Genomic DNA, 72,089 nt, shown 5'->3' on the forward strand with positions numbered 1-72,089 from the left:
AATTAACAGAGACCCTTCTATAACAACTCCACAAGGCTTCCACAAAACGTCAGGCAACCCATTTAATATATAATGATTTGAGTCCAGCCGTTAGGACTGAAATTAGTTACCTGAGTCACCTCCTTCCAGAAAGCGTGTTTACAACCCGAGAGGGTGCCGTTAACGACAATGCAGTACCTACTTACCCAGCACTATGGATCATCTTGAAGGATTAGAAGCAGCAGCACTTAGTTCCTGGGATACTTACCAGATCACAAGACAAAGCATCTCTCTAAGCACCGCCGGTTTAAGAGGTGGCGTAATACTGTCAAAACCAAGCAGTGAATAAATCAACTATTTTTATGCAATTATTTCAAGCAGATTCTCCTCCTCAGGACTTCAGGGAAACAGGAAGAAAATAGTGGCCGCTGGCAGTTGTTAGATCTGGTGTCTTTTGGCTTTGTGTGCTCACCATTAGCATGATGTATTTTACAAGTACCTTGACATTTTTTAACTTTTTTTAAAAGCTTTGAAACTAAATATTTCAATTACAATGATTTCTAAAGTGAAAGAATTGAATGCTTGATTAAAATAAAAATCTATCCTGAATTTTTTTAAAATCCCGTTTAGCAAAATGAATGCAAAACTAGATTATTTTATGCATCTGCTGACAAACGCTCAAAACCAAAGTCACAGTAGGTTTGTTAGACCAGAACATGTCTAATGACTGAAATTGCATGGGAGCAAAATACAGCTGCAGCAGAGCTCCAGAGCTTTCAAGTTTTAGATTATGGTGAGCTGATACAACCAAGATAATTAAGAAAACATACTAATAAATCGCCTGCATACTGATTTATGCAGTTCAAATTCCCCGTCCTCTCCCAGAGCTGTGCCTTTCCACAACAGGTTACAGAGAAGATGGGCTTTTCTCATGCAGATGCTCAATCCTGTTGAGGATAAGCAGGAATGCCTTCGATCAAGGCTCCAAACAAGAGGTGATGAAGGTGATGACCTGCTAGCGGAGGTGAAGCCACTCCTTTAGCAACAGCTTTCCATTCCAAAATAAAAGGGATGAGCTGAACTTCACACGCTGAACATCCCATGTCCCGTTTCCACACCAGCTCCACAGAATATCCATGGCCTAAATGGGACTCCTGCTTCTACAAGCTGTCCACGTTCACAGGAACAGGATTTGGACCCCTGTTCAACATTCAGCAATCGCCTCACAAGAATCATACTGGTCACCACAAAGAAAACCCCAAAAGCCCTGAAACAAATTTGCTATAGCTATGGGTTCTAGTGGAAGACCAGAAACAATCGGTCTATGAAAGCAAAAAAGGCTGTATTTTCCAAATGTTTCCTACTACATACAAGAACAAATGCAGGATGTGATGTTTGCTTAGTTTTATTAATTTATTTTTGCAGGAATCTGCACCTCGGAGTATGCACTTTCTGGAGGTACCATGCATGCATAGCCTCAGAATGCTTTTATACAATTTCATCTCTTAGTAATAAGTTCATTCACAGCATACACAAATCTAGAATGTAGACACCATATATACAGGATTAAACAAGATCGTGTCTTCTTTTTTTTTTTAATGAAAAAATTTAACAGGGTTTCACACAGCAGGAAATATGGATTAGATACACTGGTGCCACCATAAATAAATAAGTTTCAAGAACACAGTTTTTTTAAAATCGGTTCCAAAGGTACTGAAAATCCAGGGTTATAATATTGCATTAACTCCATTGATTTCCGCTTATTCAAAACCAAGAAAAATATTCGCATTGATATTTATGGACATAAACAGCAATGAAAGCCCCAAACTGAAGAAATCTGGTGAAATTCAGTCATGGCTAGCTTCATATAATATTGACGTTTTGAAACGAAACAAATGCAGCAGCACATAGAGACAGTACTGACTATGAGATGTGATATCTGTGCACGTCTTCTTTCTTTACGGGATTTAAGAGTCACTGTACTACAGAGCACGTAAATTCTGTGGGACCAAACAAGCTGATGAATTGTTTATGTCCAACTGTCCACTTCTCCTCAGAATAGTCATATTCACATTCTAGGGTATACCACTGAATTTTAAAACAAAAACTATCACCCTGATGACAAGCTTGGTTTTTTTTAACGTATTTAATATTCTCACATTCTTTTTTAAAACATTCTTTATTGGGTTTATTTTGTTTTGTCCCCATTTCAACTCAAGTATTTTTATTTCAGCTTCAAGGGGGTTTACAATCAATATTAAATGTAAAAGTGTTTAGAAATTGAAATGAGAGATGTATAACTGGGACAGATAAAGTAACTGAAAGAAAAGTTTTTTTTTTAAAAAATGTGATTTAGTAGTATATCATAATCAGAAAGTACTGAGACCAGCTCTTTTAAGAATTATTACACCTTTTCACCACACCTCCCATTTTTCAAGGGAAACACACACATACCACAGACACACAGATACACAATTCAATCTGATCTAAGACTACGTTTTACAAAGTACTTCCTTTTGCTTGACTTCCCACCCCTTTCCTCTTCACCCAAACAAGACTAATAATTACATGAAATTAAAAGTAGATCCAAAGTTCAGCATTTCTTTTGGTTTACCATGTTCTGAATCATTTTCCACAAGCCCCACTCTAAATAAACTACAGTAGTATTCTATAATTAAAGGGAATTCATCTTAATAGCACAGTAAATATAAAATAAGCCTTATAAAATTTCAATGAACAGTGAAGTCATTTTGAATATCTGAACGTCCAAGTCAGTTACAAACTCTACCACCCTAGTAGCATGGTTGAGGGAAAGCTCAGTCATTAAGGAAAAAAAAGAAAACACAAGTAGTGCATTAACTCAACACAATGGCATTAGCATCCCACCATTCACACACACACACGTTTTATACAATACAGTGCATTTTGTATGCCAGCTGACATTAGGGTTTTATGTGCATTCAATAAATATTACATAAACCAATCTTTTTGGCATAATCTACGATTCAGTTGGGGGGTGAACGGCATCACCTGCTTTCAGAAGGAAAACGGATCTTCCAATATTCAAAATACAATTTACATTCTAACAAACTAAAAATATTCAAGCACCATTTAAAGTCTTTACTATAAATGTTTGAGGGCATTTACAAGTAAAAGAATACAAGAGAAGGGGTTTTTTGTACAATCAACGAACGAGAGTAATTGAAAAACTGGAGTAAAATTATTGGTACGAAGGAATTAATTTGCAATTTAATGGCACTCAGTCTTCCAAAAAGGATCTTGTAGTCATGACAGCCTTCCTTCTCTTCCTCTGGTAAAGCTATGACTAAGATTAGCAAGTCTCCACTTATGGTTATTACAGTTTAGGGAATTATTGGACTGCACGCATTTTCCTCCCCCCCCTTCAAAAGTAGCATCTATTCTGCGTGAAAATGGCACAACTGTATTGATGCATGACACACCTACTCTCATTTGCTGACTGTCATTTCAGTTGCTATCATTTTGTAATTCCAGCAAAAACAAATCCTTCTAGAACTTCAACAGAAGTACAAATGAACAGAAATTTGAAATAATACAAAGGCAAAGGCATCATGATAGAAAAGTCATGAAGTTACTGGTATTGTTTTGAGTAATTCATTATACAGCTGATAACAGCAATGGTACTGCTTATCCTAGGTATAATGCTTCTGCTCATCTGTTTTCTAGTTGTCTCAGTTTTGTCAGACTGTCCACTTACATGAACAACATTAATATTTGCCTTCTAACTTCATCTGACTAATTTTTTTACCCCTTTCCACGTGTGATGAGCTCCCCACATAGTGGAGGCAAGGAGGGCTATCTCTGATGCCTTTGACTTTGTTTTGCTCATCAGTGGTGCACACTGATTGCTGGAGATCTCTTAGCTTATTTAAAATTATGCTGAAGATTTAATTAGTGCAAGAACATATTGAAAAATGCCAGATAAAATTTGGTTCCTCATCTAAGATCACAGTTTGGTTTTTTACTGTTATCTTTACAAAACTGCAGGGAGAGAAGACAGCAGATTGCGCAATGCAGTCAAGATGAGTTTTCTTCCACCCACCCCTTATAAACGTTGCTTGATTTTAAATAAGGATTCAGACACATGATTGTTCTACCACAGCTTAACGTGTTATCACACATCAAGTGAGTTGTGGTAATTGACCATATGGATGTGGCTGCCAGGAGCTTAGAACAATATAAAATGAAGTAGTTTAGATCTCTTCTGGTAAGGTTTAGCTAGCACATTTTGCCTCACAGTTGCAAAGTCAATTACCGTAACTCAGCTGACGTGCTTGGTTGCGTCTCTGAATCTTGACAAAGTTATAACGTAAAAACTCAAATGCACTGTACCAGCTTCTGACCAGTACACAAGAACACCCTACTCAGTTGCACAGTTGTGTAACATAATCATTCAGCTGCCCAAACCCAAATTTGATTTCACAAGTATTGAGTGCTTTATTACAGCAACCTGAAGCATTCAAACAAATGGAACATCACCTTTATAATACAGAATATCATATGCCTAAAAGTACCAGTATGATTTTCAGTTGCAAGTCTTGTGTTCTTCAACCTACAGCAAATATTTCCTGACCAAAATAAAAAGAATACAGTGTATAGTTTTTCAGGATCTGGCATCTGCGGTTTTATACAGGCTGGTTTATTAACAGTGTGCAAATAAACCTTTACTGAAGAGCTAATTGATTAATTATTTTTCAGCTAACTTTGAACTGGGGCACAAAGTACCTTCTGTGCTGTAAACATCATGAATTCTTCACAAATTGGAAGCTGAAAAGGCCTAAGGAACTGGGTACAAACTCTTCTCATACGGAACCATGGCTGAGCTCAAGCCTTCCAAACAGAATTTGGAGTAGTCTGTGTTTGGCATATGTCACTGTCCTGCTGCAGAGCACAGGCTTAGAAGATCGTTGTATATAAAAGCATACTTTTAGCTTTGAAACACGACGGCCTAATGAAAGCATGCAGCAGTATTTTCATCCATAATACGGTAGAATTCATTCTTAGTTTATTACCAGTGTTGACACAGCCAGGTGAGCACTGTACAAGCAAAAAGGATTGTAAAAAACTACCTCTGATTAAACTCTCTGTAACACTCATACAGTATCTCATTTAGTCACCTTAGGTTACTATTTCAAACAGCAAGTTTTGTGGACATAAGTTACCCTGAAAAAAAGCAGCAATTACAAATACCCTTCTCCTTGTTTTTTTATACGTTGCAAATTTTATCCTTGCATTTACCTGTCTTCTTTTTCAGTAGCTTACAATCTAGAAGCACAGGGAGCCTTTGTTTTCCAGCTAGCTGCGGCCAGGTTAAGTCAGCTCTGGCTCTTCAGTTTTTCTGGTTAAGTGTAACATTTCACACCATTACTAAGAGTCCTATAATTTTTAAAAAAAAAAAAAAACAAAAAAAAAACCAACAACAGTTTGTGGTTTGTTTTTTTTCAGAGCCACTAAGCAGTAACTATAACCACAGGACTAAACACCAGTAGTTATTTGCTTTCCTGTATACATTCTTCCCAAAATTAATCCTTTTACATTTTCAGGTTTCATTTTCTGCTTTGCTCACAGCAATGGGATAAGAAAGAACTTCACCCTTTATTTATTTTCAGTGTAGCACAAGCAGAAACATCTTAACACTTTACTCCCACCCCTTGCAATATGAAGACTGTTGACTGGCAAAGGCCGGGCAGATGGACTGAAAGGTTCCCCATGTTTCCTTCTCCTACAGCTGACGGCTTGAGAGCCTGTTTTCAACCCAATGCAGCCCCTTCCTGATTTTCAGGTTTATCGTGGCATTTCACACTGCTCACAGCGATTCAGTGCTGGGTGATTTAGAAAGGTGCAGCTATCACAATTCCATGGAGCCCCTTCAAAGTCTTCATCTCTTGGCTGAGTCCGTGGAGTCTGTTTGGAGCTGTTTTGATGCTCTAAAAAAAGCCAAAGGAAAACATTTTTTCTTATTTCAGAAGAGAAGGATGATAGGCAAGATCATACTACTGGTTTGTCACCTCATTAGACATTCTATCTTCAAATGAACATGTAAACCTTTCCACTTAGGTAACATTAAGGGTCTTTTGCTAAAGCACTTCTAATACAGTTTGTGAAATGTGAATACTTAAAAGTATTTCACTTCTGTAAAGAGTCACTTAACCATAGTACCTTAAAAACAAAAAGTGCAGTCACTGCTTTAAGTCACTAATACTGCTATAGGTTTAATAGCTGAAAACGTACTAGAAGTTTGTTACTGGCACCGCAACACCATCCTGCTAAGGAATGACTTCATAGATTTGCGTACAGTACACTATTACCAAATTCTAAATTCCAATAACCCTACTTTACCTGAAGTGAAAGACTACTTCTAACTTCGTTCATTCAAACAGTCTGACAGATGATATATTTTCTGCATCTTTTTCTAGCATTTATCCAGGCTGACGAAAATACAATATAAAAATAAAATGGTAGGCCTGTTTCAAAACAAGATGATTGTTTTTCTTCCTCATGGCTTTGCAGCAGGGATGTGTGTATGTGAAGCAGCACCTAAGTATGTTTTCATTCATAAAATGAGTATGTATGCAAATCATACGTTAGGTACTAACCCACACAGAGACTCGGTTTTCCGATGCCTCCTACCACCACTTCAAGACCACGGGTTATATAATATACTAGAAATGACAATACTCCTAGGATGCGGAAACAACATTTTACAAAATGTTAATATTCAAAACAACATTAGCACACATACCTAGAAGGTAAGGTTAAGATACCCATCTGCTAAACGAACATCTGTAGAAAAGCTTAATTGTAAGAGAATTTACGTTGTAAAAAAGGACTGCAATTTATAATTCAAAGCGCACACATTGCTGTCATCTGTTAAGAAATCTAGCAGATGTCTGATGACAAAGTTAGTGCAAATAGTACTTAGGTTTGTCTTCAGAGACATACTTCAAGAAAATAAAAATAACCTCCTTGCTTAGATGTAAACCCTCTTCAGTCCAGAAGTTGTGTAGTCACATTAACAGTGCTTGGCCTCAACAAATTCCTCCTAAGCAAAAATAAGTAGTGTGGGCAGTAGACTGCATTCATGTTGACTAGCCAGATGGCAGTACAGCCCAGACCCTTATCTGCCCATATCTGTCTGTCTGCCCACGCCTTCCAACAGCTGAATATTAAGGAAATGGAATTTAAGAAAAAAAAAAAATAATATTTTGATGATTCTGTGTTAAATGCCAAGGTCAGATTACAGTACACCAGCCCTAAAACTGATCTCTAATAAGTTGACAGACAAAACTAGGAAGCTAGTTATAAAAGCTGTACAAATCCTTACCAGACACTATCTTTCCAACTGCCAAGTAAAATCACTTCTCTCATGCAAGTTTTGCATGTTATTTTGCTTTGCAATAATAAATCAAATCAGCTAGTGTCATTAAGAGAATCTATTTGAGCATCACAAAATAGTAGTGCCTGAAATCAACCATATGACCACTGTAATTTAACATGAATCCAGGCAGCTGCCTTCATGCCATCGCTCACTCGCTGCTGCTGTCTTTCCTGGAACACATCCCAGTATTTTTGCATTTTTTTTTTTTATCCACAAGCAGTAGTTCTGGGCCTTGTCTTTCTTTTAAATTTCTACATACTAAGCATTTTATTATATTGAAGGGTAAAATACTTGTTTCAAAAGAGGGGGGAAAGTGTCCTTATATGAATTCAAAATTCATATTAAAAAAAAACCACTTTGTACAAGTGCAAAAACCTTTGTGAAGTGCTTATCAGCAAGTAGAATTTATTTACAGAAACTGGATTTTCAAGCAGACTGTGATTACCAATTCATAAGTGACTTCTTTTCCACTAGCAATTTTAGTACATGTTAGTTACAGCAAGAGGAGACAAGAAATTATAAATCTTATCACACATTTTCAGAGAAAGAGATCACTGTTTTCTCTATATCACAGCACAGGATCCCAGACGGGCTATTTCAGCAGAAAGGTAACATTTGAAACCATTCTTTTAACAGATTTCAGGAAGTAGAAGGAAAAAAAAAAAAAGTCCAAAAATACCTCAGATAAAAGGTAGGATTCTGCTACAAAATCACCACTAAAAGTAGCGGAGTTTAGAGAGCTACTGAGCTACACGGCCACTAGGTGTCTGCTAACGGTGAGCTGAGTCACTCCGGGATGTACTGTCTGAATCTTCACTGGGCAAAAACTGAGACTAAATGGTTTAAGCTTCTGTGCTTAGGTAAAACTGGAGTGTTCTCAGCTGGATATGAATCCTAGATACTATACAATTAGCACAGAAAGTTTTAGAAATCAGTCATAAACTCCTACAACTGGACACTGTTATCTCTTTAGACCAATGTGAGGAAAAACGTTCTGTCTTGGTCCTTAAAATGTCTGAAGCTCTTGCTGTGCTAAAACTTCAGGGCTACTGTGAAATTCATACTCTGCACGACAAATAGGTAAAGCGTGACAAGTCAAGTTAAAATATAATTAAAATATAAATGCAAATTTTAAAGAGTTGCTGTGACCAATTAAACTTGCATAAAAGATGCTAACTAAACTATAAAATCCTAACAACACGTATTACAAGACAGCCAAACAAACCTGACAGAGCTTTTAACCTAGAAGTATTTAAAAAAAACCCCGCGATTAGGAAGCTCAAGTTAACGCATAGAGGTTTGTACGCTTTCAATTCTTCTTCTAATAGTGAACAACAGTATTTACAAACAACGTATTAACAGAACATTCATTTGCAACAACCTGCCTGAGGAAAACAAGTTGTAGCCAGGATTACTGCACTTACATAAAAGCATTTCTAGAAAAAGAAGGGAAAGAAAAAAAAGCAGCTTTCTCAATGCAGACTAGGTAATTTGATGCTTCTTTGTTGACCTACCCTTTTTATATGGCTTTGGTGGCACAACAGGACCAGGCTCTATGTTATCATAGAAGTTACACGTGGCTTTCGGATCAAAGTTCCCTGTCAGAAGAGAGAAGTAAGAAAGCGTAACTCCAAGGTTATTTACATGCTTATGCCAGTGATATGAACATCTAGAGGCTTCAGATTTTATACACCTTTTTATTATGATGTCATAGATTAGCTTTTTCCCGAGTAGACTTTTGTCATGTACTTTCAGTTTTGTGACGATTCTAGTAATATTTAGCAGGCTAATCCCGTATTGCAGAATCAACTCTAGCTCAATGTTCTGTATTGCTTTAAAAATATGTGAAAACATAAATCTTTCTGAAGGACACGTTCTTGGTAAAGAAGGAGGACTATGCATATTCTAATCTATTTGACTGTACAGCATCCTGGCCTGTATCAGGAACAGTGTGGCGAGTAGGACTAGGGAAGTGATCGTCCCCCTGTACTTGGCACTGGTGAGGCCCCACCTCAAGTACTGTGTTGAGTTTTGGGCCTCTCACCACAAAAAGGACATTGAGGTGCTGGAGCGGGTCCAGAGAAGGGCAACGAAGCTGGTGTAGGGGCTGAAGAATAAGTCTTATGAGGAGCAGCTGAGGGAGCTGGGGTTGTTTAGCCTGGAGAAAAGGAGGCTGAGGGGAGACTTTATCGCTCTCTACAACTACCTGAAAGAAGGCTGTAGAGAGGTGGGCGTGGGTCTCTTCTCCCAAGTAACAGTTGATAGGTCAAGAGGAAACGGCCTCCAGTTGTGCCAGGGGAGGTTTAGACTGGATATTCGGAAAAAAATTTACACTGAAAGGGTTATTAAGCTTTGGAATAGGCTGTCCAGGAGAGTGGTTGAGGCATCATCCCTGGAGGTATTTCAAAGACGGGCAGACACAGTGCTTAAGAGATATAGTTTAGTGATGTTTTTTGTCAGAGTTAGGTTGATGGTTGGAATAGATGATCTGAAACGTCCCTTCCAACCTAGGCAATTCCATGATTCTATGTCAAGTTTCTGTTGCAGAAAGAGGATTTTTAAAGACCTAAGTAGATTTCTGTTTGCCAACTTCTTGATTGCAACCTGTAGTTCTATTTTGTACTACTTTGTCAGAGCCTTTGTTAGCAAAAAGTTAAATTTTTAAGTAAAGAAGCTTCAGTAAGGAGTTGGTTTTTTTAAAATTTGCTCTTGACAAAGTCACTTTTTAGTCACCGCTTTCTTGCTAATGTAATATAACTTGGCCAACAGAAAGATTAGCAAGTCAAGTTTATCAGGTTGCAAATGAAAAAGACACCTTTTAGAGGAAAGCTGATATTGATATCAAAACTGAACTTTAAAGAGTCCAAGTATTCATATTTAATCACATACTATATTAGAATCATAGAATCATTTAGGTTGGAAAAGACCTTGAAGATCATCAAGTCCAGCCATTAACCCACACTGCCAAAACCACCACTAAACCATGTCCCTAAGCACCACATCTACACGGCTTTTAAATACCTCCAGGGATGGCGCCTCAACCACTTCCCTGGGCAGCCTGTTCCAATGCTTGATAACCATTTCAGTTCAGAAATTTTTCCTAATATCCAATCTAAACCTCCCCGGTGCAACTTGAGGCCTTTTCCTCTCATCCTATCACTTGTTACTTAGGAGAAGAGACCAATCCCAACCTCACTACAACCTCCTTTCAGGCAGTTATAGAGAGTGATGAAGTCTCCCCTCAGCCTCCTTTTCTCCAGACTAAACAACTCCAGCTCCCTCAGCCACTACTCATAAGATGTGTGCTCTACACCCTTCAACAGCTTCATTACCCTTCTTTGGATGCACTCCAGCACCTCAATGTCTTTTTTGTGGTGAGGAGCCCAAAACTGGACACTGTATTTGAGGTGTGGCCTCATCAGGGCTGAGTACAGGGGGATGATCGCCAAGTCCTGCTGGCTACACTATTTCTGATACAAGCCAGGATGCTACTGGCCGCCTTGGCCACCTGGGCAAACTGCTGGCTCATATTCAGACAGCTGTCAACCAACATCCCCAGGTCCTTTTCTGCTAGGCAGCTCTCCAGCCATGCTCCACACTCTCTGTAATGCTGCATGGGGTTGTTGTGACCCACGGTCAGGACCCGACACTTGGCCTTGTTGAGCCTCATACAACTGGCCATGGCCCATCAATCCAGCCTGTCCAGATCCCTCTGTAGAGCCTCCCTACCCTCAAGCAGATCAATACTTCTGCCTAACCTGGTGTCATCTGTAACACTCCTGCCCGTATTTAAATTACATTTTTTAAAAAATTATTAATTCTATACCTCTAGATTGAAGGAGATCAACTTCTTTCAGTGTACAGTCAACATTTATCTGAAGCTGTCTGTTGAGGCTTCTCAATCTGGTCATTTCCTCAGACTAGAAAGAAACAACCCAAAATAGTAATTGTGGTAAAGTCAGTATCTTATCTGACATAGAAATAACATTGCTGTATCTTTGTTAATGGCTTTATTAGAAACTGAGTATAGATAAGGCACTGAAAAACATGGATTCCACTGTCTGTCCCATCCCCTCTACCCAATTTATTCCCTCAAAAAACATTCTTCTATTGGCATTTGAGGAGCAAAACAAACCAAATCAACAAAAATGAACAAATTACTTAATACTAAAATTCATCAGTAAGAAGACATAGCTGAGCTCGTTTATAAAAACATACACCTTATGAAATTCTGCATAAATTGATGACTCGCTACATGAGTTTACATCAAAATGATCAGAAAACAGAATCCAAGCTGAAGTTCACATTAATTATTACTTGATTATAGCCGAATAAGGTCAGAAGTTTATTTATGCATCACCCCAAGGAGCTCCAACACGCCAAACCTTCTAGCCCAGTATATTTAAATCATTCAATGCTGCAAGCCATTAATTACTCTTAACAGAATAATCATTTATATTTTATATATATCTGCATATATATTTTATATATATATGCAAATATATCAGTCCATATATTTGCATTATCATTAAGAAACCCCAAGTTACTGTAATAGTGTTCTTTATGCTAGCAGCAGTGATTATTAACACGTATATAGGAATAACTATCCTATCCTAGGATACACGCCAGCATCACAGACAGAATCACAAAGTCACAGAATGTTTGAGGTTGGAAGTAACCTCTGGAGATCATCTGATCCAACCCCTCTGCCCAGACGGCAAACAGCTTTTGAATATCTCCAAGGATGAAGACTCCACAACCAATCTGGGAGACCTGTGCCAGTGCTCAGTCAACCACAGAGTAAAAAAGTCATTCCTGATGTGCAGAGGGACCCTCCTGTGTTGCAGTTTGCACCCACTGTCTCTGGTTCTGTGGTTCTCTTCACAACCTCCCTTCAGGTATTTATATACATTGATAAGATCCTGCCTGAGCCTTCTCTTCTCCAGGCTGTTCTCTCAGCCTGTCCTCACAGGAGAAATGCTCCAGTCCCTTAATCATCTTTGTGGCCCTTCACTGGACTCTTCAGTATGACCACGTCTCTCTCTTGTACTGGGGAGCCCGCTCCTGGACACAATACTCCAAGTGTGGCCTCACCAGTGCTGAATAAAGGGGAAGGGTAATCTCTCTCCCTTTGCTGACAACACTCCTAATGCAGCTCAGGATATCATTAGCCTTCTTTGCCAGCTCCCTTAGCACTCGTGTGACATCCCATGCAGGACCACAAACTCATGTATGCCCACTTTGCTTAAGTATTCCCTGACCTGACCCTCTTTCACCAAGGGTATACCTTCCCTGCTCCAGACTTTTCCCAGGGTCCCTGGGACTCAGGATTCCTGAAGGCCTGTAAAGACTGAGGCAAAGAAGGCATTCAGTATCTCAGCCTTTTCTATGCCCTATGTAACCAGGTCTCATTGAGCGATAGGCCCACATTTTCACTAGCCTTCCTTTTGTCACCTATGTCCTAACAGAAGCTCTTCTTTTTGTCTTTGACATCCCGTGCTAGATTCAACTCCAGTCGGGCTTTGGCTTTCCTAACCTCATCCTTGCACACTCAGACAACACCTCTATATTCCTCCCAGGAACGTACCTGCCAAATGCTGCCCTGAGACGGGTGAGACATACAGCGGCCATACTAGTTAAGCAGCTAACAGCTCCTACTATGCCTTCCAGCCTACATCTGTGTGCATTGTTTACATCAACACAGTGAGTAAGTCTAAACTGATTTGGCTAACAACTGCACAAAGCAGAAGTTATTTTTCAGTCTGATGAATTCTTTTATCAGAGCCACATAGATATTTGGGCTAGAGTCACTTGCAGCAGGTGGAAGTCACGCAGATAGGAAGAACCAACAAAGAAAAGAGGAGAGAGAGGTGCCAACTGTTTGAGGTAACACCACCATTGGAAGTTACTTGGCATATCCTGTACCTACTAAATAGGAAATAGATTGTCTAGGAGATGCAACTACTCAAAATACCTCAACATAGAAAAATACCCTTTTTATAAAAAAAAAAAGTGAAACCGTGCTGCATGAACACAAAGTTGTATATGGCTTGGGATCTTTAAATAGACTTGGACATACACTTTTACAGGCTGTTAGGAACATAACTATCTATTCAGTTCTGTGGTCCAGAAAAGCACATGTACACAAGATTCAGAAATTCTGCTGTGAGCACTAAAAGCCTGACATATACCTGTTTCTTAAATTATAAGAACTGGCTTACAACAAGCCAAGAACTTACAAAAAATAATCTCCAGTCAAGATTTTATACTCCTAAGTATTGTTTTGTACAATACTTTAGTTCATGAAAACACACAAAAAAATAAATTCGTATCTTGATTTAAAATACTAACAAATTGCTTACTGTTGGAATTGCAGTTGTACAGCTAACTCTTCGAAGCCGCCTCTGCATTAGATCATGCTCCATGCCATTGACTTCGGCTTTTAGGCGTTCAAGCTCTTCTTTCTCTATCTTCAGTTCCTTTGCTAATCTCTCCATCCTTGCTCGTTGATGTAACAGCAAGGCTAATATTTTACATGGAAGAAATAGTTACTAATACACAAACCCATGGAAAACTAAATTCTTAACTTATGCGTAAGATTCATGAGTGACCTTTCTGGAAAAAAAAAGTGATCATAAACATGCAGCCAAATATCAGTGTGAAGATGCTTTCATGCCAAATGAACTACAATTTAGAACAAAGTTCTTCCAGAATAAAAACACAGTTTAGACAGTAACTTGAAGTTGATATTACCATTTTGGTCAAAGCTTCTTTTTTTGCATTTGGTCTTTCTCGTCTCAAAAATACAAAGGCACCTGTACAAGGAGACAGCTTCTCAGGATGAAACAGCAACCTAGTTATATTAATACTGTACTGACAAAAAAAATAAACACCAGAGGTAAGATCAGAAGGTAACACACACTTCATATCTGCTGCTCAATAGCAGCTGTCACACTAGCCTTAAGACATTAGCCAAATGTCCGTCCTGAATTTTTTTCACTGCTATTACAGATTATGGTATAATAACTTTAAGTAGTCTTAGCTTTTCAGAGAGTCCTATAATTCTCAATACCATAAGTTTCGCAGTGCTGAAAGGCAAAACTATAGAACTTCAATAAAACAGATGAGACAATCCAGAAAATAAGAAGGGGGTCATATTTCTGTCATGGTACTGAAATTTATGACTCTATGTTAGGCTCCCAGAGCAGTGAAAGAAAGAATCTTGAGTAGCTAGAAAATAATATTCAGTTTCTGCAGGAAGACACTTCTCAGTATTTCATCATGATGCAAAACTGTCCAAGTTAATTAGCGTGATGCTTAATACTTCCTGATCTGGCTGTTTTTATCTGACTGAAGTCTACTAGTACAGAGAAAAATAAGAGAAATTCGCTGTGGGTATTCAGGCAAGCACACTGCTCATATAACACTGTTCCAGCAAACTGTTCAAATGTACGAAGACAATGTAGAATCTGCAAAATGCTTCTTCATACAAAGCACCATCCAGCATCTGCCCTTTTCTTCAACCCTAACAGAGGCAAAGAAAAACCACATAACATCTCAAGGATATTTGCATACTACCTAAAAAAAAAAAAGTTAGAAAAATAAGGAACAATATGACACAGCTTACTGGGGGAGGATAAAAAAAAATCCCAACCAGTCGGGAGTATAAAAATGACAGTGCTTTTTATCAGATGTCAGTATTCTGCGCAAAAAAAAAGTAGCACTATACTTTGGATTTTGTATGGATCCACAAATTCATGGCAAAAGAATAAACACTGAAAATCCTATCCAAGAATAACATCAGATGTTTTTATAATACAGGCACCAGTATTACTGAACTGTTCTCTACTTTTTGAAGTACAAAAGTTATCCAAGTAGTTTCAGAGATCACAAAATTAAAAGAAACCATACCAAAGGTACAGCTACCAGGCTGTATGATTTTCCGCTATTACTATCAAACCTTGTCTTTGTGCGACTCCTCCAACTTAACATCTGATATGACTACATTACATAGCTTTGCATCATACTCTAGTACAACTCATCAAACGTGACTCACACTACAAAGAAGCAGTAGAAACACAGGCATCAGAATAGATTTTTGGTAACACTTTTCACAATGGTTCATATTCAAGAGAAAATTAAATAAACTTGTTCCCTATATTAAGCTGTTAAATATACTCCTCTTTAGGACTCCTTTGTGGTAGTAAAGAATATAATGTTTATTCTTCTACAATTTATTTCTATCAAGAGTTCAGAGTGTACCAATACCAAAGGCTATAATAAAGTCACAGCTGCAGTAGGTATTGCCACAAAAGCAGATGCCCCAAAAAGCATATACTAACTGGTTTTATTGCTTTTGTTTTCAAAATACACAAATCTAGTCAAAGATACAAAGCCAAAACCAGATTTCGGCATTTCAGAATAAGTTTTTTCACAGTTATGTTAAGCTACTTATAGTTTTCTCACCTGACAATCTTTAATGAAACTGTAATAGGGACTCTACCAAACAAAGCATAAGGCCTAGGAGTTACAGACGTACTAGTGTTCGTTTTGTCTAAATAACATTTCAAATAGGGTCTACGAGGTACAGAACAGCTCTTTGTTAATTAGTTAGAATAGATCAAAAGACACAAAGCAAAATAATTAATCAAGAACTACAGGGCAGCGTTATAACCATTATTTCAGCTCTAAAGGGAAAGGAAGGCTAGAAGGAGCAATGGAGGAACAGACTCTCTTTTCCAAACACAAATCCAGAAACAAAGCACATTCTTTAAATAATTGCTGCTGGTTATCATTCTGTCATTATCCCAAATGATTGGTTTGAATGCTTGCAGACTGATTCATTCGCTCAGTTTTAAATGTTTCAAATCTACAAAGCAGATTACTCTGACAAAAAGCAGTTCTCAGCTAAAGGTTAGATTTCACCTTTTTTTTTTTTAAATTACTTAATTCTTCATTTATACGTGGCATTAAGACTATGTTCTATCCCTATGCAGCAGAACACATTTCCTAAAATCTGTCTGCCAATCTCTTCCTCCTGTTTCAAAACTCTCTATTAAGTTCTCCAAAATAATTACTTTAATACCTTTCAAAACAAAAATATGTTTCGTATTGACACCTGAAGTAACTTTAGCTGCAACCCTACCTCTCTCTCCTCTCACTTAATACTCTTCAATCTAAACCAAATAAATTGGATTCAAATTCCTTCCAGATGTTAGTGCTTCAAGTTTTATAAAGCACCCGAGTACGGAACAAATACAAAAAATAATAAAATACACATGTAAATTTATAACTCAGTTCTTCAACACAGAATTTACAAACCAGACATACAGTATATTAACAAACCATTTACTCGTTAGCTGTACTGTTTTCTTTTAAGAAATTCCTCTAACATCAAAAGCATAGCAACTGCAAGAACCTCAGAAATTCTGTATTAGAAGATAGTAGATTAGAAGTCTAATACTAATAAAAGTATTAGACTGAAATTTGGCAATTTTTTTTAAAAATCAGAACAAACTCATTAGATGATTTTTGGTGCAATTTCTATTCTTCTCTGTGCACGTTCAAAAATTCTCACTTAGCAAGTAGCAAAATCAAGCTGAAAATGCATTTTACAATAACACAATTTGTAGGGTGAAACATTTACCTTGAGTGTAAGCATAGTCGTCTGATCCAGAACTAGAACTCCTCTGATACTTATGGCTTCCTTTTTCTCCTCCAGATCCTGGGATTACAGAAATAGGCTGAATCGGCTCTGGTGCTGCAGAACGCTCTTCTTGGTCCACTAAATTTAAAAGATTCTCAGTCGGTGCTCGACCTACTGTGATTTTAAAAATGGTTGGGTTTGGCTGAGATACCATTACCCGAGGAGACTGTGTTGGTGCACCTGTAGGTCCAGTTGGTTGAGTGTAGGTAATATATACCGGATTAACACTATATGGAGGTTTGGGCTGACCTGACATACCTCTTGATGGAGAGCTTGAAGGAGGAGTAGTGGCTGTATACAGCGGGTGCTGGTTTCGTTGAGATGGCTGATTACTTATTGGTGAAGGACTTCTGTTCATTGCAGTCCCAGGCCTTTGCGGTGGCTCAACTGTAATTTCTATTTTATTCATGGAACCTTTGGATAAACTAGGTCCAGCAAAAGGAGGAAGATACGATACAGAGTGACCGCCCTGTTTTTGAAAAGTCTGGGATGCTTGCTGATATGGATGAGGTGGGACAGTTGAAGGACTAGGAGGCATGAAAACATGTGAACTCTGATGACCCAACTGAGGAGGTTGAACTTGGTGTTGAGGCGAGCCAAAGGGAGAGGGACACTGGGATGGCGGTGGTGATCGAAAAGCTGACTGAGGGATCTGGGGTTGTTTAGGAGAATACTGAGAAGGTTGATAGTTCTGTTGATGTGGATACACAGGTAGAGGACGGGGAGTATAATGTGGAACTGGGCCCTGTGGCGATGAATGCCACTGTGTATTCTGAGGAGTCTGTCGTCCTGAAGAACTTTGAGATGTTTGTCTTATATAAATAGAGCCAGGAGTCCCATAAAGATTGCTTGGAATCTGTGGAAGAATTTGTAGAGCTCTGGGTACACTCTGTCCAGAGGGGAGGTTTTGTGATACTGTAACAGTAATGGGATTTGTACTGTACCGAGGTATGTGCATATACGTGGGAGGAGGGCCTTGCATAGCAGACGTGTTCATTCCTGGTTGTATGGAAGATGGCTGTGGAGGTGGCTGTGGAGGAGGAGTAGCTGCATTTCTATTCTGGTCATTCATGAAAAATGGATTGTAACTAGGAGAAGCTGCCACAACAGCGGGAGCAGAATGTGGTTCTTGAACTAAGCATATCAGCTGTTTACCTGCTGTGCGTTGTGGATCAATATGTCCATCGCTTGAACTGTGTACCAGTGTACGACCACCATTAAGTTGAGCTCCATCCCCTGCATGATAGCTGGTATGAGGATGAATACCCAGATTAATGTGCAAAAGGCTATTTCTATTCATTCTGGTGTCATCAGGACTATGGTACTCCATATATAAGTATTTGTTGCTCTCCTGTGCGAGGGCTCGACAACAGGCATCTAGGTTGTTGTTGTTCTAGGAGTAAGAATGGACAGCTATTATTGTCAAATAGCAAAAGAAAAAGCCACTGCTCAACATGCAACAAGCATTCAACTGAAGCTGCAATCAAGCCTAGCTTGAACACAACTAGGAATAACATTTCACAGACATGAATTTTGAAACAAAGGTAATACCTTCTAGGTCACAGTATTCAAGTAGTACATAGCACATATTGAACCTAGAAAAATGTTATAGTAACACTAGCTACAGTATGACATACTAAAAAAAAAAATAATAATCAAGTCCAGTTTTGGGGAAAGCAATGGTTACAACTCTTGCTATTTTCTGCAAGGAACAGGTATGTACAATTAACTACTACTAACATCACCACAAATCAAATTAAACTAGATCAAAATTGCAAACTCTGGAACATCAAAACAAAAATGCAGACGATGTTTTAATGTTTACTGGAGTGTTTACTGTTTTCACCTTTATTTTACTGTTTACCTAAGTATTTCGATTTACCTGAAAAGTTTAAAAGTCCAACATTTTAAACCAGCTTCTCTTGGTAGAACAGAATTTAGTGCCTTAAAAATGAAGTCAGAATAAGCACTGAAAAAGTACTGGCAAATCCATAAAGCACCTTACAATTCTGACATAATTTCGACTGCCTTTAAAAATTTCAGGATCAAGGCTAAAAAAAAAGGTTTATTCATACATCATAACTCCTGTAAATGTTTGATTTGTTCTGTGGTGCCAGCAGTTGAAACTATACAGACAGTAAATTATGAATCAAATCAAATGTATAATGGGGAATTTCCTTTCCCTTCTTCCCCTCTCCGCTCATTTTAGCTTAATCTAGTCTTGTTAAAAGAACGACACGAGTGATAGCTTTTCTGAAAGAGTAAAATCACTAGAAAACATTCCAGATTGTGCATTAATTGTTTTTCCTCCCCAGTTTCTCATCCAACAGCCTGTACCAGATGTGGTTCAGTTTTTAATTTAAACAGTAGTTAAAGAAAAAAAAAATCAATTTAAGACCAGTTCAACTACATCTGGCCCTCAGCATCCTAACTTTGTTACTTGTGATCCAAGACTAGTACCTTCTATGACATACACCACCTCCTACCAGAACGATTGTGTATATATTTATATAACACGCATACACCCCCGCCTTCTTTGGTGTGTGAAGATTACCATTCTAAGAAATATACATTAATAATGGTTTCACTTCTATTTTAAACACTATCACTATATAAAGTTCGTATACATATTAATACTCCTGTGGCCTTGCAGTACAATTTTCAACAGCCTATCTGGTTGGTTGAAAAGTCACAGTTACATTTCTTTTCTAAAGGACTGATACCTAGTCAGTCTTAATGCTAAAGTGAAGATGACTTTCCCAAAATTTTGTATGATTTCACTATCAGATGAACACACAGTCAGCATCCTCTCAGATGAAGATGCACTAATGAACATGACAGAAGAGTCCAGCACTTTATTATGTATGGCTCTCACTCTAGGGATACTTCTCCCTGACTATTTCCCCTTCAGGTCAATCTCCCTTTCTAGATCCCAGTGGTCAATGGGAATATCCACATGTATCACAGAAAAATTTAAAACCGTAACATGTGGAAACCAGACCTTGTAATAATACCCAGCACCACAGTGCCAAGATGGTAGTCTCAAAAAAGTTAACTGCTACCATCAGCCACTTGCCATCTACCATCAGCCACTTGCCATCTAAACAGGACTTCATAAAGAGAATCCTCAGTTTCCTTAGGTCACTTTGTCAGGGTGGAGGTAGAGAGAGCATAGACAGGACAAGACCAAATCTGATTTTCTCAAGGTATAAAATGTATTTGCCATTGCAAAGTACTCTCAATTGTTAATAGGTCCAAAACTCACACTGGTTTACATCTAGAGCATGAATTGCAATAGGTCAATGGAAACCAGCTCAGGTATCTTAAAACAAATATAAAGTGGGTTTGGAAACAAATTCTACACTTGACAGATATTTGCAATGTAATGTTAACTAGCTATCCAGAACACTGTATTGTAGATATGGATCACCATACGCTTCTGCAGTGTTAGTGGTTCTTTAATTTTATCGGTTTAAAGATCATAGAATAGTTTGGGTTGGAAAAGGGACCTTTAAAGCTCATCTAGTCCAAACTCCCCTGCAATGAGCAGGTACATCTTCAACTAAATCAGGCTGCTCAGAACCCCATCCAACCTGGCCTTGAATGTTTCCAGGGATAGCACATCTACCACCTGGGCAACCTGTGCCAGTGTTCCACCACCCTTATTGTAAAAAATTTCTTCCTTATATCTAGTCTAAATCTTTCCCCTTTTAGTTTAAAGCTATTACCCCTTGTCCTATTGCAACAGGCCTTGCTAAACTGTTTCTCTCCATCTTTCCTGTAGACCCCCTTTAGGTACTGGAAGGCCATGATAAGGTCTCCCCGGAGCTTTCTCTTCTCCAAGCTGAACAACCCCAACTCTCTCAGTCTGTCTTCATAGAGGAGGTATTCCATCCCTCTAGGCATTTTTGTGGCCCTCCTCTGGACCCAGTCCAACAGGTCTATGTCTTTCCTGTCCTGAGGGCTCCAGAGCTGGACACAGTACTCCAGGTGGGGTCTCACAGGAGTGGAGCAGAGGGGCAGAATCACCTCCCTTGACCTGTTGGCCACATTTTTTTTAATGCAGCCCAAGATGCGGATGGCCTTCTGGGCTGCGAGTGCACATTGCTGACTACCCCCAAGTCCATCTCAGCAGGGATACTCTCAATCCCTTCATCCCCCAGCCTGCATTGATACTGGGGGTTGCCCTGACCCCGGTGCAGGACTTTGCACTTGGCCTTGTTGAACCTCATGAAGTTCACAGGGGCCCATTTCCCAAGTCTGTCCCTCAGGCACGTCAACTGCATCACTCAGCTTCGTGTCATCTGCAAACTTACGGAGGGTGCACTCAATCCCATTCTCTATTTCATTGGTGAAGATATTAAGCAGCACTGGTCCCAGTTTGGACTTCTGAGGGACACCACTTGTCTCCAGTCTCCACCTGGACCTTGAGCCATGGACCACTACCCTCTGGCTGTGATCATCCAACCAATTCCTCATCCACAGAACAGTCCATCCATCAAATCCATACTTCTCCAATTTAGAGAGAAGGATGTTGCAGGGGACCGCTTCAAAGGCCTTACAGAAGTCCAGATAGACGTCAACCATAGCTTTTCCTTTGTCCATTGATGTAGTGACTCCATCATAGAAGGCCACGAGGTTGGTCAGGCAGGACTTGCCCTTGGTGAAGCCATGCTGGCTGTCTCGAATCACGTCCATGTCCTTCATGTGCCTTAGCATAGCTTGTAGGAGGATCTGTTCCATGATCTTCCCAGGCACAGACGTGAGGCTGACAGGTCGATAGTTCCCAGGGTCCTCCTCTCTACCCTTTTTAAAAATGGGTGTAGTGTTTCCCTTTTTCTAGTCACCAGGGACTTCACCTGACTGCCATGACTTTTCAAATATCACGGATAGTGGCTTGGCAAGTACATCAGCCAATTCCCTCAGGACTCCGGGGTGCATCTCATCGGGTCCCATAGACTTCTGTATGTTCAGGTTCCTCGGGTGGTCACCAATCTGATCTTCTCTTACAGTTGGAGGGACTTTTCTCCCCCAGTCACTGCCTTGCAATCCATCCAGTCAAGAGATGTGGGAAGAGAGGTTGCCAGTGAGGACTTAGGCAAAAAAGTTGTTGAGTACCTCAGCTCTCTCCCCATCCATTGTTACCAGTTTGCCAGTCTTGCTCAACTCAGGGTGGGGGGGCAGGGGTGTGATGTGTGTGCTTTTCTTTGACCTTCCTTTTCTGGTTGACATAACTACAGAAGCCCTTATTGTTCTTTGCATCCTTTGCCAAGTTCATCTCCAGCCATGCTTTGGCCTTCCTGATCCCATCCTTTCAAAACCGGGGAAGTGTCCCTATACTCTTCCCAGGATACCTGTCCCTGCTTACACTGCCTGTGCATCTCTTACTTGCCCTTTAGTTTGACCAGCAGGTCTTGACTCAGCCATGCTGGTCTCTTGCCCTCCTTTCCTGATTTCTTACACCTGGGGATCAAGAGGTCTTGCACTCTACGGATAGTATCCTTAAAGATCTGCCAGCTCTGTTCTGCTCCCTTGTCCCTGAGGGCAGTTTCCCAGGGGATCCTATTGACTAACTCCTTGAAGAACTCTAAGTTTGCATTCCTGAAATTCAGGGTCCTGACTTTACTCTTCCCCTGACCCATACCCTCAAGGCTGCAAACTCCACCAGTGCATGATCACCGCAGCCCAGGCTCCCTCTAATCTTGACATCACCAATTAGCTCACTTATGTTGGTGTCCATCAGGTGCAGTACTGCATCCCCTCTGGTGAGCCTGCCTATTACCTGGCTTAAGAAGTTATCTTCGATGCACTCCAGGAGTCTCCTGGATCTTCTGGATTCCTGTGCTACTTTTCCAGCAGATGTCGGGGTGGCTGAAGTCCCCAGCAGGACAAGAGCCTGCTTCAGCTGGAGTAAGAAGGCTCCATCAATGAGCTCCCATTGATCAGGCTGCCTGTGGCAGGCACCACCCACAAGGTTCCTTTTGTTGCCTTGGTGTCTTATTCTTACCCATATAGGCTTTTGACCTGCTTATGGCTATTCTTCAGAGACAACTCTTCACACTCTATCCCCTTCTTGATGCAGAGGGCAACACCTCTGCTCCTCCTTCCTCACCTGTCCCTTCTGAATAGCCTGTAGCCATTGATAGCTACACTCCAGTCATGGGATTTGTACCACCAACTTTCAGTAATGGCAACCAGGCCATAGCTTTCTAGCAGCACAGTGGCCTCCAGCTTCTCCTCTTTGTTGCCCATTCTACATGCACTGGTGTAGAGACATTTCAGCTGGCCTGTCAGCTGTGTCACCTTCTTAGAGGAACATTCCTTAATTCCTTTGGGGTGTTTCACTGGCATTTCCCTGTTGGCTCCTATTACCTCAGGAGCCCCTGTCTCATCTCTGTAAGACTTCATGCATGCTGCAGTGTAGGCAGCATGTCCCAGAGCAACAGGCTTGCAGGCCCTCGCCACACTGTCCCTCTAACCATTGTTACCTGTTGTCCCACAGCTTGTCACAGGAAAGCCTGATATTGCCCCCATCCCTCCTCAAGCCTCAAGATGTCTATGACTTAAACATAGTTCATCAAAAGGAACGTGTACTTAACAGTACAGACGAGATGACTGTCAGGATAAGTAAAGCTTTATACTGCAGGGCTTCCCTAGCTTTACATTTGTCTGAAAGCAATTCATTTGTATTTGTACAGTTTAGAAAACACACAATGCAAAAATTACAGCTACAGTTTTAAGTAAACGTACTCTTCTGCCAGGGACAGGTAGGGTGCAAATAGAGCTTCACTACTTTCAGATGCAGCAATTTATCACATTAGGTTCCACCTTAGCTATGGCCACACAAGGCCAAACTAGGCCTTGTTTCTATTCCACTCATGAATCTTCCCATTAACAGAAGGTATTCCTAAATGACCATGACTTTGAAAAATGATTATGTGTGGTCACTTATTATCGCTTCTAATTTGTGATTTTAGATGAAGGTGGAAGGAAGAAATAGAAAGGAAAAAAAACAACCAAACAAACAAAAGAAAACCACCCCCCCTGCCTTCTGACTTGGAAAAAGAGGAGTAAAAACAAACTTTTGGACAGCTGTGGCAAAAAGATGCCATGAAGACAGAAAACCTTTAGATTCCCAGATAAGGCCAGTTCCTTATCTTGGAAGAATGAGTCATTGTTTGCTAAAATCTCCTGCAGTATATGTATGTTATTAATATAGCCATCATCAATAATCACCCCATTAGCCACCTTCCTTATTCCCTGTAAACATACATTCACAGGTCACATAGACAAGGAAGAATAGTCACCGGAAAAAAACCACAAAAGTGGGTTTTTTTCACTTCACAAAAGTGAAGTATAATAAAATCTTTGTACATAAAAGCCAGGACATAAATGCAAGTAGTGGAGCCCTCCACCCTTTCAAAATAAAACCAGAAGACCGAAAATCTATGCTTCATGTACACTACTAAAAAGAAATTGCATACTACGAAAATAAAATACACAGACACCTAAAAACTCTTTGTCATACCTGAAGCATACACTGAGATACCACCCCTTCAGGTATCTCAGGGAAACGTTGCCGGAGATCATGGAGTACCTGCACGTCGAGTTGTTGACTGCCCTGCGCCATGCCAGATTGATGATGTTCCAGATTACCAAAAAATGGAAGTCAACAAGCCTTCCGATGATTATGGTCTTCTGAGGCTTCTGGCATTTTCTGTAAGAAAGAAAACACAATCAATTATCTTTTAAGACATCACAACAACATTTCCTCCTTCCCCAGCTGCATGTGTAAAAGAATTACTGCATTATCCCAACTGCCTGGAGGTTAGCAAATGTGATGCTTATCCCCAAGAAGGGCCAGAAGAAGGACCTGGGGAACTACAGACCTGTCAGTCTGACCTCGGTGCTGGGGAAGGTTATAGAGGAGATCATCTTGAGTGCCATCGCGTGGCACCTACAGGACAACCAGGTGATCAGGCCCAGTCAGTATGGATTTACGAAGGGCAGGTCCTGCTTGACTAACCTGATCTCCTTCTATGACAAGATGACCCACTTAGTGGATGAGGGAAAGGCTGTGGGTGTTGTCTACTCAGACTTTAGTAAAGCCTTTGACACCGTTTCTGACAGCATTCTCCAGCAGAAACTGGCAGCTCATGCCTTGGACGGGTATACCCTTCGCAGGGTGAAGAATTGTCTGGATTTCCAGGCCCAAAGAGTTGTGATGAATGGAGTTACATCCAGTTGTCAGCCAGTCACAAGTGGTGTTCCCCAGGGCTCGGTATTGGAGCCAGTTCTGTTTAATATCTTTATCAATGATCTGGACAAGGAGATTGAGTGCAACCTCAGTAAGTTTAGAGACGACACCAAGTGGGTGGGAGTGTCAATCTGCTTGAGGACAGGAAGGCTCTACAGAGGGATCTGGACAGGCTGGATCAATGGGCTACGACCAGTTGTATGAGGCTCAACAAGGCCAAGGACCGAGTTATGCACAACCCCATGCAGTACTACAGGCTTGCGGAGGAGTGGCTGCAGAGCGGCCTGTTGGAAGAGGGCCTGGGGGTGTTTGCCAACAGCCGGCTGAATGTGAGCTGGCAGTGTGCCCAGGTGGCCAAGAAGGCCAATAGCATCCTGGCCTGTATCAGAAACAGCGTGGCCAGCAGGATTAGGGGATGTACTCAGCTCTGGTGAGGCCCCACCTCAAATACTGTGTTCAGTTTTGGGCCCCTCACTACAAGAAAGACATTGAGGTGCTGGAGAGGGTCCAGAGAAGGGCAATGATGCTGGTGAGGAGTCTGGAGAACAAGTCTTATGAAGAGCAGCTGAGATTGTTTAGTCTGGAGAAAAGGAGGCTGAGGGGAGACCTTATTGCTGTCTACAACTACTTGAAAGGAGGTTGTAGACAGGCGGGTGTTAGTCTATTCTCCCAAGTAACAAGTGACAGGATGAAAAGAAAAGGCCTCAGGTTGCACCAGGGGAGGTTTAGATTGGATATTAGGAAAAAATTTTTCACTGAAAGGGTTATCAAGCATTGGAACAGGCTGCCCAGGGAAGTGGTTGAGTCACCATCCCTGGAGGTATTTAAAAGACATGTAGATTTGGTGCTTAGGGACACGGTTCAGTGGTGGACTTGGCTAGGTTTATGGTTGGACTTGATGACCTTAAACATCTTTTCCAACCTAGATGATTCTATGATTATCAAGACAGCCGATGGCTTAAACACAAGCGTAACAATCATCATGTCTCCAATTCTAATATTAAAACACTTATCACAGGTATGTCTACATGACTTGTCACTGGAATGTGCTAGTTCAGATGTTATACAGTACCACTGTGGTACCATGTAGGTATAACTTTAATTAATCTGGCCTGTATAACATGGAACTGTTATATATTTATTCCCAGTGAAATTCTGAATGGTTTGTAGAAAAGTCTGAAGTTATCACTAAGCATGTATGTCTTTATTATTTACAACACTCTAGAAGTAACAGGGTGGAAAACTAAGTAGCACAATTATCCAAAAATATTCCCCCAGTAACAGGGCTTAAACTCTTTCCTCTTTACATCACTAAAACCCCAAGCAGCTGGAAGCAATTTTTGTGAAACACAACAAGAGTTAAACAGAATTTAAAGAGTCCTTTTTAGGATTACGATAAGCATCTATTTAAGATTTTTGTAAAGGACCTATTATATTCGTACTAACATGATTAGTGACAAAAAACCCTCTTTCCATTTCAGGATTCTTGTATTCAACAGCAAAATTCTATCTGAACTTCAATACCCAAGGACTACTATAAGGCAAATACAGTCTGAGTCAACAAATGCTTTTCTCACTTGTGGCTCATGATCACAGCAGTAATCAAAAGGTAGCTGAAGTCTAAGTAAAGATTCACAAAGACTTTGTGTGAAGGCGGTACATGACATAGCCCCTGTAACACATCTATTATTGCTAAGCTTCAAAAGCCTTTCCAACATTACTACTCAGTTGAATTCTTAACGGCAGAGAATGTAGTGCCGTGTTCAAAAATGGAAATGAAAGTCAGATACCAGCAGAGGTGGTGTTCAAGTAATATATTAGCTACTCAAAAGTCCCAAGTTTAAAACATCTTATCTCACCATCAGTGCAATTGTGGGTGGCACATAGTATAAGTATTCCAACCAGCTTTTCACTTGTTAGCTCAACTTCAAATACCTGTCTAGAGCAGTACAACAGGTCAGCACAAACATACACATACCTTTATGCACTAATAAACTCCAACAGTTTCCTCTATCTTCCTAAGAAAGTCTCTTAGTTTTCATGGGCAAGAAAATAGAACATATATCTTCAAAAAAATATAAAATGTCTGGTTTATGGTAAAAACGCTTCAGTGTTTGGGGTTTTCTGGTTTTGTTTTGTTTGGGGTTTTTTATTATTTTGAATATTTAATAAACACATCTTTCTTTTTTCACCTCTTTCTAAATAGTACTTCCTTTCTCTGAAAAGGGGCAAACCAACAACAACTACCACCACAATAAAAACAGAAGTCAAGTCCACTCCACTATTTGGCTACTTGGTATGTGGACAGCTCCTAACTGACATTAGCATTCATTAAATAACACATATGCTTACAGGAAGGGTTGTTCTCCGTCATATCTGATATAGTCTAGTATCCAGTATCTGTCAAATCACACGCTTTCTCAAGATAAATGAGACAAGTTTAAGCAACTGTGAGATAGGTGAATTATCCTGCTGTGATTTAAGAAATACTGCTGTCGTGAGTTAGGCAACAATAAACTTATATTGTATAATCACAATGCCGTTCTGTCCACTGCAGTAATGCTGCAGACCCCTTTTTATTTTAAAAGGAAACGAGTTTCCACTGACTACAAGAGCCAGCTGAAACTTCAGACCTACACTCACAGTAGGGGATCTTTTATAAAACTTATTTTTTGTAAATTACAAACAAACATCATAGTCTGAAAGCCAGATCACGACAAGAATTCTCAAAGAAAACCTGACAGCAATAAGCTAGCTCTATGTGTTTCTAGTCAACTCTCCTTTTCCCAGGAGGCAGCGTATGAAGTACAGTAACGGAGGAGTACCCTACCAGAGTAAATTGCAGTTAAAACTCCTGTGGAATAATAGTGACAGTATCTGAAAACCTGAGTAAAAAATAATAATTTTAAGAATTTCATTTGCATGACCAAAAGCCTTTGCATCACTTCGGTCTTCAAATGCAAATTCAAATGTAACATGGGTGAGCAGACCGGAGATCCATCATCGATACATACAATGTTTTTCTACAATACTTTTATAACAATCTTAATTAATAATTTCATTTATGTTTTTCTAACACTTGCTGAATGTATGTGGTGAGCAGAGGTGTAACACTCGAAGTAACTGGCAGTTATTGGCCAACTATGAATTTTATCACAGATTTCTTTTCTAAACACAACTAATGGATAACAGAAATTTCCATTCTCATTTTGAAGAGTTGAGGCTTCTAGCCTCTACAGTTACACAGATAGCCTTGAAAATTCTACAAGAAACCCAAAATAATTCTCTTGAGAAGCACGAGCACACGATCATTCAGAACTCTTTGGATTCCATAGCTACACTACTGTGGAAATTTGATATTTTTCGGCCAATACCACAAAATTCACTACTGCCATATCTAGGAGCCCAGCATTTTGTCCTGCCTATTCTGCTTGACCTGCCTACAACTGACTGCACATTTTCCACCCTAAGCAAGCACAAACTGTCTGGAATATAATGCTTGCTTCCCACGTTGCTCCACAGTACCAGGCAGGTGTAGAAGCAAGCTGTTCAGAGAGCCAAGTTTACAGCGCAGACTACACAGCTAAGATGCTTAGACAACAAGAGCTCCTACTGAGCCACAAGAGACTAGGAAAGCAATCCTTCAAAGCTTCTTTCTTTCACAGCACGCACGGGCTAAGGGACATGCTAAGGTGCGCTACACTACCAGCCTTACAATTACTGAAAGTTCACAGAGTAGAACGCATAAAAACAACCCAAAGACACAACGAAAGCAAGTCACTTCATCTGTAACTTTAAAAATATGAGTTGAGGATACCCAAACTCTAGCTGAAAAGTATTTCACAAGGAAGGAATAAATTAACATCGCAACATACATGGCAGTTCTCATGGCAAAAACAAAGGATATTGTCCTAGAATTTGTCCCGCTGTGTTAACACACAGAGATGACCCCAAGACCCACTAGTGAATCTTAGGGATTATGCAAAGCATCACTCAACTCCTAAACAAGTACAATAATCAGTTTTTCCACACCTTTTACATGCCCATATTATATGTACAAGAAAACAACATCTTAATCTTCTTTCCTTAAGCCATTTGTGTACCTTGCAAGTTAAGAAAACAGTTCCATCAATCAACTGATGCCTCTTCTGAAAGAATGAATACGACAGAATTGCTATAGTCTTTATACTCCCTACAGACATATTCAAATATTTGCAGAAGGAAATCCAGTTCACTACTGTTATTTCTGAAGCACTAAATCACCTAATCATCAGTAATGAGATCCAAATGAAAAAGAAATTAGGTCATTACAAACTATCTGGAAGTTTATAAGTTATGTACTGGTGTGCACTTACGCAATTACAATGTATGCAGCAACCAAAATAATTCCTGAGTGAATTTCCAGAAAACAGGTTACCTGGAAGACAGTTTCTCATGCCTCATCAATTTAAAGTTAATTGTTAAGAGTTTTACACTAACAGTTGGGCCTTGAAGGATGAGAATAAAAAACCAACAAAACACAATACCAGACAGATCAGTTTATAAAGACAACACCTCAAAAGGCATCCTGCTTCTATACATTTTACATAAATTCTTTCGTCTTAAAATATTATTTAAATCTTTGGATAACAAGGATAAGAAAACACAGATGTATTTAAGTGCAGTCAGGTAAAGAACCTCAATTTTTCCTCAGAATACTACGCAAATGTAGTTATTCTTAAAGTCCATTGTCCTGTCTTCTAATCAAACGCATACTGACACCTACAGATAAAAAGTGGATTTACTGAATTGCATTCATATGAACTCAACCTAATATGTGTAAATTAATCTATTTTTTTTCCTCCTTATTCATGCCTGTTTGATCAAAGTGTTGAAAATAAATTTTGGGCTTTGGATTCATAAATGCAGTAGGAATTTTTTTTACTTAAGCACTCATAGGTCAATTCCCTCAAACACTTGCACTGGACTGACAGGCTTTTAGCCAGGAGGTAGAAAAGGATCCTGGGAAAGCTAGTAAAGCTGGATGCTCTGTTCTGTCTAAGCGTTGCAAGAACTGGAGTATGAAGATACTATGAAATTTAGGTGGATGAAAGAGTAAAACAATATCAACTTCTTAATTCTGGAATCTTTAGAACAGAAAGAAACAAAGTCAATGCTAACACAAATCAGTAGGCTGAAAGAAAAATGAACACATATAACATCTCCACCAAGCAAAAGTGACTTTGACTTTAGAGGCATTTAAACTCATTTGTAGTAAGTATGAAGTAGCAAATCCAACAAACAGGTATACAATCCAAACTCATGACAGTAATCCCTAATTAATTATCTATTTAAATATCATTTGCCAATACCAACAATTCATTCCTGTTTATATTTACTAGTGGCATTTAGGCGTAAAACTTCTGAGTAACACTGGTATCAGTGCCAGTCAGAATTTTATTCCTGTTCTGAGCCAAACAGAACAGCAGCAACAGTCTGAGTACCCTCCCTGAACAGGAACTTTCCTTATTTCTCTGGTAGTGAATAGAGGGAGAACCGTGAAGAGGGAGGATAGGAACTGAGGAAGCAGAAAAAGATAATGAAATTCTAAAATTGTTTCATTAATCTTCATTAGTACAGAATTTTACTTTCACCAAAAATGGCAGGGTAAATAAAAACGAAATCACGCCCAAAAGAAATATATGATGTTCTCTAAATGGAAGAACAATAACAAAAGCTTAACTAACACTCATTTGTAATTGGTTTACTAAAACATGCCATTTTGTTTTCAAAGCCATGCTAGACTAACTGGCTGCACAGCATGAGTTCTGAATCTGAGTGACATTTTAAATCTTTTGTTCCAAATTTATTTATTGAATGGAAAGAAGTTGTGAATGTATCTCATTAATCATATTCCTTCTTGAGTTAATTTCAATCCATGAGATGTTTCTCTCAGTTTGGTCTTGTTAGCTACAGTTCTTGAAACTACTTTTTCAGTCTTCTCATTGCATTTTTCCTACTTATTTATTTTTCTGAAGTTGGTCTCAAGAATAAGTTATTCCATCTTTTTGGAAAAAAGTCTGCTCTAGTCTGTAAAACCTTTTAGAAGAACACAGACCATACATGCTCAAAGCACAAAACCCCTAGTATTACTAGACTTGCTCTACAAAGTAATATTGCTATACAGTAAACTTCGAGTATGCGGAGTGCTTAGGAAGTGAAAAAAAATTTTACATAGATCACAACTTTTTATATATATAATTAAAAAAAATTAGTTGCTTATTAAAAACATATATTAAGATGTTCATGTTTCATGACTACTTACTTCTTGATTCTTAAATTCAAGATGTCTTATAGTATGGAAATAATCCTACCAAAAAGTCATCCAGCTACTGAACTACAGTGTTGTCCTTTACCAGGCACAGTGCACAACAGATTCTCCAAATAATCTATTATTTTCCCAAATTGGAAAACTATTTCATTGTACTACTACAACACAAACAAAGACTTAAGCTGCATTTAAAAGATTACCTTACTACTTTATTAAACCCTATGGCCCAAGAAAGATAGTAAAACACTCCACCTCTCAAAAAAGTAAAATATTGCCTACTCCAGCTTCAGCACTCAAATTCAGCAACTAGTCCAAAGCATTATTATTACTTGGGATGGGGGGAACCCAACAAAAAAAAAAAAAAAAAAAAAAAACACACAGAACAAAAACTTGGGCAAGTTAAGTCGCTAGAAAGTGCCTTACTGGAAAAGGATTTCAAAGTTTTTATTGACATACACACCTACATAAAACGAAAACTATCCAGTGAATTACAAATTCGTTACAGTTTCTTGAATGGTTACCCTATGAACAAGGACTGCTTAGGGGGCAGGTGTCAGTTTAGCTTCTAGAGTAGATACGGACAAACTTCTACTGCCTCCAGAGACATCTACAGATTTGGCTGCAGTCCTCCAAGGACGCCAAGATTTACTGCATATGAGACAGCATGAAAAAGCAGTGAGATCAGTTGCAGCGAGTTACAAGTCATACACAACTGAACAGCTTTCTCTACCTTTCTTCCCACTCCAGTCAACTCAGCTGAACTAAGTCAGCCTACAAAACAAAGTGAAAAAAAACCCCTACACAACACTTTTTGCTAGTTTAATAAGCTTACCCTGCACAACGTATATCCCAATGAATATCACACCACTGTGGAAAAGAAGAAAAAAGGGTAAAAAGGAGAAAAGGAGACAGGACCAGGAACACCACCTCCCTCTCTTCAGCACAGGTAAGCCAACTGATCAGTTAAAGCCATAACAAAAATGCACCTTCACCTGAAGCAGACTTAGAACAAAAGAATGGAAACTCTTCTTGTATGAACAGTACTGAAACAGGATGGAGATTTTGCAAAGTGCTGTCAATATTGGAGTTAGAGAACATGGTTGTCGCACTACAAGAAAGCTGACTCTGAGCTGTGCTCAGAAGGTATACCACCAGCAAGAGGTCAAAACCAAAACTGTACTTCAAACTCCACGTCACTTCCCCACAGTCCATGCAATACTGCTCTCTACAAAAATTCTTTCAGAAAACTATGACGGACCAAATGACTATAGGCAGCCTGCTCCTTATCACTGATATGATTATACCATCTACATCTCCGTTGATGCATTGGTTACATGCTTCCAAAGGCTAGAATACCCTCCATACACCGCATGCCAGTAGTAAAACATGAGAAGACAAGAAGGGAATTAGCTCAGCCAACAGATTTAGAAAGCACTTTATTAGACAAGGAATTAATACCTTTTGGATTTTACCTAACACTATATTTTAAACAATTAAATATGATTTTGGCCAAAGTCTACATTACTACATGATCATATCCCAATTCCACTTCTGTATTTCAATACTCAACTAGATGTTAAGGTGTGTAATTACTGTGGTGCTTCCTACAATGACTGCAAACATAGAGCAGAAAACCTGTTAAATAGCAACATTTTTGTAAACAAGCTTGTATAAAAGCATGACATTTGAAGATGATGACTGAAGATGATGATTCAAACTGAGTTGCTTGGAACAAAGGATTAATTAAGCAAAAAGGTGTTTTTTAGCATCCCCGCCCACATATACCTGCTACTTAATAGGCATCTGCACCCAATTATAGCCTTGTAAACATGCCTGGCATGTGACCTGGCTGCAGATGCAATCACGTAATCTCACCTCTAATCCTTGATCAGCCTCTGGAACCACTGTTGGCTTAAATTCAAAAGTGCCTGCAGTAGAACATTAACGTAACTGTAAACAGTTTAAAGTCGTCACACTATACTGATACTGGGAATAATAGAGAGAACCATTCTGCACACTAAGTTTCCATTTATTTAACCATTCAAATAAACAAAAACAATTAACCAACTCATCCCACAAACGTCAGAACACTCACATCCATCAATCCAGCTAAGACTTTGGATTGCTCTTGCAGCAAAGGCAGGCAAATATTTTTACGGCAATGTGACACCTTTATAAAGATTTGTTAGCTAGAAGATCCTAAAAGCTCAGAAATACGAGAAACTAAACTGTTTTAACAGTGCCAAGAGAACAATTTTTCCTCACAACCATCTTCAGTCACACACTCGCTCTTTTTAAACATGATGCATGACAAAACCCAAAGATTACTTTTCCCTGCAACAGTCCAGCTAAAATAATTTTTAGGATTACAAATAGCTAAGAACAATTCTTCCACCTCACAAATCACAACAACCTTTTGTTACAGAAGCTTTTGAATTTACAGGGTTAACATATCCCACTGCTTCGGGACCGTATTGTTTCACAAAGGAGAAAAGACACATACAACAGAATTTAAAGAAGTTTTATCAGTTCATACAGACATATTAAGTTCAACAAAACAAAAGAAAAGCAGTCAATATTTAGAGTCGAGCTCAGCATGCTGCTGTCGCTGCTCTCAATGCCTGGCCACATCACTAAAAACACAACTTCATGGTTTCGCAAGCTGTCTTACGATGAAGATTTGTTCACTTGTATAAAAGAAGATAAAGTGATTCATAAAGCTCCTGGATGGTAGGAAGGCAATATGATGCACAATAGAGGTATACAGCAAAATAAAAACTAAAAATAAAGCTGACAAGCTATCACTGCTGAGTAATTGGTGTCTTGTATTATGGTAAAATTATTCAAGCTCACCTGACAATTCTTGGTTTGATACCCCTGTCCATTTAGCCATACAATACTTACACAGATACGCCATTTGATGGCCTAGAACAGCTTGGACTACTGAAATGGAATGCAATTCATTAAAGCAGCATGATGAGAAGATTGTTATCTCACATTAACAAAATGGGAGTGTAAAGCAAAGACGACATTCCTTCTCTGGGGTGATTTGGTTTTTTTTCTTTTACTAGCTTAAACTTAAGGATTTTATCCATGTCTGAAACCATTTCCACGGATTCTATAAATGAGGAATATTGTGATGCAATGGGGTCTGTCTTCACCACACAAAAGCAATATGAAATTATGAGCTAAGAGAAACTTGGATGGTTTATTCCACTGCTTTGGAAGTAAAAGAAAAAGAGTAAAAAATCATCTCTAGCCTATATACAAGCCAAATCTCCACAAAGTATAATTTACTTCTAATAGCTACATGGTACATTACAGCAGGAGATATTAAAAACTGAACAATAATGAGAAGACTACTTAACTGGAACAATGATACTCATTTTAGCAAGTAATTCCTCTACCAAGTAGACTACAGAATCATAGAATGGTTTGGGTTGGAAAGGACCTTTAAAAAACATCTAGTCCAACCCTCCTGCTGATAGCAGCGACATCCTCCACTAGATCAGCTTGCTCAAAGCCCCATCCAAGCTGACCTTGAATGTTTCCAGGTACGGGGCATCTACTTCTCTGAGCAGCCTGTTCCAGTGTATCATCACCCTCACCATAAGAAATTTCTTCCTTATGTCCAATTTAAACCTAACATCTTTCAGTTAAAAACCACTGTCCCTTATCCTGTCACTACAAGCCTTGGTAAAAGGTTTCCCTCCATCTTTCTTATAAGCCTCTGTTATATATTCAAGAGCCACATCAGATACAAGCAAATACTTCATTAGGAACTTACGGTTCTTTCACTCCAAGGAGCAACCGGAAGCAGTTCTTGCTACATAAGAAAGTTACAAGAGAAGTAAGTTTTCAAGGCAGTGAGACACGGGAATGATGCTACTATGCAACAAGTACTAATTTCCAGAAGAGTTCTGCAGAATACTAGGTGAAACTAAAAGCTGTAAACACAAGTGGGTTTGTATGCCTCACAGATAATCCTGAGATTATCACAAGTATCACATTAGTACCAAAAGCTATGAGGACAATGAACTGCCTTTCTTACCAGGACATATGATCTACGCTTATTGACTGAATGTTTGTGAAATATAGTCTTTGGCTGGAAAAAAACAACCCTGCAGTGAATAAGCACACTGTCATATTTTCCAATTCATAAACTCTAAGCATTGGCTCTGCTAAAAGCAGTTTTATAACGATGCAATTTTTTGGGGGGGAAAACGAGCCAGAAAGGATACAAGAAAACATGAAACTAAGTATATACTATAAAGCATGGGAAAGGTCTACTGCAAATCCATGGATCATAAACTTCAGCATTTTATTTTTTAAGTACAGTCTGTTCTTCGTATTTTCAGGTTTAACAATTACTAGAAGCTGAGGTTTATACTAGAGAGAAACTTAGCTAACAAATTGCAAAAACACTGGACTGTTGTTTAATACACAAATTGTTCCCGAAAGTGAGCTTCCTTCTCAGAGCTGTGAGATTAACATTTCTCAAAGAAGAAATGTCTCTGAGTATTGTTATGGAGGGAAAGTTATCTGCAGGTCACCAGTTTGAATCTCAACCGGCTCAACAGAAATTTAACGCTGTTCCAGCCTAAGAGATAGTTCCTACACAAGGTAAGTGATTATCCGCATTAGCTCCTGCTCCTACATTGCAAATTCATTGCTACACTTTGAATTCATTTGTAAGACATTCAGAACAGACTTTGTTGCAAGATATATTTATCTACACTGATCAAAATGCAATAAGTCTTTCCACAAGAGACTTCCACAAAATGAAACACTGTACTTACATTTGCAGAAGTTCGGAGCAGCAGTATTCACTAAAGCCAGACGTTTTAAAAAGACCGAAGACAACAGTCATGATTTTAAAAATATGAACCAAATTGTCATTTGGTTTACCACATAGAACTTGTAAAATTTCAGAGTTAACTACACTCATAAATCAACTGTTATGCATTCAAATGGCTATTTACATAATTACCCTAAATGTCTCCCTCACTTTTCTTCACCTTCTCACTTTGGTTTAGGCTTCTCCCTATTAAAAATTTTTGCTCTAAAAAATGAATTGCTACCAACAAAACTGAAAGGAACTACTGTCCTTCTGCAGAGTAAAAGCAACATAATCACGTTAGTCATCTGAGCGTGTTGGTATTTCCATAAAAGGCACACCGCTGCACTTCATGCATTCAGGGCTATACCATTTGAATTTTTAACCAGTTATTTGATTCACTTGGGTGGCTCAGTAAACAATATCACAGAGAAGTAAAAGCTTGGCCATCCTCTCAGAGTCAGCTGAAGCTGTGCAAGAAATACAAAATTTAAATTCACTCCTTTTAGTCAACGATGCTATGAAATAGCCATAGGATAAGTGATCGATGAGAACAGAAACTTTAAAAAATAAAATTTAATTGTTTATGCTATCAAAGAAAATTTGAACTATTTGAATTGAGTCATTCTTAAGGTAGAAAGAGAAGAAAAAAGTTCTAAATGAACTGGTTAAGCATCAGGTTTTATTATGTATTCTGAAATATCCCTGACAGACTTTTGGGATGGCTAACAGTAATAGTTTTGTAAACAACAGTTAAAAGTAACCACTCATGCAATTTTTCTCTTAAGTCTCTGATGAGCTTTTATATGACGAACCTTGAAAATACTCTGTATTGAATACACTGACTGAATCAAAAATTTCTGTTTTGTTAGTAACTACATACATGGAAGAGCATTACAGGACAGGATGCAGACAATTTCTGTAACACACCCTGTCTTAAACTTTCACATTTCTCTGCATCAATAAGAAAATGACTGCAGAGCATATTTATATCTGTAAAGAAGTATTCATTTTCCTGCAGAGATAAAAGGAGATACTATCTAGCATTAATTTCAACTTAAATTACCTGTGTGAGTTAATTGGTGGCCCATGTAACTGACAACAGCGCAAAAAAGCAACATCTATTGCAAAGACTGCCTATGTTCCCTACAACTCTTACACCCAAGATCACCAGCTGAGAAAGAAAAGACTACTACTAGCCTCTCCTCACTTTGGCCACCTTAAACAAGAAAAAAACCCCTAGATTAGAGAGAAATGGAGTTGAGTGAGGGGATGAGAAAACCAAACTTCAGGATCCTCAGCAAATACATACTAATGGAGGATACATGTCAGCACAAGAAGGACATGGACCTGTTGGAACAGATCCAGCGTAGGGCCACGAAGACGATCAAAGGGCTGGAGCACCTGTCGCGTGAAGACAGGCTGAGAGAGTTGGGGTTGTTCAGCCTGGAGAAAAAAAGGCTTTGGGGAGACCTTAGAGCAGCCTTCTAGTACCTAAAGGGGGCCTACAGGAGAGATGGGGAGGGACTCTTTATCAGGGAGTGTAGTGATAGGGCAAGGGGTAACGGCCTCAAACTGAAAGAGGGTAGATTTAGATTGGATATGAGGAAGAAATTCTTTCCTGTGAGGGTGGTGAGGCACTGCAACAGGTTGCCCAGGGAAACTGTGGATGCCCCATCCCTGGAAGTGTTCAAGGCCAGGCTGGATGTGGCTTTGAGCAGCCTGGTCTAGTGGGAAGTGTCCCTGCCCATGGCAGGGGGTTGGAACTAGATGATCTTTAAGGTCCCTTCCAACCCAAACCATTCTGTGTGTGATTCTGGGTATGATACGACTCCACACAGAGGAAACAGAGGAGGGAAGTGGACAGGTGCATATGAACGGGAACGAAAAATAAGACAGAAATATGGAGAGAGTAGACATAGAAAAAACAAGGAACAGAGGAGTCAATACAGAGCAATGCAAAAGATTATCAAAAATACAGAGAAATACAAACCACATACTCCTTACACACCAGAAAACATCAGCTTCCATTTTTGAAGTTTTGAATTAAGCTTTGGTGGCCTGACTGCATGAATTTCTTTGACACGACTAATTGCTATAAAATATGGTAGACAAGTTATGCACCATGCCCGTCTCCTCCATCATTCCAGGAGAATTTGTTAAGATAAAGAACTGTAACATGAACCTTGCTTATTTTGTAGTATCTTCTGACAAGTCTTTGCATGAATACCCACCCATAAGGGTGTCCCAAAAAGAGGTCATATTAAAAGGTTACACCTAACATTAATCGTATTTATTTTATCTATATAAGTTTATTCCAATATAATTATAACATATTAATACACTGAGGTTATCTATAATCATACGTGTACACCTATAGATGTTTGAGTGTAAGCCACAGTTGAGGAACTGCCGTACCCAATTTCCTAGGAAAACAGAAAAGATACCTTAAAATAAAAATATCACATGCCAACAACATATATACACACACACATGTATGTATATAGGTGTGTGTGTATATACAGATGTCACAAATCCTAGATGGAGCTTTTTCTCACTCCCCCTTCCCTGCCTTTTTGATTTTGCTTTTGGGGGCAGAGAAGGAAGAATGCCTTAAAATTAGATTTCTCTATTTCTGCAACATAATTAATTTTCTTTTAAGGCCACATTCATCTTCTATTAAAATTATTTTAAGGTGAAAAATTTTATCTCAGCTTAGCCACAGACTGACTTTCTGGGGAGATGAGCCTTAGATACTATACAAATGTAGACATTTTAAAATGTTTTCATTCTGCACTGGCTTCAGCCTTCTGTACGAAGAATACTAGTAGTATACAAAAAAAGTCTGGTGGAAGGAAAGCTGTGAGTTTCCTGCTTTCCATAAGCAAGGTCTACATTATAACTGTTGCAGAGAGAAACCTTGGTAGTATAACGTAATGTTTAAACAATTGACACTCAGATAAAGCTATAGCTGCCCTGTCTGTGTAACTGCTTCAATGGCAAATCTCCACGAGGAAGTCTAGATATTTCAGACCCACTTGTTCCATAATCTCAGGCCAGAAACAGGACAAGCCAAAACAGATAATGGAAAGACCAGAATATGAATACAATTGTTCATCCTAAAATGCACTGATGCATTCCTGCCAAAATTCTTGTACAGCTTCAAAAGGCTTGAACAGTATCCAATAGCTTTACTTGATAAAAGCTTTAGAGTGTCCTCTTCCTTACAGAGAGCCTGGCACCACATCAGGTGTTTTAACACCAGAGGTGGCAGTCTGAGAAACTACAGATAGCAGCAGTAAAAGGGCAGCCACCAACACTGAACTTTACCACAAATGATATTAATTTTCATTTCACATTGCCAAATAATTTTCATACTCTTCTGTGTGTGCTGGGCAGAGGACAGGATTGGAAACTGATTTTTCCAATAATTTAACATTAAACTAGAAGCTTTATTAATTACAATCATTCAGAGGTAACTCATAGCTATATAACAGCATGAACTGATTCTAAAGACCATGCTTTACCTCTCTCCCAGAGGCTTTCGGTCATGACTCTGGTCGGTTAATGAAAACTGTGTTTGCAGTCCTGACACCTTGGTTGCTCCATGACATTGTCTGGAAAGGCAGGTTGTCAGTATTCAGGTCACCAGCCACAACATTTGTTTAATTTTGTTGGTCTGGTACCAGGCCAGAAAATTCCAGATCCAAGTGATGAGATTAACGCAATTCCTGTCTAGCGCACGCATGACTTTTTACATACAGCTGAATATAAGATGACCGATTTTGTGATGATAGAGCTAGAGCCCTCTTTCATAAAGTCTGTGATCACAAGGCATAGCAGGAACATGTTAAAGAACTCTGTGGCTTTAAAAATCAGGCTTACAGTATAAAAATTAAAGGGAAAGAAGTCCTTTCCTACTAGCCAGTCTTTCAACAGTCGACACTGCATGCCTGTCTGATGGTGAAGTGACAAATTTCACTTTCATCGGGTACAGCTACAGAAAAAAAAGTATAAATCTGAATACGAGACAAAATGAATTAAGCACTTTCTGAAAAAACTTTCAGGAATAAGTAGTATTAGGCTTTTCAAAGCATTTCACCCCAAAGTTTGTATTCACAATTTCAGTTTTTAAAATACCTTATTTTTATTCTGTACAACAAATATTCTTCCAAATATAAGGTAAACATACATATTAAACACTTAAAGCAATCAGAATCTCTCTGAAGCCAGATCATTTCCACACTGATCTGCCCTACTGTACTCCATTAAGGTTGGTAGGATAAAGTGCTCTGATTTCATTTCCCTTTTAGGAAGCTATCCTCATAATCCTGCTTTAGAAGAAAAAAAAAAAAAGGGCTCAAAGACAGCTTCAACTTAATATAGTTACTAACTCATTCTACTCTTAAAGAGGTTTGGATTATTTCACTTCTCTAAGAAGATGCTGTCCAGCAGCTCAAGGTAGGTGCATCCTCCAAAAGCAGTGTCCTTTTTTGTTTTAACCTCTCCATTCTTATGGGCTATACAGCATCTTATGAATAACTTGGTAAAGCAGTAGCAGAAGAACTGCTTGAAACGTTCTTTACACTACCCAAGAATTGCTCTAGTTTTTGTGCTGTGCTCAATACTATTCACCTTTATGAGAACGGAAGAGTGCAACAGATACCCATCCAATAGTTTGAGTGGTTGCAGATGCAAGCTACAACTTAAAAGTCTTTCATCTGGTATGGTACCATGATACCTCCCAATTTCTTGACTGTTAAAATGAGGCAGTGTCCCTTAGTTTTGTAGAGAGTAACAATACGAAACATGTCCAGCTCTTCATTTAGACGCTAAGAATTTCAATCTGAAACACAGATCTTTTGGTCTCTCTGGAGTCTTAGAAAAGCATCATTTGCAGAGAACACAAAGGAAAAAAAAAATCAAGGTCATGCATCTCCCCACTAATCAAATGCAGTCTTGTATACAACAGGAGGTTAGACAGCAGAAAAATTAAAGTTTAAAGTAATTTGCAGTCATCCCCACACCAGCCAAACACACTGCCACCAGGGTATTCCCCTGAAGCCAATAACTGACAGATAGCGACTGCCCTAGACACAAGCAGCACAAAGTGACAGATTTGTACATTTCAGAACAAAAAAAAAGCAGTTGAAAGCAAAAATACATTAAAATAACATTGTAATCTGATGCCTTGATTCTGAAATCATAGCTGAGTAGTCACACCCTCTGCTTAACCAAACAGAATTCTCACAAGCATTAAACGCAAACAAATCACAGCTCTGAGCATTTGCATGACCTGGGCTCAAGTGTATGCTTTGGGTTTTCTCTGCTTTTAGAAGAGAGGGAAGACAGTGAAGGAGCTGAAAGTCTTTGACATTTATAGTGCTGCTTAAGCACAAGCCTTATTCAGAAGGATACGCTGTGTTTTTTTTCCCTCCTTGTCATTCTTTCCCTACTGGATGGAATGCAATGCTACACTTCCGGACAATAAAAATTGTTAACTTTATTTTGAAACAAATTCAAACGTATCTAAAAATTAGATATAAACATACTTCTAAAAAGCTATGAATAAGCACATTTTAAGAATAACTCTGCTAAGTAGGACTGTGTATTTAAAACTTGGGTTTTGATACCTGAATGGCCAAATGAGCAGAGAATACTTGTAATAGACCTGTCCGGTTTGACTACAGATCACATGCAGATTCTCTTGTTCTTTTCCCTTGCTGGAGAAATATGCAAGTATTTAGATACCTCTGTTAACATGCCTGTTCCTTTGATTAAAAAAAAAAAAAAAAAAAAGACAATTTACCTTTTTTAATTTAAAACCTTTATAATACAGAAGTCATTGATTCTTACCTTAATGACTGTTTCACATCACCAGTTTTCCATTATAGTAAATCAAATTCGGTATTGTTTAAAGTTTGGGAGTTTTCTTGGCCAAAAAAAAAAAAAAAAAGAGTGGAATCTTTTTCAAAACAATATTTACCTGAGAACCACAATCAAAAGAATCCCAGTTACCGTATTTACATAACAGCATGGTATTTTAGCAAACTTTTCTGCCAAAGATTACTAGGCTCCGTTCAGGGTATACAAAAGACCTTGGATACTCGAGGCCCATGAGTTCTCCGTTACCATATCAACAGTTTAACCTGTGGAGTTAGTCTTAATTCAACTATCTTACTACATATTTTGTCTAATTTTAAAGTTAATTAAAAATAAATATCACACTAATTTGAAAAAGAAACTGGACATTCAACATTCTGGACATACTTGCTCAAATACAAGATCGCTATTACTTTGATAATTTGTCAGGTTTCCACACCCAACCATTCACTCTGATCAGAAGAGCAACTATCTACCTATTTGAAAACTAAGTTATCGGGACACAGACAAAATACTCTTCCAATGAGACACTACGTTCATAATAAACAAATTTCCAAGTATGTGTAAAAGTAAAGACTTTCTTTATGAAGTTATACACACCCAAATCAACTGAACTGATCCCTAGAATAAGCAGAAACTGCACATAAAAAAAAACAGGCATACATTTAAGCTACAAGTTCAAACACTGTAGTATTGATTACCTACTTATTTATGTCCAAGTATTCACCATGTACACCAAACTTGTCAATAATTGAACAGCATCATGAAAGAATCATAACAAGCATGCTTAAATTTATGCAGGATGAAGATTTTTAATAATTTATTACAAAAAGCAACTTTTAAAATGCAAATGATTACTTTCAAATTACAATTAAAGGAAATTTCATTAATATTCAAAATTACATGTTCCCAATTTACAGAATTGTTCATACAACTACTTTTATCTAAATAAAATTGAACTTAAGTGTATTTTACCTTTTAAATCAGTTTTTAAACTACTACTGTTAACAAATACGTCTCTTTAGAGAAGAGTATATAACAGAATAAATGTAACCTAGGCTAGTCTGGGATTCAGTAGAAGGACTTAAACTACTTACTAGTAAATTCTGTAATATTAGAACTTCTGATTAAGGTGCTATTGAATGCAATTTCCAGAAAAAAAAAAGTGAGAAGAAAAAAAATTCTTAAGCATCAGAAGTGCAAAATAATTAACAAAAGGAAAAAAAAAAACACACCAAAATTTACAAACATAATTACACCCAAATATCAAGCTTCTTACAAACTTTTTAAACAGGGAGCATAGGGCTACAATCTATTTCCCTTCTATGCAGAGAGACAGAAATAGGCAGTCATAAGAGACAAGAAATACTGAACATTCAAATCCATCCATTTTCTTCTCCAGCATATGGTGTCACAACTGAGAATACCAAACAGCCAGCAGCAATCCCAGAAAAAGAGACGGGGTTTCTTCTGTTGTTGTTGAACTCTGACAAACATTAAAAATTTAAACCAGGGAGCATTAGGCACAAAATCCCTTTAACTTCAGGAAATATGTTTTGTAGGAAAAAAAATCTCTTTGTCCCAGCACAAAATGCTTAGCTATAGCACAAACTCTGGGTGTTTCCACAAGAGCAAACTATCACATAGGAAGTCTCATCTGACTGTTTCATAATCACTTTAAACCAGCAAAAATACAATAATTCTGAAAAAAAGAATTTGCTTCTCCTTTCCTTTGAATGCTTGCTCCTCCCAGTGCATTAGCACAAATATTTATGGTCCAAATGGCAAACTGAACATTATTAAAGCTGAACTTCGATTTGTAAACCCTAAATACTAGCTCAATCTGGATCAGCTCCTTGATTCACCTCAAAACTCCATGAAATCTTTTGCCATAATCGAATACAAAACAATGAGACAGAAGCAGGCAGGCAGGGGTGAGAGACAGAACCACAGAATGGTTTGGGTTGGAAGGGACCTTAAAGATTATCTAGTTCCAACACTCCTGCCATGGGCAGGGACATCTTCCACTAGGCCAGGAAGCCCCATCCAACCTGGCCTAGAAGTGTTAGATCAAAACAGTCACAATAAGATCTCACCAGGAAGATCTCAAAAGCAGATTCTCCCTTTAGGTAAAAGACTCACAAATCGGACTGCTTTCATAATAGGATAGTCTAAGTCATAAATCTTTGATTCCATTTAGCAGATTTCTTTCCGAGACACGCAGGCACGTCACAGTTGCAACCAACTATGCACCCAATAGTTCTGGTTAATCATACCTAGTGTTTTAGATGAAGAAGAAAAACCGGTGACATTTCTAGAGGTCTTATTTGCAAGGTTAAATGATAGAACACTCAGTATGCCTGCAAAATCCAAGTGATCTACATTCCAACAGGCAGGAACCTACACCTTGGAAAGGAGTTGATTGTTCCCAACTTCCCTGAAAACCTGCCCGAGTCTTCATTTTCTTTTTTATTTGAAAGAGTCAGGAAGAGTTCTTAGCCTTGACCACAGAAAACCCAAAGCTATCAGTGCATTTTAGTTATGAATGAACTTCCAGGATTAGCAAAGAAGATGAATTAACACAACAGAGAAAATAACTCAAACAGCAGGGCAAACTGCAAAATACCTATATTGTGCTTGAAAAATGTTAGTATTTTAATATGAGATGCATAGAAGTGATATGAGTTTAATCTAGTCCCATAAAAGAATTAAATCAAACACCTAAGAAGTAGTTTGCAATCCTCACAGATCCCTCCTGAGAAGTTATTCAGCAGAAAGTTTTACAATTACATCAATATATTCAGAAGTTAGTCATCTTTGGCTATCTGTAACTTATTTTGTAAAAAGAACACAAATTATATGTACTTAAATAGACGCATAATAATAAACTACTATAATTCAATCTTGAGGTTTACACCTTAGTAAAGTCATTTAATATTAAAGCATTCTTTTTTTCATAGCTAGCAATGTAATTAACCATTCAAGGAACCCTAGTTAAATACTGTGTAATACAATTGCAAAACAACTATTTTACTGCTTTTTACACATGCGTTCCTGAAATAACCACCACAAGTTTTCCTGAATATTGCAAGAAATCCAGCAATTTTTTTGCAGAACACCTGTCTACTCAATAGACTTCTAGTAGCATTCTGTCATGCTACACATACTACCAGGTAAACAAGCAACTAAGATGCTCATACTACATAACAGGATCATTGCTACTCATGGACAAACAGTCTGAAACTTCAAGTTTTTCTGATTGCTTGACGTTTCTTATAGTTTAATAAAAATTCAGATTATGATTATGTAACATGTTTACATAATTCACAAATTCTGCTATACACAGAAATAACTTGCCCTACAAGTTTAAGTATACCATATGCTTGCTGGGAAAACAAAACAAAACAAGTAAAACCCTCAATAAAACCAACTGCAGCTAAAAAAAAGGAGAGACAAGACTCAGGGAAAGCAGACAAAAGAAAGGTCTAAGAAGTCTAAACACATGCCTCCTAAGCATGTAGAGTTTTCATTTTCTGAACAGACTAAATAGCCTGTACCATAATTAGTTTCATTTAAAAATGAGTGCAGCTTACGTAAGGATGGGGCAATCATCATAACCATTTTTACTGATGGCAATACAACAAACAGTGGCAAAAAATGTATATAAACGTGCTCAGTTTGCAAAGTAGGATTCAGGAATTCAGTCAAAATATCAGTAGCATTTATAATAAATTACTACCGACAAAGTTTAAACTCAAGTATTCTGTGAATGAACATGTGGATATAGTAGACCAACAGTTATGCTCAGGGAAATTTATTCAGAGTAGCCCCAAGGCAGAAATTTGCCACTGTCACAAGAACACAACTTTTACCATAAGACACACCTGTATTTTCTGGAATCTGAGTTCTACCTCATAATAAAAATATAAGAACATGAGTTTCTAAAATGTTAATGTCATAACTACTGTTTTCCTTCCTGAATCAAAGACTATAAATCAAAGAAAAATACTTAAACCTTTTTCTTTCCCTCTCCTCCCCGGTCTTCTTCTAGCGCTCTAGGCACTTATGAAACCCTTACCTTTTGGACCTTTCAAAAAAATAGAGACGTTAAGAGAATTCTTTAGACTTCTTTGCAGAAAGACGGACTAAACAATGATCTATGATTCAAATTTTAATAGGAATCAATGGAAGGGAAAAAAAAACCAACCAACCAAAGAAAACACAACACAGAAAAGGACTTTTTTTTTGTTGTTTGGCTTTGTGGGTTTTTTTTAACTGAATTCACAGAAGAATAGTCAAACTTCTTTTGATCCTTTCCTGCCAGTTCCCTAAGACCACTTCCCCTTCACGCACTTCTTAGAGATATTAAGTGCATGAACAGCAATCCCCACATAGAACACTTCTGCGAGTCCAAGACTGGCAATAAAAAGTTTTCTCCACCTCCCCCAACCACCAGAAGTGTAAGCAGAATTTTCTCTTTGAGAAGATATGGGTTCCTTTAAATGCAAGAGGAGTAGGAGTTCTTCCCTCATCTTTTCTGTTTTTTTCTAGGAGGGGAATCCTCCATCAGACTGAAGACACCTGTCCACTAATGCTGTGCTGTGACTTCTCACTAACAGATGTACATGAGAACAAACTGCACCAGGACTTCTGAAAATTAAAAGCCCAGAACTGAACTAGCTAAGAACCAAACAACACAAGCTGCTGCCTCTGCGCCCTGATCACATCTTGGGTAACATATGCTCTTAGGAGACCTGTCATGCATTTTTGTTACAACTTTTACAGAAAGTGGTCTCAGTTAGGGAAAAAACAGCTTTCAAGTGACTGGGTGTTCCTCCAGAAATAGAAGTACTGTTTGTCACAATACCATCGATGTCTGTGTTGTTGGTACTAGTGCCTCGCTGAGTAACAACAGGAAAGATCAGTGAAGATCCCTCAATGTCCACATTACTATAGGAAGATGTCATCTGGTTAATGGTACTAAAAACATCAAGACCTGGTGTATAGAGTTGCTGAGAGTAAGTCTCTCTCTTGTCTTTGGAAAACTTAAGGTTTTCCTCTACAGAAACCACTAATTCATTTCCTTCTCAAAGACCCCTTACTCCTAGATGAAGGAACTCTATTTCAACACTTTGGGGACTTTTTGACCCAATTTCTCTCATTTTTTTTTTTTTTTAATACAGTAGATGATCATTTCTAAAGACAGATCAAAAAACCTGATCTTACTTAGGTCTCTCTTAGGTCTAAGGCTACCTTCAGCCTCATTTACCTCAACTCCCAAATCTGGAAAAGGATTGGCACATAGAACGTTTACTTGACTTGGAACTTTCTTCAAAGCAAAAGAAGCCTTACTGATCTAGAGAAAGGGCTTCAAAAGCAGAGGCAGATTTCATTTAAGAGGGTCTACATTCTCCTATTTATAAACTTAATTCTGCTGCAAAAGATATGATAGAAACTGCTTTCCCCTTCTGTCCCCTCTTCCTTTAAACTTTGAACTTAAAGATAACCATAGTAAAAGAATATGTTTGTTACAAAAAATGATAATAAGCTCAAACCAACACAGAAGGAAGCCGGATGTGAACCGGGACTCACCTCACTGTCACTACCTGCTACTGAAAGTGGTACACACTAAAGGCTAACATCTTCAGTATAGAAGCAAGAGAAAGTCCAAAACTGCATACATCATCCTGAACAATTATTCAAAAAGCTCATAAGATCACAACACATGAAGTATTTGCAGACCAACAGTGAGATCTGTTTTGAAATACCTTTATAAAACACTGATGCTCATGAAGAAGGAACAGCAAGCAAACTTTTATAACCACATTTTCACAATGCTTTCCTAACAGCAGGAAATGAAGCAGAGACCCAGACTAAAATAACTGTTACACCATTTGAAACTTACTAATGAGTTGCAAAATCCATGCTAATCTACAAAAGCACTAAAAAAAAAAGTGTGTCTTTTTAAATATGATTTCATATAAGTGTTCCAACTTCAGTTACAACACTTACTCAGCAATTCCAAAATTACTAAAGTCACATCTGTACACTGTCAGATCACCTAGAAGCTAAAACTTGATTGTACCAGGAAAGGACCTATTTCATTAGGCATTTCAGTAGAATTACCCACAAAATAATAAAAAGTTTTTACCACCTTCAAGTCAGCAGTGGGAAGAAAGACAATATTTGATGTAGAAGTGCTTACTAGTACAAATTTATGCTATTAACATTTTTTTCAGCAAATATGAAGCAACGAAGAGAAACTGAACCAAATTAACACTTTGTCATACCTGGACATTTCATTTCTCATCTGACATAGCAGGATTACAGTGAAAATTACTATTCAATCAAGATAATCTTAAGAATTTCAGGAAAGAAAGGCAGATACATTCAACAGCAATGCTCCACAAAGGACCTAGGCAAATTTTACATTCCTTTCATAACTAGCACAACATACAGATAAAAAAAAAAAAAAAAAAAAAAAAATCAAAAAACAACAACAAACCAACAACCCCCTCTACTTGCTCTGAACTATTATTGATCCCATGCCCAATGCCAAAAAAACAAAGAAAACCAATCCATGACTCTTTCAAGTGCTAGGAATAAGTGTCTACAGCTTCAGTTAAGTCAAACTATACAAACTCCCCAGAGAATAAAAAGAATTATACTTGACGATTTATACCAATGTGACAAATGCTATGACATACATAGAACAAAACAAGCCTTTTGCCAGCTATTTTCGGTAAGTCGTGACATTGTAAACCAGTACGAATTGTTCAAACAGATGAGACTTCAGTACAAATTAACTTAAAACATAACCAAGGGAAAAACGAAAGCTTAAAGCTGCAACAACATTAAAATACTAGCACTGTTGTGGAACTTGTTACCAAATCTGATAAGAAACAGTCAACACTGAATACATTTTAGAAAAGCATCCAACTTTTTGTCTGCCACAACATCCAAGACAAATACTGATAGTATGAGAATGTTTTTCTAAAAGTAATCCTAGATTAACCATAATTTTACAGAAATTGATCCACTTTTCAAATTAATATACACTTCAGTCGATATACAATTTCATTTGAAAGCAAGTATTTCATTAAAGTGTATTGCATCTGGAACATGACTGATTGGACATATTCTGCTGAAAGGTGTTTTTAAGAAAACATTCTTAATTATCCACCAGCAAGCCCACCGGCTGGTAGGAAAACATCTATACTTAAGCTGTGACTGTCAGGTTACTGAACACTACTATAGAAGAACGACCTTTATCTCTATTCTGTAGCTTTACTGTTTGCTTACAAAGCCATCCTGCTTTATACAAGCCCCAGAAAGGAGCAAAAGGAGAATTTTCCTTACAATAGAGGTAGGCTAGCACAAAACCTGGTAATACATTGAAGATGCTTTTAAAATACCACTACTTTAAATTCAAACCCTGAATAAAATAAAGCCCACCTGGAATTCAAGACCTAATGCTTCTTAAGAACACAAAGCTGTATATAACCTTAACAGAGATGACATTTTTCACTTTTATACTGTAGTGCTATGCTGGCTATTACGAAACAGTACTTGAAGAGGGAAAAGCATTCAATGTAGTAATCAATGGGGTGTAAGAATATTGAAATGCTAGTTCCACTCTGACAAACTGAGACACAGAGCGTGATCTATCTAGTATAAGTAATCTTCAAAAAGAGAAAAAGAAAAAACAAAACATTAAAAACTCACTGTTGATCTTTATCTGTATGTTTTATTAGCAACATTGTAACTTTGTCTTATCTTCTTATTACATACTGAATTTTGCTAGATGTATTTCAGCTTCTCATGTCAATAAAAAGGCTTCAGTGATACTTTTTCTGGTAGTTGTGCACATGTCTCTTGTATATTAATACCACAGTGCCACCTTTTAAGCACTGACTGACACAATACAGTCACTGACCAACTATCCACCTAATACAGAATAAGAGATACTCAGAATGGATACTCGGTACCACTGAACCATCTACACTATCAGGTAGGACTTACATCATTTGTCTGAAGCTGGAGAGACAAGTTTGCATAGCAAAACTAGCATATCCACAATTTGAAAGCCTTTCAAACAACAACTTTGACTAATTCTTTAAAGTCTGGCAGAATACAAGAACCTATTCTAGAAATGTTTTCAACCAACACCTTCAATGTTTGCATACAGGAGTCTAAACAAGTATTTCAAAACCCTCATCTTTCCATTTAGAAATAACGTTTCACGCATTCGAATTAGTACCATGAGATCACCACACATTCAATCTCAACAAAATGATTCCTGGTCTTTCACAAGAACAAGACAGGTAATATCACCCTTCAGACAATATTTTAGTCTATGGTGCCCATACAAAAATAACAGTCTAAAGAAAATTGACATTATATAGATAACTAAAGTATAGCTTCAGCTTGCAAAATAAAAAGTCAAATAATACCAGAAATGTTTGGCAGGGATTTGAAAATAATATCCTAATATCAGTTGACTGCACTACGCAGCACCACCAATTTCCAGTTTAGCTTTATTTTTCTGTTTGAGGAAAGACAGTAACAGGGACAGGAAGAAATACTGTAAAACCACGGGTCACAAATATTTCTACCCTGTAACTTAAAACACTTGCAGTCAAAAGTAGTCCAAAAGGTGCTTATGAAAATGTTTGAGGCTTTGTATAAACTCTCTCTTAGTTTCACTCTCCATTTGATGCCTGCCTTTTAAGTGCACCATATAACAAAGATAACTTTTTCACTGAAAATACCTTTACTTACATTTATGTGCACCCACACAGGTACATAAACACCAGGCACTGCACCTACTTCAGCTCACAGCACTAGGAAGAAGAGCATCACACAGACACTCCTAGAGCAAAATGTGTTGTATCACAGTTGAGTTGGATGACTAAGCATACATAATAGACTTGACATTACCTAAAATTTACTAGATTTGATCATTTACTCAATGTTTGGATCATCACTAAAATATCTTGGGTGTTAAAGAAGTAAATTGAAGGCTTTTGCTTGTATTGTTAGTGATTTTGCTAGAACATTGTAGCTGCAGAAGTAAAAATTTGAATTACCATCCCACTTGATGATGTAGCTTAGAAAAAAGCTCAATAAAACACCTTCTTCAGTTTCGTGTTTATTGTGTACTGCAGTACATAAAAAAACATGTAACTCTGACCCTAACCAAGAGTACTTTTGCAGGTCATACTTTGAAGCTACTTATGCTATTTAAAAATACATACGAAATGAATCATTGCCGGTTTAAAGTCAGGAGAAATCATCTACAGACCAGTGCAACCAAAAACTTAACTTCATTTAGGCACTACATAATTTTTGGGAGGGGACAGAAAGAAACACGTTATTACCAGATAACCTGAAGAAATATATTAATGTATTGTCTTGGACAACTTCAATGGAATCCTTTACCATTAGGACTACTGCTTAGAATTACTTCTCTGCAACTCAGCGGACAGACATCAGCACAGACCAAAGTTGGGTGGAAAAGACGACACATTTTCACAACACCTATTCAACTTATCTTGTATTCCTCAACATGACGACTAATGGAAGGAAAAAGGAGCCTTGATGACATCCAGGAAACAACAAGAAAGAATGGACACAGATCTCACAATACCCTCTTTATATTTATCTGCAATGACTTATAGTAAAGGTTATGATGCAAGCCAGATAAAAACACATCATAAAAGTAAAGGTTCATAATAACCATCCATCACACTTATCCAACTCACTGTACTTGAAAAATATTTAAGACTAAAGGCAGACTTAAATGCTGATTTTATTATCCCTTACTAATGCGTGTAAAATTTGATACATTAGTAATTTTATGTATGAACTGAGACAGTCTATATATACATTAATACGGGCTGTTATAGCATTCTTCAGAGTGCTGCTATTAACTGACAGCATTCACAACACAGGACAAAGGGCAGGCTTTAACAAATGTTGTGAAATACTTTATTTTTAAGAATCCTGTTCCTCTCTCACTACTAAGAGGAAATGAATTTAACATTTCTTCTTTTTACATGAAATATGTTAACTGAAAATATAATTGAAAAGGGGCAGAAGAAATTATTCTCTTCTCACAGACCTGGAAAACAAAATTAAAAGTTATCAGAACAGACACTGACCTTTGACCACGCAAGCTTTACCTGTAAGTTTTAAGAGTTCTTTTATACTAAGCCCTTTGAAATCAGAGCTGGTCAAGTGGACCTGTTACAGAACGTAAGCCTATAAATAATTACTACTCAATTTTGTAGCAGTGAACACCAACACTAAAAATAACAGACGCCTATCAATACATCAACAGGATGGGTTGGCCTATCCACTCTCAATATTTATTTAGAATGGAAGAAGAGGGGAAAAGGAAAGCTACCACATAACACCAAGCTGAAAAATCTTGACATGTAGTTATTATAAAAGCAATTATAAAAACATTACAAATAGCTATCCTTTTAGCTAATTTATTTAACTAATACTGTATTCATTAACTATAAAGATATTAATAGAGTAGTAAGAGCATCTTCAAATTAGTTACCACCAAAACCTTCAAAGGCAGTTTTAGGCATATCTACCTGATTATGGTGTCTTGCTTTAAGTTTTTCCATTACCTTCTAGTGTGGCATACCTGTACCATTCCACTTTTTTGGTGACAGGAAATCCCTACCAAAATCCAAAGTATAGTTACTCTCAAAGCATCTAAGCAACTACCTTTCCTCTCCTTGTTTTCTCCTTGCTAAAGGAGGGAAAGAACAGCCAACATTACACTACAAGTCATGCTTGAATGAGGGGAAAACACACCAACCACACAGTCAAACACTAACACTGGAACAGTATCAAGTCATAAATAAGAGTAGCACCCTTCCACCATATCCACCTAGATTAAAAAACAAACCAAAAGAAAACCCAAGCTATTCTTCCCAACAGCCAGTACAAAAAAGCAATAACATCTCAAATCTGACCTAAAGACAAGACTCTGGACAGAGCATAACTAAGGCCTTGCTACCTTTGGGGGCCTTCTATCTCCAGAACCAAACCACAGCAGCAGCAGCAGCATACCGCAGCCAACATGTCAAGGAGGCAGTAGCAGCTCTTTCACCTGTGAATTTATTTGGGTTTTTTTTTTTTGTTTTTTTACACAGCAATAACAGCACCTGCAGCCCAGCAGACACCACAGCCCCTGCCAAGTGGACACCTGCACAGGACCTCCGGGCAGCCAACCTGCCACCTTCTCCAAAGGACTCCAAAAACAAAGCCCAAAGTTTCCCCGGGTCGGTGCGTGGGAGTGCGGCAGCAAAACAAGAGCCAGGATCAACACCAGCACCCTCCCATCACCACACCCCGCACACCCCCGCACACCCCGCGGATCACACACACACCCCCCGCCCTGAGGCCCTCTCCCTCCCCCAGGGCACCGTCGCCCTCCGGCCCGCCGACGGGAGGGCGCCACCTCCAGCCCCGCTCCCAACCCTTTGGCCAGGCGGAGGGTGGGGGGGATAGGGGTCACCCCACCGCCGGACGGAACGGGGCCGGGGGGGGAGCAGGGAGGTGTCACCCGCCCCGAGCCTCCCTCCCTCCCCGACACGGCGCCCCCGGCAGCCGGCAGCCCCTTCCCGCCCCCAATTTCAGCCTTCACTCCCCCCCCTCCCCAACACCAGCCCCCGGCCCCAGGGCCTGTCCCCCCCTCACCGTGCTGCGTTGGGGGCTCGGCTCCGGCGGCGGCATGCCCGCCCGCCCGCCCGGCCCCTCGCCTCTGCCCCGGGCCTCCGGGACAGCGATCGCTGGAGGCGGCGAAGGGGGGGGGGGGGGGGGGGGGCCTTGCGGGGCGCCCCGCGCGGGCCCCCCCGCTCCTCCTAGGCGCGAGCCGGCCGGTAAGGGGAGGGGAGGAAGGCGCGTGCCCCCCCCCCGGTGCGGGCGCGCGGAGCGGGAAAGGGGGGGTGGGGGGGGGGAGGGGACGTTCTCCGGGCGGCACCGGGTCTCGGCGAGAGGAGGAAGAAGGGGGGAAGGGGGGAGGGGGGGGGAAGGAAGAGGGGGAAGGGAGCGCGGAGCGCGGCCGGGAAGCGCTTCCGGGATCGGCGGGCTGCGCCGCACGCTCAGTGCGGGGCGCTGAGGCCGCCGGGCGCGCGGCGGCGGCGGCTGGGGGAGGGGCCCGGCCTGCGCCGACCAGGCTCCGGCATGGCGCGGGCCCGCGCGCCGCCGCCGGCTGACCCCGCCCTCGCGAGACTTGGCGGCGGGGCGTGCAGGGGAGGGGGGGCGGGGGTTTGAACGCGCGCGGTAATCAGCGGCCGCCGGGGGAGGCGGTGGGCGGCTGTTGTCCGTAGGATCCCCTCGTATTCCTGCTTCCTCCGCCTTCCTACCGCGGGTGTTTCCTCAGCTCGTTTAAGTGAAGGTTTCTCAGAGCCGGTTTCGGCTGGTTGGAGGCCGCCCGGCCCGGCCCACCGGGGGTAGGGGTTCGTGAGGGGGCAGCCGGGCCGTGTATGGCGCACAAACGGAGGAGAGGAGAGGGAGAGGGAGAGGGAGAGGGAGAGGGAGGAACAGTGATGTGCCCGTGGCAGCCCCCGGGCGAGTCGCGGCCGTGCCGCCGTGGAGCTGCGCAGCCCCGCGATGCTGGCGGGGCCTGGTTGGGGCAAGCGGGCAGCCGGGCCCTGGGAGGCAGAGTGAGTGGGTGGGAGGTGGCATCACTATGTAAGGGCTTACCCCTTGACAGAAACCTCTTTCTGAGCACGGTTATTGAAATTTTGGGGCCTTATTTTCTCGACTATTGACAGCAACAATGAGGTGTGCAGACACAAAGTCTACGGCACAGTTCTCAATTTATGTAGGGGGATACCTATTAGCATAAAAACGCCCATGTGCTGTGCTCCTGCCCTAAGCTCTCATCATCCTGTGCCGTTCTGAGTAATGTTTTTGTGTCCCTCTGCTTGCAGGACAAACTACAGGCAATTGTGACGATACAGATTGACTTTTTGTTGACGTCAACGGAGGCTGAAATCTTCCTGTTGGGGCACAGCCTTGCAGATGGTTTAGTCGGTGTATGTCGAGTTTTCGTCCACAGATTGGGCCTTTAGTTTGAGATTATCTTCTGCTAGTGTGCCTGTGTAAACTGGTCTAAAGCATCTCCTCCCAAATGATAAAGACCATGATTTGCGTTTCTCATTTCTTTTTGTGTTCAAATATTATTCTTTGTTTAGCTAGCATCTGTCTTAGACCTTTTTTTCTTCCTCTTAGTGCTGTTCATCAGAGCCACGGAAACACCATTGCAAAGAAATTAATCGGAGCAGATGCAGAGTGCCTTCTGTCTCTCTCTGGTAAAGATCTGGGTGAAGGGGTGAAAGGAGGGGGCATGTGTCTCGTATTGTGATTACTGACTCTCCACGTCATCTTCCGCATGTGGAGGCCTTGGCTTCTGTATCAGAGATTGCGTGAAGTTAATTAAGGAATTCCTGTATTTTAATCCCTACATCGGAAACAAGCCAAGCCTGACTAGCATTTCTGGAGAGGCAAGATGCAAAACCAGAAGTAAACAGGATCTCGGTGCAACAATACTGTTATCTAAGAGAGACTGATGCTTATCCTGTGGTTGGAATTAATATCAAGATGCTGTAGTGCATTTTCCTCAGCAAAATTCCGTAATTTCCAAATACAAATGCATGCTTTTGGACCCAGTGAATAGTTCCAGTAGTTCTATCTAGTCTCACTTTCTTAAAACGTGAGAAACAGCCCTTTGTGTAGCTGTTGATTGTTATGCACATGAGAGTCTCTGTGCCCTGGATTTCAAGTACTGTCCCTGGCTTGTTCAGCATTTTTTGTGTTGTCCAGCCTACGGTCTTAATTCATCCTGTCATTTGTTGCTTACAGATCTTTCAAATCAACATCCGAGTCAAACCTTTCCTCTGCGGTTTCTCACCACCTGTCTGTAAACTCGTTGTACTCCAGGGTATCTTAGCTAGCTAGCACAGCGTCATGTAAGTGAGGTCAATGGCTCCATTTCTGTTCAGCAGGAACCAGTCCTTTATTTTTGTTTGGAAATGATGTTTCTCCTCTGCAGTCCTCTGCAATGGACTGTAATGGAAGACTATCAGCTAGCAATTGCCTGATTTGTCTCCACCCATCCCACTTTCAAAGCAGGAGTGTTCCAACAGAAATTGCAGAGACTTTGCATTTTTCATCTGCCCTTAGCTAGTCATAGATTTGAGAGTAGGACTGTGCTACTGGCAAATTAATCAGTCTGGAAACTTCACAATTAATCATAGCAGAGCCAGGGCTCCGCTCAAGAGTTTAGGAAAAAAATCCTTATGGATATTAGGTGCCTGACTACCGCAGAAATCAAAGATTGTATATGTTTTAACTTTGCTGAACACATCTCTGAAAGGAGTTCACTTTACTGCTGATCCAATTCTTCTGCCTCCTCTTATCCATGTGACAACTACAACAATTGATTATATGGAAAAGTAATATTAGGAAAGTATTTAATGTATTTTTAGCTGCTTCTAATGGGATTTAGCAGCTGGAAACAAGGAGAGCTGGCACTGAGTAATCAGGGCAGTTCTTAGACAGCTGTGTGAGAACCAGAGTATCAGACAGGGCTCTGAAATACATCACCATTTTTTTCTTTATTTTAAAAAATGCAGTATATGCAATGAAAAGTTTGAAAACTAGACCTCAGTACTTGCTGCTCAGGCAGTAACTCAAAGTGGAATGGAATTCATTGTTAAATCCAGTTCTGTAATAACTTCTAGATGAAAATGCCCTTGGGTTTTTGTGAGTTTTTTTAAAAAATTAATGCTTATGGCAGTTATTACTACGCATCTTTGAAAGATTTCAGGTTGTGATTTAAATTCTATGCTACATTCATTTTCAAGCAGAACAAAAATGTAGTTATTTCTGCTCCCCTTTCCTCTTTATGAACAGCAATCTAAGAGACACATTTTCCTATTTTGGAAGAAAGCAATTTTCTGTATGTTTGTGCCTAAGAATCGCAGCCAGAAAAGTATCTTGATAAAACGGCCCTCTAGCATTCCATATGTTTTCTGTCTGAGTAGTTCCTATACTGAGTTAGTTCTATTTACAAATCAAAAGAGTAATTTTTCAATGTAAGCACTGTAAACTGAGTCTTGAATCTACAATGTCAAACTGAGTTCTTTCTTCCTATTACACAGTGGTCAGTAATGTGTATTTTGTCACTGGAATATGCCTAATGGGTTTATTTGATGATGCATAAAGTAGAATACAGTATGACCCAATTTGTCATAGTTTTAGTTACAAAAAGAAGTAACATTTTTTGGTCTTTGTGTACTTGAAGTAATTAACATCACTATAAAAATAATGTCAAGAATGCCTGTCTAAAGTCAGGAGGTACCATTTTTTCGTATCACTTTCCATATGAAAGGATACTATCTTGGGATGAAGTCTAGGCAGAGTAATCTATAGGCCTGTGGTAGTACCTTGAGTTAGCACCAGATCCTGCTGGCTCCTCTGCTAGTTTACTTGTGTACAAGAAACTGCAGAGTTAAGGGTCTAAGCAGAGTTATTTGTGTGAAAGCCTGTAGAACCAGAGCTCACAGTGAAGGATATCCTTTCCATAACAATTTTAATTCTGCCTACAGAATTGAATAGGAAATTTTAGTCCTGGTGTGTCAGTTTAAACTCCTCAAACTGTCTAGCAGTTCTTTAATAAATCCTGTATCGTTGGTTTGTAAGACCACCTCCCCTCTCTGTATTACATTACATTTCAATGAATGTGTCCTCGGTCTTTCCTCATCTTAAGGTGAATTCTATGCCCTAAAACCAGTTTGTAGTGCACGATTCATCTACTAGATTCCAAATATAGTCAAAACTTTTTGGACCTATGCATCACCCTTTGTACTTTTCCTTTTGCAGCAAAGTTGTTTTGACTCTACAAGGTACCCTGGTTATTTTTCCATTTCAAATTTGTGTCAGCCATGTAACTCTTGAGAGAACAGTATAAAATGTTTATTGTTTTAATGGGGAGCATGGATCAAGAAGCTGAGTTAAAAATGAAGCTATCTTGGAACTTAGGAGTAAACACAGCAATACCAAAATTGAGATGTCCGAATAAACCTTTGAGAAAATGGGAAAGATTCATAAGAGCGGTCAAAAAATGTTATTACTTTGTCTTAAGGTGGAATATTTTCTACCTTACAAAGTGCAGATCTAAGCAACTGTCACTTGTTACACCCTCTGAAGGGAATTGACAGAGTTTGGGGAACCTGTTGGTGTATGTATGTATAAATGTGCATATATGTGTCCAGGAAATGAGAAGGCAGAGAAGGCATTATCCCTCAGTATTGTTTTTTCTGTGTCTGGTGTTCTCCACATGAGACATATAACACCACGATCACATCGGTATATACACCAGGAAGTTTTCAAGGCATGCCTTTGTATTCTTGGGTTCTGTGAGTTAGTCTAGCAAGCGAGGACAGAGCTCTGCTGCTGTTTGAGGAATGGTCTTTTGACACAGAATACAACAGATACTGGGAAGAGCAGTAGAGCTAGTGTCAGCGTGCACCTTTTAATTGGCTTTCACTCTCCTCAAAGAAAAGCTATGGAGCAGTCCCTGTTTTTCTCTTTGCAATTTCCACAATTAAATCTGCTGCTTTACAGATTTCTATTCTGTGACTTGGAAGAACTAGATTCTACAGAAATACAGGTACTCCATAAGCACATTTAAAAACTTACAAGAAGTTTCAGGTGTTCCTTTGCAGAGTCTTCTTAACTGCTGCAGTCCTGGCATAGTTATTGTCACTAGAGCTACTTGGTGCTGAAAGGCTGATGAATCGAATCGGTGATAACATATAAAGCAAGTGTTGTGTCATAGGTGTTTTCTGAGTGGTTGAAAGGGATATGTAGTATGAGAGAAGTCAAAAGACATGCTTGCGTGCATGCATTTTTGTTGTTAGGGTTCAAATGCTTTAATAATACAAGTCAAAGAGGATTTGTGATTTTCTTTTTTTTCCTAAAATGACATGAAGACCGTATTTATCTTTTGGATGATATATATAATTGATTCCTTTGGGGGAATTTTTCATTGCAATTAACTTTGGTGCTCTGGTCAGTTCCAGTTTCTGAATACCTAGTTTCCCTGTGGTAGCAGGAATTTAAATGAATGATGTAATTTGCTCCTTCTGTGCCAGTACTATTGTGTGAGGCTACTGTAGTCTATAAAATTAGCTGTTCTTTTTTATCTTAGGTGTGGCTATACTTCCGCAGTGGGCACAATGACTGTGGTGTAAGTCCATTTTACCATTTATGACCTACATGTGTTGTATAGATATACCTAGATTGGTAAGTAAGTATGTGATTTGTAAAATTGCCGGAAAAGGATTTTGAAATTCTCAGGAATAAAAGAGATACATTTGTAAATTATCATAACAGAAGATCGCATGTGCTCTTCCTAACTTAGGGTGATTTGGTGGTTTGCAGTCCATTCAAGATGAGAGTAACCTTTTTGCCATCAGGGTGGTATTTCCAGTGCCCATATTTTTCACTGACATGTGACATTTGAAAGGGAGATAGTACTTTTGAATTGTACTGACTGCGTGTCTGAACTCATCATCACACACTGTTAGCGGCCCAGTCATTGCTCGGTGACAGTTGTCCTGTGAACAGGAGTATGGGCAGATAGCAGATTACCACATCGCATCAGATATGGTTGCTAGTAAGAGCAGTCAGAATGATTGGGTCAGAAAAACCCGATCTGTAGAAAGGAAATACCCATCCTTATGGGAATGACTAAGAGTTCTGTGCAACATATAGGAAGCGCTACTGTCGTAGGATCAAATATTTTTTACATTCCTTCTCTCTTGCTTTCCTACTCATATCTGTCAGGCAAGAGAGACATAAAGGGTGTTAGAGCTGTGTGTTTTGTTCCAGAGGGGAGGAACAGTGTGTTTTGACTGCGATGCAAATATTTCCTTTTGATATCTGTTGTTATATTCCTGAAAAGATACACAAGTATAATAGAAAACAATTTTCAAACCATGCTCTGTAGTACTACAGAAAGTTGCATCTGTGCTGCAGGATACAAATAAAAACCAAATACTTACATGAGGTTTGTGGCGTTTCCTACTCATTAACTAGAATACAATATATCTCATTCTGTGATTGTTTTAATTGTATTTTACAGCCTGATATGGAATGTTTAGTTTCAACCCTACCAAAATATTTAGGGGCAGCAGTAGGACTGCTTTAGTAGGACGTAGGATGCGCAGAAAACACTCTTAGCATTCAGTCTGTTGAGCTAGTACTGAGTGTCTTTGTGCAGTAAATGATGGGGCATAACCGAGCCAAGTTTAATCTAGTAGCATGCAATTTAACAGTCATAAAAACATAGCACTATAGGTTTTATTGAGGTTTCACAAACTTCACGTATATATATGTATATATACAGGGGTTTCTGCAGGTTTGTAGAGCCAATGAAGAAGCATGCGCTGCTGAGTCTGTATTACTCCTGTTGCTCTTTCTAGCTAGATAGAAGTTAATGTGAGCATGCACAAGTGGACTACAACCAACTCTGTTGTGGAGACACGGCACAGAGGCCGCAGTGTCGTCATAGTACGTAGTACTATGGGTTAGTAGTCAGAGATAAATGTAATTTATGACCTTCATGTGTTGCTAGGTAATAACGGAGGATTTTGCCTCAAGTAACTGGACAAAGCATATAACTTCTTGGACCTTGAAAAGGAAGCTTTAAGGTAAACCCCCATAATTAAATAGTTAAAAATGTCTTGATCATTGATTTCCAGTTTATGATTATTTTGCTAGTACTTGCATACCTTACAGCCGGAGTAGTTCTGTAAGTCATCAGCACCACTTGTAGAGGAAGAGTGGGGTTCTTGAAGAACACTGGTAGTTCAGGAGAGTTGAGCTAAGACGTTTTTTAAATCCTGGCTTGTGCTGCAACGCTTCATTGAAACAGTTCCCTCAATTCTTGAGAAGCTAACGCTTAACTGAAGATATCTGTGACTGCATTCCCTGTTGTGATCTCCCACCTCAAGACAACAATCAGTAAAGCACTAAACAGCCAGCAGCCTGTGACATCTGTGAATATTGTAAAGGTCTAATGATAATCTAAGGTCAGAGTAGAGCACGAGACAGTGTTGGTGGTTCTCAAGGACTGCACACAATATGACCTCTGTGCTTGTAATACTGTGTCCTTCTGCAGCCTTGGCACTGCGGACTATTGTATGCAACAATGAGATTTTGCAGTCACTTGCAAATGTGTCTCCTGTAGAGCTGGGGGCATGTAACTTCATTTTGTCAAAGTCGTACCAGGTCATATGTGCTGTTTGAGTTGGTTGCAAACTTGCTTGCTGAGTTGCATTAGTTTCCAAGTGGGACTTCTCATCTCTAGCTACCTGAAAAGCATCGTCCCTGCTTTTCCACCTGATGGTCAATAGTAGCAGGTGCTTCCAACACATCCAATGCAGTTTACCCCAACTGAAGTGAAACGTGAAGACAGCTGACGCAAAAAAAACCATCTTCACTTCTCCTTACATCTGTCTCTCTGCTGAGGTCCTTTTGCTAGCTGCTACATATACCTTGGTAACAACCTAAAAGCAATTAATGAATCAAGCCACACAACATCAAGTATCTATGATCCTGTTTCCATGCGCAGATCACTGGTTGTTTGGGAAAAGCTAGTTACAGGACCTAATATAAAGCATATGAAACTTGGAAATAAACACTGCTGTCACTAGGTGGAATTAGACGAATGTTGAGTAAGGCCATTTTTAGGAAATTCCAAATGGTCTATGGGAAAGTGTTTCACTGAGACACTCATAATAAAGATTCAACCCCTTCCACTCTCTAAAACTAAACACTCCTCAACTTAGTCCACCATTTTTCTCCTTAATGAAAAGAAGCATATTCTCTGAAGACAAGGAAGAACTAAACTGCTGCTGGGTTTGTATGGAAGGCTTACATTTTATAGACTTGCGCGACTATTCTAAAATGCATAGCTTAGATACGTTTGTTCTGTGCTATTCAAGGCTGTCACAGTCCAGCGTTGTATATTTTTCTCTACACAGGTTAGCAGAGCACAGAAGCAGGTTCTGATTAACCTTCTATCAGGTACCGCAGGAATAAGAGCAAACAAAAGAAAGAGAATTGTAGCAATTCTCCAGAGTTGAGTGACCAGGCAAAATTAGCGTGGGTGCAGGCCATCAGAAAACCTAGGCAAAGTTCTCAGGGAGGAAAAAAACAAAAAGAAAAAAAAAAGATGAATTCTGAGTATCAGAGAGACATACTTCAGGGAACTAATACCTTTTAAATAACCTTTTAATCATTTTTTTTCAGCCTCTCCTTACAATCGTTTTCTTCACTCCCTCTTTCAGTTATATGTCAAATGAGTATCTACTAATTTCCAAACACAGATAGCTGTGTGTTTTTAATTTACATTGCCACAAGGGAGACACACAATCCTTTATTGCAATAAACCACCAGGGCACGTTCTTGAGATGGGTTACATTTTTCACATTAGACAGTGGCTGATGGTGCTACCATAGAAGGCTGTGCCTGTCTGCAGGTATGAAAAGTTACTTTTTTTGTCTACATTGTCCCCAAGAAAATGTTTTCTTTCAGAGTCTACGTATGCCTTTGAAAATACTTTCAGCAACATAATAGCTGGAATTATGTTATTCATCCTTGGAAATAGGGACCTCACTCCAAAACTGACACCCGAAGTTATCAGGCTATCTTGTGTCTGGTTTCAAGTGAAAACCATTCAGTTCTACAGTAATTAGAACGCAGCATGAAGCTTAAAGAAATAGCTGCTTTTTAAAATTACCTTTCAAATCTCACATACAGAGGGTCTGCTACTTGTTAACATTCAAGTCAAGGCAAAATTATTTGCGCTTACTTTGGCACAGAAGCTAATCCTTCTGCATCGTTTGCATGGGAAGGCAGCCAGCTTCAAAGCGTAGACAAAACTCCGCTCGTATCCCCGGAGCAGAGGGTTTGCAGGGCTCCTGGCCCCGCGCCTTTCTTAGCAACGCCATAAATCTTCTGCGACCCATCAGCATAGGGGAGGCTGAGGCTGATTTTCACTGCTTCTATTTCCTATCTCAGTGCAGTGTTTGAGCCAGAAGATGTGCCTGCCAAGGTGTACATAGAAGGGAGCTGGTATAGGTCCAGGAGCAAGTTTGTGCTATTGAATTCTGTCAGCCCCGCAGCTTCACCCAGACAAAAATGTTACTGAAGTCAATAAGCTTGCAAGGACTTGCAAAAGCTGTGTGATTTGTTGTTTGGTTTGGGTTTGTTGAAGGATGAGGCAGATTTTAGAACAGTAATCAAATGGGACCAGCATTGATTATTTTTATTTTTTCAACTCTAGAAAAAAAATATATAGTGTACAGAAATGAACTCTTAAACTCATCACAGCTGGTTTTATATTTAGATTTTTAAGGAGCACACTTAAACCTAACATAGCTGGAAGATTTCCCCCTGAGTTGTCTCAGACCCTGAATCACAGAATGGCAGGGGTTGGAAGGGACCTCTGGAGATCACCTAGTCCCACCCCCCTGCCAGAGCAGGGTCACCTAGAGCAGGTTGCACAGGAACATCTCCAGGTGGGCTTTGCATGTCTCCAGTGATGGAGACTCCACCACCTCGCTGGGCAGCCTGTTCCAGTGCTCTGCCACCCTCACAGTGAAGAAGTTCCTTCTCATGTTTAGGTGGAACTTCCCATGTTCAAGTTTGTGCCCATTACCTCTTGTCCTGTCCCCGGGCACCACTGAAAAGAGCCTGGCCCCGTCCTCCTAAATATCTGAGAAGAGAATCAAGACGAAGATATACTTAGTTGAAAGAGAACTAAATGTGCATATATGTCTTCCTATAGGTAAATTATTATTTTTTCTGGGCTTTCTCTTCCGTAAGTTATGACAATGTGCAAATTTTCATTGCTGCGTGGTTTTTAGTTGATAATGACAGGATCCCCAGACATCAGAGAAACCCGTACTGTCAATTTATATTTCCATTTCAGTCCTCTTAGTTGTCTGTGTAAGCTGAGAATCTTACCTAGATTTTACCATGGTACGCTAATACCCCCAAGTCCAAGTTACCACCCAGAACATATTAAAAGAGGAATATACTCATTAAAGATAGACCAAAACTGCAGTTTATTTCCAGGTTAAGGTTTGCCAGAGGCTAAATTGTTTGAAGTTCAATTCCATGTAGCCTACGAATGGGAAAAGTCTATAATTAGGTCTGTTTAGATCACTGTCCTTTTGCCATGATGCATGCAGTACGATAACCTGGAGTCCTAACTGAAATGACAGCTTGTCAGCTCAGTTTAGGTAATTGTTTACAAGGTGACTTTTATAATTAAAATTGAAATGGTAGTTCCAGTCCAATATCTTCTTTTTATATAAATAACTTTCTCCAAACTCTTCAGTTTTGCCTGAATTGTGTCTTCATCTTTCGCATCTTTATGTTTTCTATGTTACACTACTGCCACGGTATAGAAATCCCTGCTCCTGTGCAAACTGTTGTTCCTCCACGGTTCTTGCTGATTTCTGCGAGGCCTTAGCATCTCGTCAAGTTTTGTTAGATCCCAGTTCTGTCTGTTCTGCAACTATTTCTCAGATAAATGTAATGGTTTATTAATGTTGATGTCTACCAGCTGTGGAAGTGTCCCTACCCTGTCATACGATTGCATGTGAGCGGTTACTACATTGCACCACATCTCATAATTTGTAATGGTCAAGAGCGGGGACAAAGTGTGTGTAGGGGACACTCTGGGCTGAAGTAGTAGCATTTCATATCCATTTAGCACTGGCAAAAATAACTACATGGGATGTTTTTTTTCTTTAAATAATGTGAAAAGTACCTTCCTCAGTTACATCTCTGCATCTTCAGTGACACCAGAGCATTCGTAATACATGTCGCCAAGTCCTGAATTTGGCTGAGAAGTTGTGAGGCAGTTTAAATTTTTTCTTATATGTGATTTTGCCAGTACAGTTAAACTATAGTTATATTGAGGCTCTCTCTATATATTGATTTGCTCTCCAAGATACAAAACACCTTTGTTTTGTTCTCCAGGCATTCATTTAAAACAATTTAGCTCGTATACTGTGATTGCAACCTGCACAATAAAGAGCAGAAACCAAGTTCCTAACAGATACCCTATTCGTTCATCCTCCCCAATGTATTTTAAGTAGGTAATTAACACTGGATAATTAGAAGCATCTTTAGTCTGTGTAATTGTACAGCCTATAATTTTTCATAGTAATGTGATTTATTTTATCTAAAGTTGTTCAACACATATCTTTGTAACGATTTAATTTGCATGCCTAGTTGGTACCGCCTTCCCTCAGTTGCCTTCATTTTGTGAGATGCTCAATTAGTCACAAGGCTAAGCAGACAGATTGAGGCAGATTCACAGCTTTATTTGAGAATCCTTTGCTCATTGAAATCCCTTGTAGGACTCAGAAAACACACTGTCCTTAGGGCTAAACCTCCAGCACAGCAACACAGCCCTCAATTTATAGATGGCATACCAAAAGGGAGCAATTCCATGGTCATTACTTCCTAGCAAAAGGAAGCAAGCACCCGTGGAGACAGAGGGATCTGTTAGCCATGTGCATCTTTTTCCACGGCTTTACAGAAAGCACAGAATATTGACAGTTCAGTTTTCACCATCACGGGCTTCTGTATGTTCTCTGAAAAAAACTTGCCTCTCGCTTCCCCTAGTGAGCCGTGGTAGTTTTATTGCCGGGGTGCCACGTGAATCTAAAACAGAGTGCAGGTTTTGCTCAGCGGAATTGACTTCTAAGTAAATCTGTAGCCACTGTATTCTAATATGTGTGTAAGCATTACATGAAAAAAATGCAGTTAGATAATTTTCCTGAAAAAAAAAGTTTTATAAATAAGCTATTTAGAGATTAGCACCCGTTTTCTGATAAAATTGGAAGGTAAACAGACAAAAAGTAGTTCACGTGTTAACATATTTACGTTGTTGCTGTCTTAATGCTTTAAGAGAAATATTCTTAGTAAGAACATATATCCTAAGTAAACATCAGCTTGGTTTTAACAATTCTAATTCAAGTCATGTGGAACAATGGGCCATATTCTGTATTTAGCCTGGCAAGAGGCTCCAGCAGAGAATAAGGTGGGCAAAAGTAATTTCATGCTGTCTCTGTGCTGTCTGAATTCTGGGCTTGATTGGGTTTGCTTGCTCCAGGCCACAAAGCTCAAGGGTTTAAAGTCATAACTGTATAAAATTCCGAGTCCATGTAAGAAGAAATAAAACTCAGCAGAGCTTGGCACTGATGTAAAATGCTTTTGTAATGGGGTCAAAAATCACTTTGGGTTGTATTTTTGATAACTTGTTGAGGTGACCTGTGTTGCCCAGAAGAGGAGAGAAGGCCATTCATGCATGGGAAAACAAATTTGTTTCAGCCATGACTCTCCAAAAATGTCTTATACTCTGTGCCAGCTCCTGGTATGTGAGATGATTCCCCATGCCTTTGACACTCAGACCATTTCAGTAAACCTTATTATTCTTCCTGGCTTTACTCAATTTTTCTGTCTTAGGATAGATCATGGTAGATAAATGTTGTGCCGTTTCTTTGTCCAGTGGTCATTTTCTTTCTGCTTTAGGAAATCTGTGAATTTGTTTTTCTCTTCCATTAGTAATTGAATCCTTCTTAACTATCATAACTACATCTTTTCTAAGTTCGTTTGTCACATTACTTCCTACACACATGTGTTTCTTTCCATGTTCTTTCTAATCTACCATATCTGAATGACCAAAAACTTGGAAGTGTCAGCCAAGGAGGTGTTGAGGAGGACTGAGAGGAACAGTAACCAAGAAATTAGCCAGGCTTCCAGTGAAAAGAAAGAGACTGAAATACGAATCTCCAATATGTTGTGAGAGAGACCTCTCTCTTGGAGATTTTAGATGTTTGTAGGAGGAAAGATTGGGTCTTGTTTATTTGTCATTTCCAAGAGTCTCTTGGCAACTAGATTCCCTTCTTTTGCTTTATAACAGCTTATGACTATTCTGACAGAGAGACTGGAGACATAATTAAAAATAAAAGATAAGGTTATTTTTTATAGTGCATATCATCTGCAAGAAAGGAATCATGGACTATAAGCCCTAAGGCTGCCTCTGATGAGTTTTACAAGAAATTTGTGGCATGGACAAGAAGCAGGATCAGTACATAGTTTCTTTGGCTTTCTCTTCCTTTTGGAAAGGGCTGTGTGAAATTCTCAGATGATAGAGATCCAACAAAAGGGGAGCACCATTAGCAAAAAGATAAATGTAAATAGCTGAAACGTGCATTTTCCCAACCTGGGTTGTGTGGCTTTGCTAAATCAGAGGACTGGGTTTGTATGAGGTCAATGATGTAGAGAGAGTTTAATAGAGCTTTTTTACTGTCAAGTGCTGATGTTACTTCTGGTAGAGCCCAGAAACAAATTCAGAACATGTTTTGGTGCAACATCACCCCCACCAAAATAAACCAGCCTCCCACCACAACACACCTGAAAGGCACTGTGACTTGCACACGCATGGCTGTCAACAGATATGAGTCAAATTCCCTTCTCAGTTACCCAGCTGAACTTAGAGATTCATCGCCACTTTGGTATACACACTTCTGGGCCTTTTCCTGCCAGCAGCCTCTTCTAGTACCAGAAGTATGCAGTCTGATGGTCTCTTGCTGTAGGGAGACTTCAGGTTGTGGCTGTGTGGTAGTTGTTGGTGCCTGAATCTGCGGCGATCAGCTGACCCCGATTCCTTCATTGATATCGCAGTCCACTGTGCATGGCGTCACATCCACATGACAAATCTGGAACAGAGCTGGCTTCCCTGCTGTCATTAACTTCAGTTCATCACGATGCTTCAGTGAACTGCCAAGCTCTCCAGTAGTAATGAGATAAATATAACCAACTGAAGTAACAACACGAGTGTAAGCAGCAACTTTATCTTGCCATTTCAACTTTACACTTGGGAAAAGGAATGACTGTTCTGAACTATTATCGCAGCAGTTGCCGATATTAGCCTGAGCTGTTGATGTTGACAAGGTTTCCAAAGGAGACTTACAATGTCCCAGTGGATTCACATTTTATATACGTCAGCTTGTAAATGGTAGGAACTTCCTTTTGGCATTACAAGGGATCAGCAGTAAAGAAGGTACATAAGCCAAATTCTCTCTTGCTGTAGTTGATGCAATTGAGTCTTCAGATGAAGTGTCTCCAGACGATGTGGCCCAAAGTATGCATTTAATCCTTTCAATGCTAGGTTTTTGTTTGTGCGAGTGGAACAGCTTTCTCTGGTTTGCCCTGGATTTATATTGATACAAATATGCAAAGGATACAGAATCAGGGTCCTGAAAGTGACCAGCAAAGTACTCAGTGCTGCGGAAGAAGGGCTAAATACTTCTCTCATCTACGCTGTTGTAAATCCAAAGTAAGACTGACAAATCAAAATAATTTAGTTTGACAGGAAAATGCGGTACCTAATACAGAATGTATATAGCCTTCAGCACCCACTGTGCTAAATCTACTAGCAAACAGCCCTGTATTGATGAGACACTAAACAAACCTGTATCGATGAGACATTAGAGTGAGAAATTGATGCAGTATACTGGGGGCGGAGGTGGGAGGAACAACAACCAAAAAAACTAGTTCTAACAAAATAATATGTGAAACATGTCTGCTAAGCAAAGGCAAGTGACCTAGGGTAGGTTCCAGTCTATCCTGCCGTTGTACACTTTAAGCAACTCTACTGACTTCACTAGTGTAACTGCGAGCAAAGTACGTCCACTATATCTTTAAGAGACCAGCAGCCCTAGGACAGTAAATAAGCCTTAATATGTGTACATCTGCAGTTTATATGTCAAAGGAATCTGACTTGTTAACATACCACCTGTGAGAGTGCAGTTGCAGATCGTCTCGGAGTATCTGTGCTTCTCATTATTCATTCAAGGATGACACCTTCTATGTTATGCTTGCTACCGTTGTGCATTAATCTACTTTGCAGTTTTATGTCAAATACCTTTTTGAAATCCAAGTAGATTATGTCCTTTAATCACTTTGCCCAGTCTGTGTTCCTTGTGATCTCATCTCTTATTAATATCTTTAGGATCTTGCCTACCACCAAGGTCAAACTGGTCTATAATTTCCTAGCTCCACCCCGGGCCTTTTTAAAGAGGGTTATGCTTGTGTGACTGTGATCCTGCAGTAGCCGCCTCCTTTTGAGAAGGCTGTGAAGAATCTTTCACCTGGTTTGTATGGGTTTGAATTCTAAACTTTTCTAGAAATCCTGAAAATGTTGCTTTGTTTTAGTTGCCCTAGTTTGCCCCAGGGCGTTACAGTGTTACATCTGGCCTCCTCGCTGATAGAGTTTTTCCATGTTTGGTGTCATCTCGTCTTCTTCCTATACAGAAAGTAGCTTTTTCATTTATGTCCTGATAGCATAAGGTTTCTAATCTTAAATCAAAGCTGCCATCTTTTTTTCACTTTTGTGAATATAGTGAATCTTTTGCCATTGAAGTGTGAGCAGCGTATGGGATTGCTTGGGCTATACAAACATTCTTGATCGGTTTCTACTTTCACATGGGGAAATCCAAAATAATTCCTAGGAAAGCAGTAAAAACTTTTGCTAATCCACCGAGATCGGATGTCTGGTCCTCACTGTATCCTGTCGTCTCTGTATATACCTCTCAGCTTAGAAGGAAGTTGCTTAGTGACAGGACCATTTTATTTTGCAACCTTGAACACCTCAAAGCATAAGCAAAATTAAAGAGAAATAACAGCACAGTAAAGAACAACATACAGATTACAGGGTAAAGTTGATCATGATGAAGAAAAGTCATCAGACAAATAATGTTTTAGTACATTGTGTAGGTAGAGACGTAGTCCAGATTGAAGGAATTATGTTTGCATGTATGAAAGCGAACTGTAGAAAGTTAATTAAATATGTAGCATCTTCACCAGTGGCTTCATCAGAAATGCAAATAAGCAAAAAGACCTATCAGCAGCAAAGACCATACCTGTCATAATTAGAACTGATGCTTTTGGTTGGGCTTGACTACAATAATGAGTTACAGAAAGAAATTTTGACTTTGTATTGTCAAGTGTATGTGTGACATGAGAGCAAACGGGGGATTTCACTGGGAATTCTAGTTAGGAGTCTTTCAAGAGAACTGAAAATACATTAAAGATAAAACATGGGAATTTTTCCCTTTTGCCATTTAAAATTTTACTACCATGGTAATTTACATCAGTGGTATGACTAGATATATTTTTACTTGTTTTTGATTTGGATTCTATACCTGAGAGAGATTGCCGGTTCATTTTGTATGAAAAGCAGTGCAGATAAGGGCAGAGAACATGCCACTTACATGGTGTCAGCATTCTCAGCATGTGGCATAGCTTCAAAGGCATGTCACAAATTAAGATCATGTTTAATGTGCTGTTGTCTTTGCTGATGCTTATGAAATTTGCCACTAGTGTTACAGCTTTTTTCCGTTTTTAGAGCCCAGCCTCTTTATGACGGAGTATACATACATGGCTTGGTCAAGGATAGGGCATAACGGGCTTTTACCAGCAGTAATTAGCAGTATGGCATGGGAGGGGGCACAAGTGATGTTCTCATTCCTTCCAGTGAGAGGAGAAGCTTTGGACAGGAGTGGGTGATCCACCTTCAGTGGATTGACACTTGGTGCATGGCTGGTGTCACAGGCAGGAGTTTGGCTTCTGCACGCGTGTGATCGTTTTGGAGGAGCGAAGACTTCAAAGCAGGAATAAGATCCATCTGACAAAGTATGGTAAGAGTGTCTTCAAGCTTCAGACCTAGTGAGGACAGCTTGAAACTGGGTAAGCTGAGGAAAGTCTGTCATAACCTATAGAGGAGTAAAGGCACAGGGAGCAACGGGGAAGCGACAGCACGATGGGGAGAGTCTTGAACTTCTCTGTGAATGTAGAGTGACGGGGTCCGTTTTGAGTGTCTGTAGACAAATATATGCTGCAGGGGAAACAAAGAGGAGAAATTAGAAGCCTGTTAACAGTTGCAGAGCTGTGACTTTGTTGGCACATACGTGGGGAGATAGCGTCTATGAGTGGTGTGCTGCATAGGTAGGTATAGTGATATTGATGTACAACTCTTCAGGAAAAGACAAGCCAGGAAGGCAGTGAGGAAGGTTTGTGCTCTGTGCAAAGGGGTGGCAGGGTGATGAGCAAATTGAGAGCTTGTAGATAATGATCAGAGGACGTTTTCACAAGTAAGGGTGGTCAGACACTGGAACGGGTGACCAGAGGCGTGGTGAGGTGTCCATCCCAGGAGGTACTCAAAACTCCAGTGGGCACAACGACTTTTTTGGACCTGCTTCAAGCAGGGCTTGGACCAGATGACCTCCAGAGAGCCGGTCCAGTGTAAGTTCTTCTTTAGTTAAGTGGAAAGCAACCATACTGTGTTTAACCTCATGGTACTCCAATATCTAAACTGATTTCAGAGAGCCCACGCGCTTGTTTAAGCTGAAGTATGATCAAGAAGTGTGCCAAAGCTGAAACCTAAAAAGCCTTACCTGTTTTATTTTTCCTGGTAAATAAAAGACTAGCTATATTTTTTTTTTGTCTTTCCTTTGCACAAATACATATTACCACCTGAGAGAGAAGGCATAAGTAGTAGTATTCGCTTGGGAAGCA

At 39.4% G+C, this 72,089-nt stretch overlaps 1 protein-coding gene across 6 annotated transcripts; it reads right to left on the bottom strand.

Moving 5' to 3' along the window:
* Positions 1-1,562: 1,562 nt before the first annotated feature.
* On the bottom strand, positions 1,563-54,194 carry TAB3 (TGF-beta activated kinase 1 (MAP3K7) binding protein 3). Of its 6 annotated transcripts, none has more exons than XM_054201237.1 (8): positions 54,111-54,194; positions 24,631-24,819; positions 17,361-18,495; positions 17,043-17,180; positions 13,759-13,919; positions 11,223-11,316; positions 8,911-8,994; positions 1,563-5,945 (listed from the first exon to the last, which is right to left on the bottom strand). In XM_054201237.1, exons 2-8 carry the CDS (start codon positions 24,730-24,732, stop codon positions 5,803-5,805), a joined length of 1,857 nt encoding a protein of 618 aa, XP_054057212.1. In that variant the 5' UTR covers positions 24,733-24,819; positions 54,111-54,194; the 3' UTR covers positions 1,563-5,802. The 6 variants fall into 6 exon arrangements, 5 of the variants coding, with proteins under 5 accessions (XP_054057212.1, XP_054057204.1, XP_054057194.1 ...); XM_054201229.1 differs by having other exon boundaries at positions 17,043-17,216; XM_054201219.1 differs by having other exon boundaries at positions 1,563-5,394; positions 5,829-5,945; positions 17,043-18,495.
* Between the last annotated feature and the right edge of the window lie 17,895 nt (positions 54,195-72,089).

The sequence above is a fragment of the Rissa tridactyla genome, chromosome 1 (genome assembly GCF_028500815.1).
Source record: "Rissa tridactyla isolate bRisTri1 chromosome 1, bRisTri1.patW.cur.20221130, whole genome shotgun sequence".
Classification (NCBI taxonomy): Eukaryota; Metazoa; Chordata; class Aves; order Charadriiformes; family Laridae; genus Rissa; species Rissa tridactyla.

Excerpts from the sequence above, each read along its gene's own strand:
- TAB3 (XM_054201211.1), bottom strand. The coding sequence starts at position 24,732 with ATGGCGCAGGGCAGTCAACAACTCGACGTGCAGGTACTCCATGATCTC. Across the intron at positions 8,995-11,222 it reads TGATCTCCTTCAATCTAGAG|GGAACTTTGATCCGAAAGCC; the intron begins GTATAGAATTAA and ends CTCTTCTGACAG. Across the intron at positions 5,946-8,910 it reads ACCAAAGCCATATAAAAAGG|AGCATCAAAACAGCTCCAAA; the intron begins GTAGGTCAACAA and ends GGCTTTTTTTAG.